Source organism: Vigna unguiculata, chromosome 9 (genome assembly GCF_037176805.1).
Source record: "Vigna unguiculata cultivar grain cowpea cultivar isolate G323 ecotype 2 chromosome 9, ASM3717680v1, whole genome shotgun sequence".
NCBI classification, from domain to species: domain Eukaryota; kingdom Viridiplantae; phylum Streptophyta; class Magnoliopsida; order Fabales; family Fabaceae; genus Vigna; species Vigna unguiculata.
Window position 1 is genome coordinate 23,673,944 of NC_140800.1, and position 60,948 is coordinate 23,734,891.

At 33.3% G+C, this 60,948-nt stretch overlaps 2 long non-coding RNA genes across 2 annotated transcripts; one reads left to right on the top strand and one right to left on the bottom strand.

Moving 5' to 3' along the window:
* Positions 1 to 52,309: 52,309 nt before the first annotated feature.
* Positions 52,310 to 54,443, bottom strand: LOC146883691 (uncharacterized). The gene is made up of 4 exons (XR_014984369.1): positions 54,284 to 54,443; positions 53,117 to 53,248; positions 52,835 to 52,948; positions 52,310 to 52,760 (listed from the first exon to the last, which is right to left on the bottom strand). It is a non-coding gene; the product is annotated as an uncharacterized LOC146883691 (long non-coding RNA).
* A 912-nt stretch (positions 54,444 to 55,355) lies between these two features.
* On the top strand, positions 55,356 to 57,312 carry LOC146883692 (uncharacterized). The gene is made up of 3 exons (XR_014984349.1): positions 55,356 to 55,710; positions 55,824 to 55,874; positions 56,621 to 57,312. It is a non-coding gene; the product is annotated as an uncharacterized LOC146883692 (long non-coding RNA).
* Positions 57,313 to 60,948: the final 3,636 nt, after the last annotated feature.

A 60,948-nucleotide genomic window follows, 5' to 3' on the forward strand; every position in this document is an offset into this window, starting at 1 on the left:
TCTCTTTCCTCTAATTCTTTTCTCTCATTCTCTTCTTTTACTTTTCTTAGACTCTCCTCTTCAGCCTTTTCTTCTTCCTCTCTTTTTTTCTTCTCATTTATCTCTTTTTCCTCTTGTCAAGCTTCTCAAGCTCTTCTTTTTCTCTTGTCTTTTCAAACTCTCGAAGCTTTTGATGTTTAACTTGCTCTCTCTTATATTTTTCTCTCTTTCTTTGTTCACTCAAGAGCAAGTCTAAATTGTGCTTAAAATCCTTTTCTAGTCTAGAAAACTTAGCAATGTTTTGGATGAATGCATCCCCAATGTCAATGAAGTCTTCTATCCTAGCTTGTTGTGCTTTAGTGATCCTAAATGAAGGGGGTATGAAATGTTTCCACATGCATGTTTTTAATTCATAAAATGTATTGATGCATGATATTCTCCCCTTTTTCGCTAGATATTGACTCTCTTGCCACCAATCAAATGCATGTCCTACAAACCTAGATGTAACATGCCTAAGAATGTCTATATGACTATATTTACTAAACAAAGGTTGCACCAATTTCTCAATATCCCACATCCAATCTTTAAATGATATTGGTCCTATATCTTCCCCAAAGAATAGAATGTCACTATGAATGGTATGATGCAACTCATGACTACTATTATGCCTACCTAAATGCACATTATTATGCCTATCTACATGCATACGGCTAGAAGAAGAAAAACTCATTTTGAAACACTTTTGACAAAACAATTTTTTTTCAAAGTTGATGAATTTCTAAAGAGAAAGTAGTTGAAAAGAGTTCTAAAGATACTCCCAGGAAAGAGAGGTGAGTCACATGGACAAGCTTAGGAACCAAGTCTTTCCTAGCCAGAGATCTCTAGAATTCTTTCACAAAAATTCTCAAGAAAAATTCAAATGAAAACAGATTGTGTGAAAAACACATTGACAAAGTGTGTGAAGAGAGTACAAACTTAAAGACCAAAAGAAGGTCAACTAAGTGTTAAACACATTGCACCTAGATATCACGGTGACCTAAAACATAAATGGCAAACACACAAAGCACACACAACTTGGATATGTAAAAGCATAAAACAGAAAACATAAAGGCGAAAAAAAAACATAAACTAGATGAAAGCCTAAGTGAAAATTCAAGTGGCCTTTGGAACCCCTTGAATCTCACACTACACATTTAAAAACTATTACAAATTTGCTAAGGATAGGATTGCTCTAAAGCATTTTCCCACCTAAGCCAAATGAAAGGAAAACAGCAAACTGAAAAAGAAATAATACACAAATGTCGTGATATGAAAACAGAAAGCATAATCAAAGAACATAAACTATGCTAAGCTATGTCTCTCTCTCGGCCAGCCTCCAAAATGGATCACCCTCAAGTGTGTGTACTCCTCCTTAAAGGTCCTAACTCACTCATTTTTCCTCTCGGTGGCCACTCAATTGGTTTTTCCTCACCACAGCTTCACCTTGCAGAAAGGGTATCACCTACAAGGCTACCAAAAACAGTGAGTGCAAGCCAAATGAACCAAGAGCAAATGATCAGTCAGCCACATTTGAGAGTAAAAGCAGAAAACAATAAAAGTTCAAATTTGAGAAAGGAGGCACACAAAAGAGAACCTAAGGAATGTATCTAGATTAAGATGAACAAAACCAAAAGCAAACAAAGACTCAAATTAAGTTGAATCAAGAGCATATGCAATTGTCATTGAAAAAAAAATAGTAAGCAGTTGCGAACTGTGCAAGACAGCGTATATTGTGCTGAACAAATAATGTGTTCAAATGCAATCAAGACTGATTCAGTCGCTTTCAGATGCTTTTGTACTCATCAAACATTCTTTTTCTTTTCAATGATTGCATTCTCTTTTTCTTATCAGCTATCAAAAACGTGAAAAATAGTTCACACAAAATGCAATTTTTGACCACCAAATCAATGAACAAATGCATATGGCATATTTCAAGAGATTCAACTCAAAAAGAAAAAAAAACAAAGGTGAAAAACACATAAGACAACATGAAACTCTCAGACAGTGCAGTGCAGATGCAAGGAACTAGAAATTTCCAACAACTAGACTATGCAGCAGACTGCAACGGAAAAGTGAGTCAAACAAAAGCAATCAACTGCACTAAAACTGGGCCATAGCAGCAACTTTCAAGCAAAACAGAATGCACAAATTTATCGTTGCATAACAATATATAGCCACAAGAACAGGCAAGACAGAATGCAACATCTGCAACAATTTTTAATGGCCATAATCTGTGGAAACACAAACTGCACATCTATGGAGCAAAGCAACACAAGAATAAACCCAGTTGCAACAATAATAGCCTGCTTCCAACAAACATACGCACAAGGCAAAATCAACATATGCAGATAGGTAGAAACATGAGCAACTAAACCCACACTAGATAAGCAAAGTCAGGTTAGAAAACGACTACACTCAAGAGACACAGGAAATCTCAAAAACACTAGACACTAAGCTAATCATAGATACAAAAATAGTGATATAGCAAACACATGAAAAACATATACAGTTTCAAACTTAGAGCAAGTAGCAGAGACTGTGAAAATATTTGCAAAACTGCACCAACAGCAACTAACTGGCCAGGCACTAATTCAATAAGCCAAAATGCACAAAAATTAAGGTGTTGAAACAACCTATGAAATCCTAGATCAAAGCATGAGTTTCCAGTTATATATGCTGATACAAATCAGAGAACACAGTGGTGGCTTACTCAATAGGTGCTTCGATCAGGAGCAATCCTTGGCCAGCAGATTCAAAGTGCAGCACAACAACACAAATCAAAAGCACAGATAGCCATTGATCATAAAAAATTATTGCGAAATCCACAAGCAATGACAACTCGGACAAATACAAACTCAGCATGAGTGAAACACGAAACAATGAAAACTGAAACACTGCAGAATATTACTATTGATCTAGTAGCAATATATGAACTCCACAATACACCAGAACAGAAACGAAGCATGTGATAGACCAAACAAGGACTGAAACCGAGATAAAACAGTGACAATACGCAAATTAGACAACATCTATGGAATCATTGACATAGAAAACGAACTAACAAAACCTAAGACAAAAACACAAGATTATAAAATTTAAAGCTAGGTAATCAAAACTGAAATTAAAACCTAACAGACATGCATTAAGCGGCAGATTCAGAGAGCTAAACATGAAATCATCACGGTATTGATTCAGAAAAAAAGAGAACAAGCACTATGAATCAATTTCAATAGTAAACACATAAGTAACACTGATTCAAACAGAGAAGCAAGGAAAACTTCGAAAATCAGAAAAGACGCAACAGAACAGGAACAATACGGAATCAAAAAGATACGAAAAAAAATCCAGAGATAAAGAAGAAGTTTATCTGATCGCGGTCCAGCAGAAGTGGCTCTGAATACCACTTTGATGAGGCTCCTCCGTCGCGATAGTCGCCGAAAAACCTCTCCCAATCGGTGTTCTACCGATTGAATCTCGCAGAGAGCGAGGGAAACGCAACGGAATGAATATGATGCTCGGTTAGCTATGGTTTCTCACTAGTTTGGGGGAACCCGAGTAGGTAACGACCTAACCTAGGGCTTATGGTGAGCTGATGAACGGCGAGAGTGTTCTCTACCGAATATCTCATTCATCAAAAGCTGGGTTTACGATAGCTGGCTGGCCTTTTATAGTGAGAAGACCACCATGAGAGTTTTAACAGAACAAGGAGAAGAGAACGTCATTCTAACAATCCTAATGGCGATATCCTAATCTAAGGCTATGAAGTAGCAGGTGCCGTGAAGAAGTGATGGCACGCAAGACAGAATGCGTGACTGGAATCCTAATGTGGCTGCCAAATAATGGAAGTGGATGTTGGGTCGGCAGTGTAGAAAAATCTTCAAATTGGGCTGGTGGATGGTGAAGGTGCAGATGGAAAAGCAAGCGGCAGCTGTCACGAAACCCTAGTGGTGCTCCCTTCCCTTTCTTACGCAGAAGCTGGGTTGGAAGAAATGGGCTCAGATTGAAACGTTGCGCCTTTGTTGGTCACGCGGAAGAAATGTGTAATTGATAGGGATCCAGGAACCCTAGCGGCACTCCAACAAAAGGAATGTTGGTTTAGCAGCATTGGTGAATTGGAGCGTGAAATTGGGCTGGTAGCCCAACACGTGTTGGCATGATAGCAGCACCCGTGAATGGTTTGGAGGCATGGGCCACAATCGTGCTTTTAGCAGAAATGCACACATAGCTTCAATTCGGAGAGAAAGAAAATGGGCTTCAACTTTGTTGACGCGTGGAGGTGTGCAAGCATAAACAACTGTGCTGTAGGTGTTGTTGTAATGATAGGTGTGGTAATGGGCTTCGGAAAGATATGACAAGCTTCTAGGCCCAAATCACTCCACGTGTTGAAAACAAATGTTGATTATGAAGAAATGTGCTTTGAATACGTTGTTGATCCACACCAGAAGTTAAAGCAGGCTTTGCGGCCCACATCTGTATGCACGCTGGTTGGAAGTGTTGTGAAGGCCCAATACCAATTGGTAGCTTACAAAAGTGGGTTGCATTTAGTAAACAAGCCTAATTAGAACACATTTATTTAATTAAAATAAAAGAAAATAAAAAGAAATTAAAAAGACTGGGCCTAGTCATTGGCCCAATACTATAAGCCTTGTTGGGGTCGCATCAAGAGGAGTGCTCTCGCTCAAGCTGCAGACTCTCGCTTAGGCGAGACTGCAACAGTGCCCCTGGAAGGTTTCACGAACTCTCGCTTAGGCGAGGCGGTCTCGCCTGGGCGAGACAATTCGTCGCTAAAAAATACAGCCCATCACCTAGGCGAGCGCTCGCGCAGAAACCTAGGCCAGTTCCCGCTATTCTCGCCTGGGCAAGATGAGCTCGCCTGGGCGAGTATATCAGTTCTCACGACTGTTCCACGCATGTTCAATCAAGGACTCACTCATGACGACACCCAAAGCATTTTGACATCATTATAAGCAACATACTATCACCAGAAACACGAAACAGAAGCGAAACATACACAAAGTGAATAAAAAACATGAAGCTTAGCTTCCCTTACCTGGAAGAGCTAAGCGGAAAACCCCTAATACACACACATCGAGCACGACTGTCCTAAGGGTGGCCAAAGAGCTGGAAACAATCGATAAGACAGAAATAAGCACAAGTTAATACCAAACCCTAATGGTAAAAGTTTGCCCAGAGATGACGTAAGAGTTCGAGGTTGACTTACGTGGGTGGAACCTGGCTTGAGCTAGCTTGAAGAAGGTTGTCGGCAAAACCCTAGCAGAGCGTAGTAGCTGCTTAAAGAGGCAAGGAGGCACTGTTTCTGAAAGTGAGGGAAGTGGAAACGTTAGGGCAGATTAGGGTCTGTTTTTACTCCTTGGGCCAGCCCTTAGGCCCATTAGGTTAAGGGCAGCCCTTAAAACATTAAGGCAGAAAACTGGGCCTTACAATTAATATTTTTTCTTATCTTCTTTCTATATCACAAGATTTCAATTAAAACGATTTAAATTTTTATGCAGTAAAATAAAAAAGTGACATTTTTATTTTTATTTTTAGTTAAAAATATTTATCTATTTTTAAATATTTCTCATTTTTGAAATATAATTATACTATAAGCTTTTTAGTTAATTCTATTTTTTAAATTTTATAAAATGATACTTTAGTAATATTTTATTAACTTTTTTTTTTTATAGCACAAGATTTCAATTAAAAATCATTTAAAACTTATCAAATTATGTTTTTAAGATAAAAGATTTTCTTTTTCTTTCAGGATATAACAAGTTATTCTTTTAAAGATGTAAAAAGATAAAAGATATAACTAGAACATATAATTCAATCCATGTAATGCAATAACGTCAAGTAATAAACATTGAAGAATTAAATTAAATGATACATCCAATTTGGTATTTTTTATTTTATTTTCTGAAAAAGTTTTATATATTATGATTACCACAACCAGTATTCTATAATATTTTCTTAATTATCAATAAAATTACAAATTATTTTCAAGTAATAAAAAATAAAAACTTAAATGAAACGATAGACCACTTTGTTCTTCTTTTTTAACAATTGAAAAGAATGTGTTATAATCTAACTTACCACAACTGAAGTACAATTAGGTTAAAAAATTATTGACGTAGCCTAACAATGAACAAATCAAATATAGCATTTTAAAAACTCATATATATACGCTTAACAACCTCTATAGTAATTTCTTTTAAATAATTGGTCAGTCATAAGTAATTAGGACTTTCTTCTAGTACAATATTTCAATTAGAAAACTTAAAATGTTATCAAATTTAATAAATAATAATAATCTTTTCTATTTTTAATTTAAAATGATTTTTTAAATATGTATTTATGGTTGAATAATTCTCAATGTTTCTATATATTTATATTTTTTATTTTTTAGACAATGATAATTTTACTAATATTTCATTATCTTATTTTTTTTATTACATTATATTTCAATTATGCAACCAAAAAAATTTATCAAAACAATTAAAAAAGATACTTTTTCTTCATTTTGAATTTAAAATACTTTGAAAATGCTTATGTATTTTTTAATTTTTTCTCATTTTTTAATATAATTCTATTATAAGATTTTTAAATTTTCTATATTTTTAATATTTCTTCCTTAAGATTTTTAGAACACTTGATGTTATTAATATTTTTTCTTATCTTCTTTCTATATCACAAGATTTCAATTAAAACAATTTAAATATTTATCCAATAAAATAAAAAAGTAACTTTTTTATTTTTATTTTTTAGTTTAAAATATTTTTAAAATATTTATCTATTTTTAAATATTTCTCATTTTTGAAATATAATTATACTATAAGCTTTTTGGTTAATTCTATTTTTTAAATTTTAAAAATGATACTTTGGTAATATTTTATTAACTTTTTTTTCTATAGCACAAAATTTCAATTAAAATCATTTAAAATTTATCAAATTATGTTTTTAAGATAAAAGATTCTCTTTTTGTTTCAAGATATAACAAGTTATTATTTTAAAGATGTAAAAAGATAAAAGATATAACTAGAACATAAAATTCAATCAATGTAATGCAACAACGTCAAGTAATAAACATTGGAAAATTAAATTAAATGATACATCCAATTCGGTATTTTTTATTTTATTTTATGAATAAGTTTTATATATTATGATTACCACAACCATTATTATAATAATATTTTATTCTGTAACATCCCATTTAGTAGTTTTTCACGCTATCAAATAAAACAATATATTATGATTAAGCACAAAAGATAGTATGGAGAACAGTCATATAGAATATACAGCTAGTACAGTCATCCAAAACATATCCATATCCTATGAATTCCTGATGAAGAACATAGGTACTCAAACATAAAATAAACATCTCAAAACTCCATGGCATCTAACCCACGAGAACTACCACAGAACCGCTAAACGACTAATCAGCTCCTGTTAGGGAGAGGGGCATCTTCATCTGGACTTGGCACTGCTCACACCAACAGCAGGTGATCATAGCAAGGAGAAATCATAAAGAAAAACATACATAAACAAGAAGGGTGAGCTAACTAAAATCAAGAGGAATCATACAATTCATATCAAAATCATCAATCACAAACATATCACAATTATATATATAATTTTAGACTCGATATCCGGATTGTGTATGCGACATTGGAGCTCTTGGTGGTCTGCACCTGTGAAGGTTCCCAAACTCTGCAGAGTTTGGACACAAGGGGTTATCACCTAACCCCTCACAGGGTAAGTCCCCTTCGCGTCTAAGACTCAATCGAGTCCAAAGACTAGGACTTCCTGCTACTCCTCACGACATAATCCATTCTACTCTACATGAGCGTGAATGATTATTAGAGTTTCAGGATACCATCCGATACAGATTCCTCATGTCCTTACACACTAACAAGCTCTCATGAATTTACCTTGAAATTCCGTTCCAAACAAGACTTCTCATAATTCATATTCATCAACTTTTCAATACTCACTACATATATAAAAAAAACATTCCAAACATACAGGAGATCAACTACACTAAATTAATATAATTCATATCACTTCACTACTTAGAACAGGGCTCCAAGCAATTCACTGCAGTGGCCCTCGCTCAAGCTAGAAAATCTAGCCTAGGCGAGAGGTTGTCTCGCTTAGGCGAGTCAATCTCGCCTGGGCGAGGCTCTAATAGTGGCAAAATTAAAAACCTGGGTGAACTTTCACTCAGGCTAGGTTGGTTCACTTAGACGAGGGTAGCTCTCGCTTAAGCGACCCCAGCTCGCCTAAGCGAGACTTCGCGTAGGAACGGGGGTGGCTTTCCTGGTATTTTCGCTTAGGCGAGAGCCACTCGCCCAGGCGAAAATACTAGATTGCGAGTCTGTTCCCACATGGAAGAGTCCAGGTTTATCACAACATCATCATACACGGAAATCATGCAATTCAATCATCAATTAAATGCTTAAACATGCAGTTCAGACTCATCAAAACAGATTTTAAACGATTTTGAGTAAGAATTGGCTAGCTCCCCTTACCTTTGGAATTTTCACAAGCAAAGACTCTTCAACAAAGAGAACACCTCAATCTCCCAACCTAAGGCACTAAATTACAATTGCCAATGGTGAGAACAGATCCTACCACAACCCAGAATGATGGAATTACCTAAAATTCTAAAATCAGAAGACAAGGGAGGAGTACAAGTTGACTTACGCGTAGGGAAGCAAGGCTCACCTTGGGGAAGTGGTTTTGATCTAGCTTCAGTCCCAAATTCTGCAACAATGAGTAGGATTTTAGACCTACTACAATGAATTTTGGGTGATTTCTGGTAGAGAGAAGGTAGAGAAAGAAAAAGGGAAGGAGAGAGTATTAAGAGAGAGTGTGGGCTGTTTTCAGTGAATTGGGTGGCAGAGAGGGGGTTCTCACATATTCTATAATATTTTCTTAATTATCAAAAAAATTACCAATTATTTTCAAGTAATAAAAAATAAAAATTTAAATGAAATGATACACCACTTTGTTCTTCTTTTTTAACAATTGAAAAGAATGTGTTATAATCTAACTTACCACAATTGAAGTACAATTAGGTTAAAAAATTATTGACCTAGCCTAACAATAAACAAATCAAATATAGCATTTTAAAAACTAATATATACGCTTAACCACCTCTACAGTAATTTATGTTAAATAATTGGTCAGTCATAAGTAATTAGGACTTTCTTGTAGTACAATATTTCAATTAGAAAACTTAAAATGTTATCAAATTTAATAAAGAATAGTAATATTTTCTATTCTTAATTTAAAATTTTTTTTAAATATGTATTTATGGTTCAATATTTCTCAATATTTCTATATATTTTTATTTTTATTTTTTAGACAATCATAATTTTACTAATATTTTATTATCTTTTTTTTTATTATATTATATTTCAATTATGAAACTTAAAAAATTTATCAAAACAATTAAAAAAGATACTTTTTCTTTATTTTGAATTTAAAATACTTTGAAAAGCTTCTGTAGTTTTTAATTTTTTCTCATTTATTAATATAATTGTATTATAAGATTTTTAAATTTTCTATTTTTTAAATATTTCTTCCTTAAGATTTTTAGAAAACTTGATGTTATTAATATTTTTTCTTATCTTCTTTCTATATCACAAGATTTCAATTAAAACAATTTAAATTTTTATCCAATAAAATAAAAAAGTAACTTTTTTATTTTTATTTTTTAGTTTAAAATATTTTTAAAATATTTATCTATTTTGAAATATTTTTCATTTTTGAAATATAATTCTACTATAAGCTTTTTACTTAATTCTATTTTGTAAATTTTAGAAAATGATACTTTAGTAATATTCTATTAACTTTTTTTTCTATAGTACAAGATTTCAAATAAAAATCATTTAAAACTTATGAAATTATGTTTTTAAGATAAAAGATTTTCTTTTTCTTTCAAGATATAACAAATTATTCTTTTAAAGATGTAAAAAGATAAAAGACATAACTAGAACATAAAATTCATTCAATGTAATGCAATAACGTCAAGTAATAAACATTGAAAAATTAAATTGAATGATACATCCAATTTGGTATTTTTTAGTTTATTTTATGAATAAGTTTTATAGATTATGATTACCGCAACCATTATGATAATAATATTTTGTTCTATAATAGTTTCAAGTAATAAAAAATAAAAATTTAAACGAAATGATACACCACTTTGTTATTCTTTTTTAACAATTGAAAAGAATGTGTTATAATCTAACTTACCACAATTCAAGTACAATTAGGTTAAAAAATTATTGACGTAACCTAACAATGAACAAATCAAATATAGCATTTTAAAAACTATTATATACGTTTAACCACCTCTAGAGTAATTTCTTTCAAATAATTGGTCAATCCTAAGTAATTAGGACTTTCTTGTAGTACAATATTTCAATTAGAAAACTTAAAATGTTATCAAATTTAATAAAAAATAATAATCTTTTCTATTCTTAATTTAAAATGCTTTTTTAAATATGTATTTATGCGTCAATATTTCTCGATGTTTCTATATATTTATATTTTTTATTTTTTAGACAATGATAATTTTACTAATATTTCATTATCTTATTTTTTTTATTATATTATATTTCAATTATGAAACTAAAAAAATTTATCAAAACAATTAAAACAGAAACTTTTTCTTTATTTTGAATTTAAAATACCTTGAAAATGCTTCTATATTTTTTAATTTTTTCTTATTTTTTTATATAATTCTATTATAAGATTTTTAAATTTTTTATTCTTTAAATTTTTATCCCTTAAGATTTTTAGAAAATTTGATGTTATTAATCTTTTTTCTTATCTTCTTTCTATATCACAAGATTTCAATTAAAACAATTTAAATTTTTATCCAATAAAAGAAAAAAAGTAAATTTTTTATTTTTATTTTTTAGTTTAAAATATTTTTAAAATATTTATCTATTTTTAAATATTTCTCCTTTTTGAAATATAATTATACTATAAGCTTTTTTAGATAATTCTATTTTTTAAATTTTAGAAAATGATACATTAGTAATATTTTATTAACTTTTTTTTCTATAACACAAGATTTCAATTAAAAATCATTTAAAACTTATCAAATTAGATTTTTAAGATAAAAGATTTTCTTTTTCTTTCGAGATATAACAAGTTATTCTTTTAAAGATGTAAAAAGATAAAAGACATAACTAAAATATAAAATTCAGTCAATGTAATGCAATAACGTCAAGTAATAAACATTGAAAAATTAAATTAAATGATACATCCAATTTGGTATTTTTTAGTTTATTTTATGAATAAGTTTTATAGATTATGATTACCTCAATCATTATTATAATAATATTTTGTTCTATAGTAGTTTCTTAATTATCAATAAAATTAATAATTATTTTCAAGTAATAAAAAATAAAAATTTAAACGAAATGATACACCACTTTGTTATTCTTTTTTAACAATTGAAAAGAATGTGTTATAATCTAACTTACCACAATTCAAGTACAATTAGGTTAAAAAATTATTGACGTAACCTAACAATGAACAAATCAAATATAGCATTTTAAAAACTATTATATACGTTTAACCACCTCTAGAGTAATTTCTTTCAAATAATTGGTCAATCCTAAGTAATTAGGACTTTCTTGTGGTACAATATTTCAATTAGAAAACTTAAAATGTTCTCAAATTTAATAAAAAATAATAATCTTTTCTATTCTTAATTTAAAATGCTTTTTTAAATATGTATTTATGGGTCAATATTTCTCGATGTTTCTATATATTTATATTTTTTGTTTTTTAGAGAATGATAATTTTACTAATATTTCATTATCTTATTTTTTTTTATTATATTATATTTCAATTATGAAACTAAAAAAATTTAACAAAACAATTAAAACGGATACTTTTTCTTTATTTTGAATTTAAAATACTTTGAAAATGCTTCTATATTTTTTAATTTTTTCTTATTTTTTAATATAATTCTATTATAAGATTTTTAAATTTTCTATTTTTTAAATATTTCTCCCTTAAGATTTTTAGAAAACTTGATGTTATTAATCTTTTTTCTTATCTTCTTTCTATATCACAAGATTTCAATTAAAACAATTTAAATTTTTATCCAATAAAATAAAAAAAGTAACTTTTTTATTTTTATTTTTTAGTTTAAAATATTTTAAAAATATTTATCTATTTTTAAATATTTCTCCTTTTTGAAATATAATTATACTATAAGCTTTTTTAGATAATTCTATTTTTTAAATTTTAGAAAATGATACATTAGTAATATTTTATTAACTTTTTTTTCTATAACACAAGATTTCAATTAAAAATCATTTAAAACTTATCAAATTAGATTTTTAAGATAAAAGATTTTCTTTTTCTTTCGAGATATAACAAGTTATTCTTTTAAAGATGTAAAAAGATAAAAGACATAACTAAAATATAAAATTCAGTCAATGTAATGCAATAACGTCAAGTAATAAACATTGAAAAATTAAATTAAATGATACATCCAATTTGGTATTTTTTAGTTTATTTTATGAATAAGTTTTATAAATTATGATTACCTCAATCATTATTATAATAATATTTTGTTCTATAATAGTTTCTTAATTATCAATAAAATTAATAATTATTTTCAAGTAATAAAAAATAAAAATTTAAACGAAATGATACACCACTTTGTTATTCTTTTTTAACAATTGAAAAGAATGTGTTATAATCTAACTTACCACAATTCAAGTACAATTAGGTTAAAAAATTATTGACGTAACCTAACAATGAACAAATCAAATATAGCATTTTAAAAACTATTATATACGTTTAACCACCTCTAGAGTAATTTCTTTCAAATAATTAGTCAATCCTAAGTAATTAGGACTTTCTTGTGGTACAATATTTCAATTAGAAAACTTAAAATGTTCTCAAATTTAATAAAAAATAATAATCTTTTCTATTCTTAATTTAAAATGCTTTTTTAAATATGTATTTATGGGTCAATATTTCTCGATGTTTCTATATATTTATATTTTTTGTTTTTTAGAGAATGATAATTTTACTAATATTTCATTATCTTATTTTTTTTATTATATTATATTTCAATTATGAAACTAAAAAAATTTAACAAAACAATTAAAACGGATACTTTTTCTTTATTTTGAATTTAAAATACTTTGAAAATGCTTCTATATTTTTTAATTTTTTCTTATTTTTTAATATAATTCTATTATAAGATTTTTAAATTTTCTATTTTTTAAATATTTCTCCCTTAAGATTTTTAGAAAACTTGATGTTATTAATCTTTTTTCTTATCTTCTTTCTATATCACAAGATTTCAATTAAAACAATTTAAATTTTTATCCAATAAAATAAAAAAAGTAAATTTTTTATTTTTATTTTTTAGTTTAAAATATTTTTAAAATATTTATCTATTTTTACATATTTCTCATTTTTGAAATATAATTATACTATAAGCTTTTTTAGTTAATTCTATTTTTTAAATTTTAGAAAATGATACTTTAGTAATATTTTATTAACCTTTTTTTTTTCTATAGCACAAGATTTCAATTAAAAATCATTTAAAACTTATCAAATTAAGTTTTTAAGATAAAAGATTTTCTTTTTCTTTCAAGATATAAAAGTTATTCTTTTAAAGATGTAAAAAGATAAAAGACATAACTAAAACATAAAATTCAATCAATGTAATGCAATAACATCAAGTAATAAACATTGAAAAATTAAATTAATTGATAAATCCAATTTGGTATTTTTTAGTTTATTTTATGAATAAGTATTATAGATTATGATTACCACAACCATTATTATAATAATATTTTGTTCTATAATAGTTTCTTAATTATCAACAAAATTAATAATTATTTTCAAGTAATAAAAAATATAACATTGAAAAATTAAATTAAATGATACATCCAATTTGGTATTTTTTAGTTTATTTTATGAATAAGTTTTATAGATTATGATTACCACAACCATTATTATAATAATATTTTGTTCTATAATAGTTTCTTAATTATCAACAAAATTAATAATTATTTTCAAGTAATAAAAACTATAAATTTAAACGAAATGATACACCTCTTTGTTATTCTTTTTTAACAATTGAAAAGAATGTGTTATAATCTAACTTACCACAATTGAAGTACAATTACATTAAAAAATTATTGACCTAACCTAACAATGAACAAAGCAAATATAGCATTTTAAAAACTATTATATACGCTTAACCACCTCTAGAGTAATTTCTTTCAAATAATTGGTCAATCCTAAGTAATTAGGACTTTCTTGTAGTACAATATTTCAATTAGAAAACTTAAAATGTTATCAAATTTAATAAAAAATAATAATCCTTTCTATTCTTAATTTAAAATGCTTTTTTAAATATGTATTTATGCGTCAATATTTCTCGATGTTTCTATATATTTATATTTTTTATTTTTTAGACAATGATAATTTTACTAATATTTCATTATCTTATTTTTTTTTATTATATTATATTTCAATTATGGAACTAAAAAAATTTATGAGAACAATTAAAACAGATACTTTTTCTTTATTTTGAATTTAAAATACTTTGAAAAAGCTTCTATATTTTTTAATTTTTTCTTATTTTTTAATATAATTCTATTATAAGATTTTTAAATTTTCTATTTTTTAAATATTTATCCCGTAAGATTTTTAGAAAACTTGATGTTATTAATATTTTTTCTTATCTTCTTTCTATATCACAAGATTTCAATTAAAACATTTTAAATTTTTATCCAATAAAATAAAAAAAGTAAATTTTTTATTTTTATTTTTTAGTTTAAAATATTTTTAAAATATTTATCTATTTTTAAATATTTCTCCTTTTTGAAATATAATTATACTATAAGCTTTTTTAGTTAATTCTATTTTTTAAATTTTAGAAAATGATACTTTAGTAATATTTTATTAACTTTTTTTTCTATAGCACAAGATTTCAATTAAAAATCATTTAAAACTTATCAAATTAGCTTTTTAAGATAAAAGATTTTCTTTTTCTTTCAAGATATAACAAGTTATTCTTTTAAAGATGTAAAAAGATAAAAGACATAACTAAAATATAAAATTCAGTCAATGTAATGCAATAACATCCAATAATAAACATTGAAAAATTACATTAAATGATACATCCAATTTGGTATTTTTTAGTTTATTTTATGAATAGGTTTTATAGATTATGATTACCACAACCATTATTATAATAATATTTTATTCTATAATAATTTCTTAATTAGCATTAAAATTACAATTATTTTCAAGTAATAAAAAAAAAATTTAAACCAAATGATACACCACTTTGTTATTCTTTTTTAACAATTGAAAAGAATGTGTTATAATCTAACCTACCACAATTGAAGTACAAATAGATTAAAAAATTATTGACGTAATGAACAAATCAAATATAGCATTTTAAAAACTAATATATAGGCTGAACCACTTCTATAGTAATTTCTTTTAAATAATTGGTTAGTCATAAGTAATTAAAACTTTCTTGTAGTACAATATTTCAATTAGAAAACTTACAATGTTATCAAATTTAATAAAAAATAATAATCTTTTCTATTTCTTATCTTCTTTCTATATCACAAGATTTCAATTAAAACAATTTAAATTTTTATCCAATAAAATAAAAAAAGTAACTTTTTTATTTTTATTTTTTAGTTTAAAATATTTATCTATTTTTAAATATTTCTCATTTTTGAAATATAATTATACTATAAGCTTTTAAGTTAATTCTATTTTTTAAATTTTAGAAAATAATACTTTAGTAATATTTTATTAACTCTTTTTTTTCTATAGCACAAGATTTCAATTAAAAATCATTTAAAACTTATCAAATTATGTTTTTAAGATAAAAAATTTTCTTTTTGTAAGACCCAATATTTTCTACCCTTATGTTTAAGAGCTGCCTCAGATCTAATTGGGCCGAAGGGCTGGCCCATGAGGAGCCAAAGACCCTAAACTAGGCTAACACTCTCACTCCCATCTCACTTTCAAAAAACATCAGTTCTCAACAGAAGCTCTGCTAGGGTTTGATCCTTAGCCTTCGTCAAGGTTTCTCAAGCTCAATCGACTCCACGTAAGTTGCTCCTTAGCTCATACTAGATCTCTCCTAGTCTTATTTTTGTGTTTACTCTAAGGCTCATCTCAATGCCCTTGTTCTGTTCCATTGTCCTATGTTTCCAGCTCACTATGTCATTCCCGGAGTTGTGGTGCTCACTGTTTATGTATACGAGTCATTTGGATAGCTCTTTCTAGGTAAGGGAAGTTAGGGCTTTGTGTTTTAAACGATTTTTGGCCCATTCTTGGTTCTGTTTGGTGTTGTATGGGCTATATGTTACTACGAACATGCAAAGTGCTTATGTTTGTTGTTTAGTGCAAAAATGTGACTGCTGCAAGTGAGAATAGGGGCGAGAACTGATGGTCTCGCCCAAGCGAGCTAGTCTATGCGAGTTGTCGCTCAAGCAGACCATCCTTGTTTTGAGCAAGGAAATGCCTCGCTCAGGCGAGGAGATCTTGCCTAAGCGAGCTAGTGCGAATGGCCACTGTTCTAGATTGTCGAGCTCTCGCCTAGGCGAAGGGAGCTCGCCTGAGCGAGAGTCCCTCTCGCCTGAGGGAGACCCTTCTGCCTTTGCGAGGGGTTGCGCGAGCGGTGGGTTTGCTCCTTGTTTTCTTTGTTTTTGGATATTAATGATTTGTTTGGACTAATTATGCCGTTTAAAGTATGAATTGAGTGACCTTGTGTGAATATGATGAATTATGGTTTCTGGCTTATGAGTTTAACATGAATTGAATATGATGAGTTGGATATGAATTTGATATAAGATATGTAATGGTTCATGGGTGAGCAAATAATGAATTTTGGGTATGATCTTGGCATGTGATTTCAATGAAATGGTTGGTATCAAAATGGCATGGTATTGGTATGAGGTGAAATTCTATATTCATGGATTGGGAAGAATGAGATGGTGTGGATTCAACATGGAATACAAATGAGGATGGATGGTAAAGTTCGGCATGAGATATTTATATGTGCATGTTAAATATTATTTGTTTGATTATGATTGGTCCATGGTCAGTGCATAATTTCTTGAAATCTCTAGGTGGGGTTTCAAGGTCGTGCTTCAGTGGTCGGGACGTAATTCCATGGCCCCTGTTAGTGGGTGTCTATGGTGGTGCCCCATCTATATAACTCGGTAAGGATTCAAGGTAAGGATCGCATCCTAACACTCTAAGGAGTTAGTTAGTCTCACTTAGAGCGGACTGACTCCTGTGGTGAGAGTAGCAGGAGGCCTGTAACTCATTAAGGGATAACCTTGTGTGTGAGGAAATTGACTCATTGTAACACTTGTAACACGTAGCTTGGGGTGAGCAGAGGTATCCACCACAAGTGCAAGCATCCGTTGAATCTGACCATGTTATATGTATTCGGATGAGTCGAGTCGAGTCTTAGTGTATTGTTTTGGAAGATCATAACATGCTTGGGTGATATATAATAAATTGACTGTGAAAGTATATCTGATTGCATGATAAAACCACTTTTGGCTCTAGCTTACCCTTTTGTTTTTGTTGTGTGTTCTGCTGTGTGGTACTCTCTTTTGCGATGATCATCAACTTGTTGATGTGAGCAGATGCGAGGAACACCCGTGGTCAACATGAAGGTGATGGTTCCGCTGCTTAGCCTTTGGATTGACTTCTGCCTTTGAACTCTTCATTTAGGGCTAAAGCCCATGTATTATTTTCTCTGGGAAATTGTTGAAGTCATTATCACTCTCTTACTTTACTTTGTACCTGACATCGTGGTGTGCCTCTGTTATTCGTCCTTTAAGTAATTGGGATGTTTGTAGGAGTGACGTTATACTTCTTTATCCTCGATTTTTATATTATACTGTGTGACATATCCTTTATTTAGCTTTATTAAATAAATGGGGTGTTACATTAATGGTATCAGAGCAGTTCGTCCTTAGGATGACTTGAGGTCGTGGGTTTGTTATGCCTCGCGGGCTTAAGTAGTCATGTCTAGTCAAGTTTGTCAGTGAAACCAAAAGTTTTGAGAACAGAAAACGCCTTGATAAAGTAATGAGGGTGCACATTCATGACTAGATTAAAGGTTGTTTTCCTTTCCTAATTCTAATGGTTTGGGAGAGAAGGGTGACAAACAAGAGGGTTGGTTGTCTATAAGTGATAGGGTGTTGCTTTGTATGATTTAGTTTGTCTTGATGCGCCTCTATGCCTTGTGTCTAGTGTCTACGGAGATAAGAGAATGCTGATGCAATGTCAACTTGGTATGCTCACCTTTATAAGCGTTGAATGGGGTTTCTAAGACGATGTCTTGCCTCCGAGATAGGGAGTCGATGTATGACGTATATAATTAAGCAAGGAAAGCTAAGTTTTGGGCTAATAAATCGGAGAAGATGCTAGAGTTCACAAAAATAACGTTTGGTCAGAGGGGGCTTTAAGGATAGACTCTCGGAAACCGATACTACAAGTTTCCTAAAAGGAGTCGAATCCAAAGATTAATAACACTGAAAGGTATCAGTGCATGCAAGTGCCACATCGTTTGAGGAAAATCAACCTAATTCTACATCCTGACAAATGTTGAAGTTCAGAGTCATGCAAATGCATACAGTGTTAGGAGAAATGTCATTGAATATAGTGTCACACCTAGTGCTTCTTGGAGTAGTGGAAGAGGACGAATTGGAAAATTCTAGGCTGCAGAAAGTGGAGAGATTGCTTAGCAACGAGTAAGCTAAGAAAGGAAGAGACTGTGAAGTACGAAAAGATGGCAAACCTCTAGTGAGAGGCTGAGATGGATAAGAGGTTCATACTAGAATTAACGGTCAGCAGGTGGAGAGGGGTCTTTTCAACTTTGTTAGTGGGAAGTTTCAAGGAAAAGTAGTTCCCATGAGCAAGACATTTGACCTTGGGTATAAAGTGGAAGGTTTCATGCACCAGAAGGAAGGGCACACCTTTAAAGGTTATTCTCGTATGGAAGGACAACCCAACTAATGTCGGAGCACAATGATGGAGGGAATGAAAAGAAAAGTTTTAATTAGTTTACGTGGTGTCTACGATGGTTGATGCTAAAGTGGTTAGCACGAATAAATCTCATCTAGAGATGCACCTTACGAAGTGATGCTTGGACTAAGAGTCGGTTTTCTTGGGATCGTGTATTTTTTTATGTCTCCAGTATGGTAAAGGAGTCATGGTTGCCTTTAGGAAGGGACTGAGGTTGAGATGATGGTTTTGCTACAATTATGACCAAGTGGAGACTCGTTCGAGTGTGTGGTGCCTTCACGGTGACCAAAGTATTTAAATTAAAAGCCAATTTGAATTGTTTCCTTTACAAGGTTGGGACATGATCTCAAGGGTGAATTGGTTATTTTCTTAATCTCATTTCTAGGAGATGTGATCTCCAACGAAGTTGTATCCTTTTATTTGAAGGGATATGTCAGTAGCGGTGTAACAAGTGTGGATCAAGCTGAAAGGTGGGGGCATGGTGTCATGTGAATCAGAGTTATACGACAAAGGCAAGCGAAAAATAGACGCAAGGAATCTCAATTGTAGAAGAGTTATAGATTTGTCTTGAAGTAAACATTAGAATTTTCGCTTTGGAGTGGTGAAGTTCCCTTTTGCATTTGGGTCTGAAGTCGAACTTGTGCTAATAGTTTCTAATTGGAGGCTTTATTCTAGGATTGTGAATAAGAGAAACAAGTGAAAGAGTTGTTGGAGACATAATGGTATAAACTCAGTATAATCACCAGGATGACTGTGATGAAGGATTGACCCCAACCAAGGATGGAGGCAAATGCTTAAGAAGACTAAGCATGTTTAGAAGGAAGTTCACTAATCCTTCATCCCTTTCATTTGTGTTTGCTATTTTTGATTCCATAAGTTGACTTAGTTGAATCAACTTTAGTTGACTTGTTGACCTTTGAATAGGTTTGACTTGTTGACTATAGTTGACTTGACTTAAGCCAACATGCTAATCTATCTTTATTTGCTTTGTAGGTTAATTAGGAGTAAGAAAGCAATGCTACGTGGCGCATGGTGATTTGGGAGCATAAATGATGTGGAGGAGAGAATAAAGCAAAGACACAAAGCATAAAGTAAAAGGCATGAAGCAAGTGTACCTATGTACCTTTGGTCTCCTTTGGTTTTAGCACACTTTGGCCACTTTTTGGAGACATATGAGACACATTCTTTGTCTCCTTTTGTGCTAGAACGAAATTAGCCTTGCACACACCATAGTTAGCTCTTTTGTCTCTCATTTTTGTAACCTTATTTGACCTAGTTTCTAGAAGCTAAGGTTAGGTTTTTGTAGAGACATCCTTAGGTATCTTTTATTTGCTTAGAGGCCCCTAAACTCTTCTATATAAGGGGTGCTCCTAGGCATGTAAAAGGGTTGAACATTTTGAAGTAAAAACACTCTTGTGTCTCAACCATTTGTGAGAGTTTCCTCCCTTGGGAGTGAATACTTTTAAGCCTTATCTTGCATAGCAAGTGGCGGCACACATCCACTCATCTTCAAGGTTGCCATGGTTTCTAGCCTACCCTTGTAGTGGCGTGCTTCTCACATTTTTACTATTTCATTCATTTCCATTTTATGTTTTCTTCTTCCTTTAATTGTTCTTGGTTTTCTATGGTTTATGTGCTTTCCATTTCCTTTTTGTTTTGAATCAATCTATCATCTTCTTCTCTTGAGCTTTGTGAAAGGAACCTTCACATCTAGATAGCTTGCTATCTTAATGTCCAGTGGGGATTTCACTTAGTTTTCTTAATCAACTCACACCATATTCAATATTCTTAAAAGAAACAAGATAATCCTTCATCATTTGGTATCTAGAGCTTTGGTTGTCCTTGAATATGGTGGTTTCATGTTCTAACGTTGTCTTGTGTAGCTATCTTTGAATGGTCCACATAAAAACAGTGTTGTCAGCAACGTGTGCGTTTTTGAAAAAATACTGCAGCTAGCTCAGTGGTCCAAAAGTAACGTTCTTTATATCAAAAGAAAGCTATGTGAGTCTAGTTTCCAACAAAAAAAGAATTAACGCATTTGGAGTTCTGTGGAGAGAGTTATGATCAAATGAGTGAGCAAAGGGCAGAGCTGCCGAGAATACGAAAAACAACGTTTTCAGGTTATGTTGTGGCAATTTTGGCTTCGGTTTTGTGATTCTTTTACTCCTAAATGTGGTTGGATAACATGTCTTTTGATGCTTAGTCTTTGAGCCTCAAATCCATGAGTTTAAATGCATGATAGCTACATGTTTGTGTCTTTGTGTATGTCATGTTGAGTCTTTAAATGTGTCTAACTTTTGCTTGAGTCTCTTGTCATATGCTTTTTTGAATTTTCTTGTTCTTGTTTCTAAGTTTTTGAACTATTGCATGAGATCTATGCCTTGTGTTGTTGTATGCTCCTTGAAATTGATTTTGACCTAATTTTAAGGAACTAAGTGTTCAAGACACCCTAAAACATCCTTCTTATCATTTTAAGTACCTAGTTTTGAAAAGAAAAAGTGTTTTCAAGACCAAAAACAGTTTGGCCGAGAGCTTTTATAATGCTTGGTGAATCCATTTGGCAATTTTTACTAGGTGTTATGCTACCAAATTTTATACTTGGATTTGGGGTGATATTGGAATATTAGTTCCATGTTTTGACTTGGTTATGATCTTTCATGGTGTATGCATGATTTGAGGTATAATCTTGGCTTGTTCAAATGCTTTCCATAGAGTCCTTAAAAGTGTTTTTCATTGTTTTAGTTTTGTTAAAAGTTTTGTCTCAAACTTTTCTTCTTTAGAGTTTAGCTTTTCTTGTTTTTGTGCTTTTCTTGCTTGTCACTAGGTGTTCTTTGTTTTGTCTTAGTAGTTTTCTTTTCTTGAAACTCTTAGGATGTTGTGGCCGAATCACTTGTATTGCATTTGAAAGGTTTTGAACAAGTTTTGAAAAGTGTTTGTTTCACTCCTTTGGTGGATTTTGAGTGCTAGCCTTGCCTTGTTACTTTGGGAGAGTGATCTAAACACTTGGGTTACATTTTGGGTTGGATTTGGTCTCGGTTTTCATGTTGTCTAACCTCTAATCCATTTATTTTGTCTCCAATTTGAGTGTTTTTGTTGTAGGAATCATGGCAAGTTCATCAAATGCACCTACACCAAACAAAAACAATACATTGATGAGATTGCTTCGGGATTTGGAGTTGTCTAGGAAGGAGGCCTTTGAACAATTGAGAAAAGACAAGGAGCAAAGTGACCTAAGAATCCAAGAGCACATTCAAAGGCTTAAAGCTAGGGAGAAAGAAAGAGAGCCTAGGAAAAGAGGGCATTCTAGGCGCAACCCATCACAAGAGAAGCAACCTCTAAAGATTCCTAAGTTCTATGGTGGAAGTGATCCAAAAATCTTCCTTGATTGGGAAGCTAAAGTTGATCAAATTTTCAATGAAAATCATGTAAAGGATCAAGCACAAGTTGATCTAGTAGTTTTAGGATTTTTGGAGTATGCCAATACTTGGTGGCATAAAGTTTGTAAGAATTATGACCAAGGGCCACCCGCGACTTCTTGGATGGACATTAAATCTCTTATGCGCGCTAGATTTGTTCCTCCCTCCTATAGGAAGGAACTTCTTTTGAAGCTCCAAAGGCTTCACCAAGGTTCTATGAGTGTGAGTGAGTACTTTAAAGAATTAGAGTCTCAAATGCGTAGGGTTGAAATAAAAGAAACTAACAAAGAGAAAATAAAAAGATTTGTGAGTGGTCTTAGGAGAGACATACAAGACCAAGTAGAGTTGTATGAGTACTCCACTCTTGAAAATGTTTTCACACTTGCCCTTGGGATTGAAATTCAATTGAAAAGAAAAAGAAGGGCAAGGAAGAGTTACTCACCCAACCACTACTTTAGTCACTCATGGAAGGGAAAGGATAAAAACAAACATGATAAGTTCCCTTCTAACTCTCATCAAGAACCACCAAGTAAAAGTAAGTCACCAAGTGATCACATTCACCATTCTACTTCTCAAAGATCAAGTTCCATTAAATGTTTTAAATATTTGGGTTATAATCACATTGCTTTAAATTGCCCAAACAAAAGGACCATGATCTTAAAGAAGAGTAATGATGTTGAAAGTGAACACTCATCTCCCCATTCTCTTTCAAAAGAATCTTCTTCCTCTAGTAAAACTAAAATTTTTGAGAAAGACCCTATGTTATTAAGGCGCATGATAGGTCAAGATCAAAGTGAGCTTGAGCCAACTCAAAGAGAAAACATTTTTCAATCTAGATGCAAAATTAACAAATGGGTTTTCTCTCTAATTATTGATGGAGGAAGTAGTACCAATGTAGCTAGCACAAGGTTGGTGGAAAAGCTTTGCTTAGAGACCATTCCTCATGCTAAGCGCTACAAGCTTGCTTGGATAAGTAAAGAGGGAGAAATAGATGCCAATAAACAAGTCCTAATTAACTTCTCTATAGGAAGCTACAAAGATGAGGTGCTATGTGATGTTGTTCCCATAGAAGTCACACATATCTTACTAGGTAGGCCATGGCAATTTGATAAACAAACTTTACATGATGGCCATACCAACCAAAACATTTTCTTGATAAATGGGAAAAAGACCACTTTACTACCTCTATCACCTCAAGAAGTTAATAAGGATAGAAATATAATAAGAAAAGATAAAGAAGAAAAAGAAAAGGGGCAAGCTTTCACCAAGGTGTTACTTGCCTACAAAAAAATTATTCCAAAACAAGATGTACATCACCCTTCCTTCTCTTCCCAAGCCAAAAAGGAAGGCCCAAAGCACAAGCAAGAGAGAAAGAATAGTCTAGAAAATAAAGATGGCCTAACCAAAGCTAGGGGTAATACCCTTAGAAAGGATGGAACAAGAGCTCATAAAAGGGAGGCGCAAATCCTCCCCCAAATCATGTCAAGCTCCATCTACAAAGGCATAAATAATTTGTGGTCAAATTCTCTCCAAGGAGGGGAGGATGATGAAGGATTGACCCCAACCAAGGATGGAGGCAAATGCTTAAGAAGACTAAGCATGTTTAGAAAGGAAGTTCACTAATCCTTCATCCCTTTCATTTGTGTTTGCTATTTTTGATTCCATAAGTTGACTTAGTTGAATCAACTTTAGTTGACTTGTTGACCTTTGACTAGGTTTGACTTGTTGACTATAGTTGACTTGACTTAAGCCAACATGCTAATCTATGTTTATTTGCTTTGTAGGTTAATTAGGAGTAAGAAAGCAATGCTAGGTGGCGCATGGTGATTGGGGAGCATAAATGATGTGGAGGAGAGAATAAAGCAAAGGTATAAAGCATAAAGTAAAAGGCATGAAGCAAGTGTACCTATGTACCTTTGGTCTCCTTTGGTTTTAGCACACTTTGGCGACTTTTTGGGTACATATGAGAGACATTCTTTGTCTCCTTTTGTGCTGGAACGAAATTAGCCTTGCACACACCATAGTTAGCTCTTTTGTCTCTCATTTTTGTAACCTTATTTGACCTAGTTTCTAGAAGCTAAGGTTAGGTTTTTGTAGAGACATCCTTAGGTATCTTTTATTTGCTTAGAGGCCCCTAAAATCTTCTATATAAGGGGTGCTCCTAGACATGTAAAAGGGTTGAACATTTTGAAGTAAAAACACTCTTGTGTCTCAACCATTTGTGAGAGTTTCCTCCCTTGGGAGTGAATACCTTTAAGCCTTATCTTGCATAGCAAGTGGCGGCACACATCCACTCATCTTCAAGGTTGCCATGGCTTCTAGCCTAGCCTTGTAGTGGCGTGCTTCTCACATTTTTACCATTTCTTTCCTTTCCATTTTATGTTTTCTTCTTCCTTTAATTGTTCTTGGTTTTCTATGGTTTATGTGCTTTCCATTTCCTTTTTGTTTTTAATCAATCTATCATCTTCTTCTCTTGAGCTTTGTGAAAGGAACCTTCACATCTAGATAGCTTGCTATCTTAATGTCCAGTGGGGATTTCACTTAGTTTTCTTAATTAACTCACACCATATTCAATATTCTTAAAAGAAACAAGATAATCCTTCATCAGACTGTGAGTTTGGTGAAAATTTAAAAAAAAGATGTTGTGTGTCAAGCCATTCAAGAAGAGTATTGACTAAGGTTGGAATGACTAATATGGAATATGGTTTTAAAAGGATAGGTACATTGTTGTGAAAATGGAACGCTGAGGCTATTAAAAGTGGAGTTTAAGGGGTTCTGCAAGTTTGATAGGGGTCTCGAGGAAGATTTCTCAACAACGATTGCTTCCTTGTTATGGCGGACATGAAAGGATCATTATTTTGAGTAAACAAACAAGTGAGCTTGGGTATGGATCAAAGTAGCGCAGCGGGATGGTGGCAGATGATGCTTAGAAATGGTAAGAGGTGCACAAGAAGAACTATGTTATTCAAGACCTTTGAGATCACTACGAAGACCAGTTCTTTAAAAACATCAAAGGTTTCGTCCTTGTGGGTATCGGGTAAAAGGGTGCAATGATCATTCAGAGTTGGAAGTGTAGGGTTGCACAGAGGAAGTTGGACCAAGGAAATGAGAGGTGGTTGAATTATGTTTTCAAGTTAGGGTACCAACCTTGAAGTAAGGAACTAAGGGTAGGTATTTATTTCTAGAAGAGAATTCAAGATCTGGGCTTGAGAGAGTAAGGGTTGGCGAAGAAGTAAGTGTCTAAGTCAGGAGGAGGAGATGTGAAGAGATTTCCTTGGTCTAGTTAATTCGACTAGGACAAGTAAGTTTCTCAAAGAGGTTGGGAAAAAGCCAAATCGGGCAATCTTAGTTTGAGGTGTATCGTAAAGTTGCTTGGTGCAAAACAGACTAGAGATTTGGAGTAATGGGAGTTATGGTTTTGTAGTTTGGTGGAATTATGGTTACGAGTCAGGGGATCAAAAATGAGGATAGGATGCCAAAATGATATGGCGATGGAATCAGTTGAGAGTTTTAAATTGGAAATGGAAAAACTCGGTAGGGAACTTTGTTGCCTTGGTTGAAGCCAATAAAGGAAGTAAGATGTTATGAGTATCGTTATGCGTAAAAGGGGTCAAGAGTGTTGATGGTGAGGTAGTAGGCCAGAACTCAATAATGATCAAGTCAGTGGAGTGAGACATAAAGGAGTAAAGAAGGTGATGGGAAGAGATAACGAACATGCTTTAGTTTGAGACTTAAAGTCATCGGATACTTTGATAAAACCTACAAAAGGTAGTGGAGAGCATATGGTAGACGAGTCGGTATATCAAATACAAGTTGGTTGGGGAGGTAAGAAGGAGTATCCCAGTTTTAAGGTTGCAGGTTGGAAGTTACTTCGAGAGTAGTGACTAAACCAATCTACACAGTCGAACACATACCGCTTAGCACAAAGGTAAAGTTTCCACTGACTATAGGTGTTGGAGTCATTTTATTCGTCATGTCTAAGTGGTGGTTGTCGGATGAAATGGGGAAAACGTAGTTTCCTTCCCATCTCGTCGGTGAATTTTCGAGGTCGAAAATTTCTATTGTTGGGGAGAATGTAAGACCCAATATTTTCAGCCCTTATGTTTAAGAGCTGCCTCAGATCTAATTGGGCCTAAGGGCTAGCCCATGAGGAGCCAAAGACCCTAAACCAGCCTAACACTTTCACTCCCATCTCACTTTAAGAAAACATCAGACCTCAAACCCCTTCGTTCTCAACAGAAGCTCTGCTAGAGTTTGATCCTTAGCCTTCGTCAAGGTTGCTCAAGCTCTTTCGATTCCACGTAAGTTGCTCCTTAGCTCATACTAGATCTCTCCTAGTCTTATTTTCGTGTTTACTCTGAGGCTCATCTCAACGCCCTTGTTCTGTTCCATTCTGCTATGTTTCCAGCTCACTAACTCGTTCCTGGAGTTGTGGTGCTCATTGTTTATGTATACGAGTCATTTGGATAGCTCTTTCCAGGTAAGGGAAGTTAGGGCTTTATGTTTTAAATGATTTTTGGCCTATTCTTGGTTCTGTTTGGTGTTGTATGGGCTATATGTTACTATGAACATGCGAAGTGCTTGTGTTTATTGTTTGGTGCGAAAATGTGACTGTTGCAGGTGAGAATAAAGGCGAGAACTGATGGTCTCGCCCAAGCGAGCTAGTCTTGCCTAAGGGAGACTGGCAGAGGCTCACCCAAGCCTTTTGCGCGAGTTGTCGCTCAGGCGGGCCATCCTTTTTTTGAGCGAGAGAATGCCTCGCTCAAGCGAGGAGATCTCGCCTAAGCGAGCTAGTGCGAATGGCCACTGTTCCAGATTGTCGAGCTCTCGCCTAGGCGAAGGGAGCTTGCCTGAGCGAGAGTCCCTCTCGCCTGAGGGAGACCCTTCTGCCTTTGCGAGGGGCTGCACGAGCGGTGGGTTTGCTCCTTGTTTTCTTTGTTTTTGGATATTAATCATATGTTTGGACTGATTATGTCGTTTAAAGTATGAATTGAGTGACCTTATGTGAATATGATGAATTATGGTTTCTGGCTTCTGAGTTTAACATGAATTGAATATGAGGAGTTGGGTATGAATTTGATATAAGATATGTAATGGTTCATGGGTGAGCAAATGATGAATTTTGGGTATGATCTTGGCATGTGATTTCAATGAAATGGTTGGTATCAAAATGGCATGGTATTGGTATGAGGTGAAATTCTATATTCATGGATTGGGAAGAATGAGATGGTGTGGATTAAACATGGAATACAAATGAGGATGGATGGTAAAGTTCGGCATGAGATATTTATATGTGCATGTTAAATATTATTTGTTTGATTATGATTGGTCAATGGTCAGTGCATAATTTCTTGAAATCTCTAGGTGGGGTTTCAAGGTCGTGCTTTAATGGTTGGGACGTAATTCCATGGCCCCTGTTAGTGGGTGTCTATGGTGGTGCCCCATCTATATAACTTGGTAAGGATTCAAGGTGAGGATCGCATCCTGACACTCTAAGGAGTCAGTTAGTCTCACTTAGAGCGGACTGACTCCTGTGGTGAGAGTAGCAGGAGGCTTGAAACTCATTAAGGGATAACCTTGTGTGTGAGGGAATTGATTCATTGTAACACTTGTAACACGTAGCTTGGGGGTGAGCAGAGGTATCCACCATAAGTGCAAGCATCCGCTGAATCCGACCAGGTTATATGTATCTGGATGAGTCGAGTCGAGTCTTAGTGTATTGTTTTGGAAGATTATAACATGCTTTGGTGATGTATATATAATTGACTATGAAAGTATATCTGATTGCATGATAAAACCACTTTTGGCTCTAGCTTACCCTTCTGTTTTTGTTATGTGTTCTGTTGTGTGGTACTCTCTTTTGCGATGATCATCAACTTGTTGATGTGAGTAGATGCGAGGAACACCCATGGTCAACAGGGAGGTGATGGTTCTGCTGCTTAGCCTTTGGATTGACTTCTTCCTTTGGGCTCTTCATTTAGGGCTAAGGCCCCATGTATTATTTTCTCCGAGAATTTGTTTAAGTCATTATCACTCTCTTACTTTACTTTGTACCTAGCATCGTGGTATGCCTCTTTTATTTGTCCTTTAAGCAATTGGGATGTCTGTAGGAGTGACATTATACTTTTTTATCCTCGCTTCTTATATTATACTGTGTGACATATCCTTTATTTAGCTTTATTAAATAAATGGGGTGTTACACTTTTTCTTTCAAGATATAACAAGTTATTCTTTTAAAGATGTAAAAAGATAAAAGATATTATTAGAACATAAAATTCAATCAATGTAATGCAATAACGTCAAGTAATAAACATTGAAAAAATAAATTAAATGATACATCCAATTTGGTATTTTTTATTTTATTTTATGAATAAGTTTTATATATTATGATTACCACAACCATTATTATAATAATATTTTATTCTACAATATTTTCTTAATTATCAATAAAATTACAAATTATTTTCAAGTATTAAAAAATAAAAATTTAAATGAAATGATACACCACTTTGTTCTTCTTTTTTAACAATTGAAAAGAATGTGTTATAATCTAACTTACCACAATTGAAGTACAATTAGGTTAAAAAATTATTGACGTAGCCTAACAATGAAGAAATCAAATATAGCATTTTAAAAACTAATATATACGCTTAACCACCTCTATAGTAATTTCTTTTAAATAATTGGCCAGTCATAAGTAATTAGGACTTTCTTGTAGTACAATATTTCAATTAGAAAAGTTAAAATGTTATCAAATTTAATAAAAAATAATAATCTCTTCTATTTTTAATTTAAAATGCTTTTTTAAATATGTATTTATGGTTGAATATTTCTCAATGTTTCTATATATTTATATTTTTTGTTTTTTAGACAGTGATAATTTTACTAATATTTCATTATCTTATTTTTTTTATTATTTTATATTTCAATTATGAAACTAAAAAAATTTATCAAAACAATTAAAAAAGATACTTTTTCTTTATTTTGAATTTAAAATACTTTGAAAATGCTTCTGTATTTTTTAATTTTTTCTCATTTTTTAATATAATTCTATTATAAGATTTTTAAATTTTCTATTTTTTTAATATTTCTCCCTTAAGATTTTTAGAAAACTTAATGTTATTAATGTAACGTCCCAATTAAATACGTAAATTCAATTTAATAAAGCGTCACACATATATAAATATCTAGAGAGTGCAGAAATTGGAGATGAAGGTACACAATACCCCAAGCATTTTCATAACTAAAAGAGAGGAAGCACTATACTGCCTAATTTAATTAAAATGGATCGACAACAACACGAGTTCTTGTACAGAAAGATAAATCTAGATAATAAAACTTCTTCAGCTGAGGGCTCCATAGTGAGCCCCATACCCGTCCATCACCATGAAGCTATAGCATCCCCATTGCCATTATCACTGCCACGAGTTCTCACATCTGCTCACATAAATGGAATTGATGATCATTGCAAAGGAGGAAAACCACACACAACCATACAAACAAGCAAAAGGGTAAGCTAGTGCACATAATGAATACATCATAATAATCATCATTTAATCATATAATCAAGCATCAATGACGGGAAACCACACATGATATACCAAACCCCTTCAAGACTACAAAACCTGACTATCCGGATACGCATAATGAGGCACCACCACAAGACACTGGAATTAAGTCCTAGCAGTGAGTGATGAAGGATTGACCCCAACCAAGGATGAAGGCACATGCTTAAGAAGACTAAGCATGTTTAGAAAGGAAGTTCACTAATCCTTCATCCCTCTTTTCATTTGTGTTTATTATTTTTGATTCCCAAAGTTGACTTAGTTGAATCAACTTTAGTTGACTTGTTGACCTTTGACTAGGTTTGACTTATTGACTATAGTTGACTTGACTTAAGCCAACATGCTAATCTATGTTTATTTGCTTTGTAGGTTAATTAGGAGTAAGAAAGCAATGCTAGGTGGCGCATGGTGATTGGGGAGCATATATGATGTGGAAGAGAGAGTAAAGCAAATGCATAAAGCATAAAGTAAAAGGCATGAAGCAAGTGTACCTATGTACCTTTGGTCTCCTTTGTTTTTAGCACTCTTTGGCCACTTTTTGGAGACATATGAGACACATCCTTTGTCTCCTTTTGTGCTAGAACGAAATTAGCCTTGCACACACCATAGCTAGCTCTTTTGTCTCTCATTTTTTGTAACCTTATTTGACCTAGTTTCTAGAAGCTAGGGTTAGGTTTTTGTAGAGACATCCTTAGGTATCTTTTATTTGCTTAAAGGCCCCTAAACTCTTCTATATAAGGGGTGCTCCTAGACATGTAAAAGGGTTGAACATTTTGAAGTAAAAACATTCTTGTGTCTCAACCATTTGTGAGAGTTTCCTCCCTTGGGAGTGAAACTTTTAAGCCTTATCTTGCATAGCAAGTGGCGGCACACATCCACTCATCTTCAAGGTTGTCATGGCTTCTAGCCTAGCCTTGTAGTGGCGTGCTTCTCACATTTTTACCATTTCTTTCCTTTCCATTTTATGTTTTCTTCTTCCTTTAATTGTTCTTGGTTTTCTATGGTTTATGTGCTTTCCATTTCCTTTTCATTTTGAATCAATCCATCATCTTCTTCTCTTGAGCTTTGAGAAAGGAACATTCACATCTAGATAGCTTGCTATCTTAATGTCCAGTGGGGATTTCACTTAGCTTTCTTAATCAACTCACACCATATTCAATCATCTTAAAAAGGAACAACATAATCCTTCATCATTTGGTATCTAGAGCCTAGGTTATCTTGAATATGGTGTTTTTCATGTTCTAACCTTGTCTTGTGTAGCTATCTTTGAATGGTCCACATAAAAACAATGCTGGCAGAAACTGTTCACGATTTTAAAAGATTAAACTGCACCTGCTCAGTGGTCCAAAAATTACGTTCTTGATGTCAAAAGAAAGCTCTGTGAGTCTAGTTTTTAACAAAAAAAGAACCAATGCATTTGGAGTTCTGTGGAAAGAGTTATGATGGAAATAGTGAGCAAAGGTCAGAGCTGCCGAGATCACCGCGAATCAACGTTTTTCAGGTTATGTTGGGCAGTTTTGGCTACTGTTTTTGTTACTCTTCTTACTCCTAAATGTGGTTGGATAACATGTCTTTGGGTGCTTAGTCTTTGAGCCTCAAATCCATGAGTTTAAATGCATGATAGCTACATGTTTGTGTCTTTGTGTATGTCAAGTTGAGTCTTTAAATGTGTCTAACTTTTGCTTGAGTCATATGTCATATGTTAGCTTGAAGTTTTCTTATTTTTGTTTTTCCAAGTATTTGAATCTTGCTTTCACTTTATGTCTTGCTTGATGTATGCTCCATGAAATTGATTTTGGCCTAAAACTTGAGGAACTAAGTGTTCAAGCCACCTAAAACTCTTTCTCACCATTTTATGAAACTAGTTGTGAAAAGAAGAAAATTTTTGCACCAAATATTGTCTAAAAACCGAGAGCAATCTTGCTCATTGGTGAACTAAAAGTGTGTTTTTCACTAAGTGTTATGCAACTAGTTTCATGCTTGAGAAGTGGGTGATATTGGCAAATTAGTTCCATGCTTTAACTTGGTTATGATCTTTCTTGGTGTATGCATGATTTAAGACTTGAAGATGCTTGTCAAGTGCTTTCCATAGAGTCTTTAAAATGTGCTTTTCTTGTTTTAGTCTTGTTAAAAGTTTTGTCTCAAACTTTTCTTCTTTAGAGTTTAGCTTTCCTTGTTTTTGTGCTTTTCTTGCTTGTCACTAGGTGTTCTTTGTTTTGTCTTAGTAGTTTCTTTTCTTGAAACTCTTGGGATGTTGTGGCCGAATCACTTGTCTTGCATTTGAAAGGTTTTGAACAAGTTTTTAAAAGTGTTTGCTTCACTCCTTTGGTGGATTTTGAGTGCTAGCCTTGCCTTGTTACTTTGGGAGAGTGATCTAAACACTTGGGTTACATTTTGGGTTGGATTTGGTCTCGGTTTTCATGTTGTCTAACCTCTAATTCATTTATTTTGTCTCGGATTTGAGTGTTTTTGTTGTAGGAACCATGGCAAGTTCATCAAATGCACCTACACTAAACAAAAACAATACATTAATGAGATTGCTTCGGGATTTGGAGTTCTCTAGGAAGGAGGCCTTTGAACAATTAAGAAAAGACAAGGAGCAAAGTGACCTAAGAATCCAAGAGCACATTCAAAGGCTTGAAGCTAAAGAGCAAGAAAGAGAGGCTAGGAAAAGAGGGCATTCTAGGCGCAACCCATCACAAGAGAAGCAAACTCCAAAAATTCCTAAGTTCTATGGTGGAAGTGATCCCAAAGTCTTCCTTGATTGGGAAGCTAAAGTTGATCAAATTTTCAATGAAAATCATGTAAAGGATCAAACACAAGTTGATCTAGTAGTTTTAGGATTTTTGGAGTATGCCAATACTTGGTGGCATAAAGTTTGTAAGAATTATGACCAAGGGCCACCCGCAGCTTCTTGGATGGACATTAAAACTCTTATGCGCGCTAGCTTTGTTCCTCCCTCCTATAGGAAGGAACTTCTTTTGAAGCTCCAAAGGCTTCACCAAGGTTCTATGAGTGTGAGTGAGTACTTTAAAGAATTAGAGTCTCAAATGCGTAGGGTTGAAATAAAAAAGACTAACAAAGAGAAAATAAAAAAGATTTGTGAGTGGTCTTAGGAGAGACATACAAGACCAAGTAGAGTTGTATGAGTACTCCACTCTTGAAAATGTTTTCACACTTGCCCTTGGGATTGAAATTCAATTGAAAAGAAAAAGAAGGGCAAGGAAGAGTTACTCACCCAACCACTACTTTAGTCACTCATGGAAGGAAAAGGATAAAAAGAAACATGATAAGTTCCCTTCTAACTCTCATCAAGAACCACCAAGTAAAAGTAAGTCACCAAGTGATCACATTCACCATTCCACTTCTCAAAGATCAAGTTCCATTAAATGTTTTAAATGTTTGGGTTATAATCACATTGCTTTAAATTGCCCAACCAAAAGGACCATGATCTTAAAGAAGAGTAATGATGTTGAAAGTAAAACTAAAATTTTTGAGAAAGACCCTATGTTATTAAGGCGCATGATAGGTCAAGATCAAAGTGAGCTTGAGCCAACTCAAAGAGAAATCATTTTTCAATCTAAGTGCAAAATTAACAAATGGGTTTGCTCTCTAATTATTGATGGAGGAAGTAGTACCAATGTAGCTAGCACAAGGTTGGTGGAAAAGCTTAGCTTAGAGACCATTCCTCATGCTAAGCCCTACAAGCTTGCTTGGATAAGTAAAGAGGGAGAAATAGATGTCAATAAACAAGTCCTAATTAACTTCTCTATAGGAAGCTACAAAGATGAGGTGCTATGTGATGTTGTTCCCATAGAAGTCACACATATCTTACTAGGTAGGCCATGGCAATTTGATAAACAAACTTTACATGATGGCTATACCAACCAATACATTTTCTTCAAAAATGGGAAAAAGACAACTTTACTACCTCTATCACCTCAAGAAGTTAATAAGGAGAGAAATATAATAAGAAAAGATAAAGAAGAAAAAGAAAAGGGGCAAGCTTTCACCAAGGTTTTACTTGCCTACAAAAAAATTCTTCCAAAGCAAGATGTGCATCACTCTTCCTTCTCTTCCCAAGCCAAAAAGGAAGCCCCAAAGCATAAGCAAGAGAGGAAGAGTAGTCTAGAAAATAAAGATGGCCTAACCAAAGCTAGGGGTAATACCCTTAGAAAGGATGGAACAAAAGCTCATAAAAGGGAGGCGCAAATCCTCCCCCAAATCAAGTCAAGTTCCATCCACAAAGGCTTCAAGAATTTGTGGTCAAATTCTCTCCAAGAAGGGGAGGATGATGATGGATTGACCCCAACCAAGGATGAAGGCACATGCTTAAGAAGACTAAGCATGTTTAGAAAGGAAGTTCACTAATCCTTCATCCCTCTTTTCATTTGTGTTTATTATTTTTGATTCCCAAAGTTGACTTTGTTGAATCAACTTTAGTTGACTTGTTGACTGATAACGCTGTCGTTGACGCGTTCAAATTAATACTACTTATCTATAACAACTTCAGTATTGTTAAGAAAGTAGTCAACAAAATAGTAAGGGTAAAGTAACCCAAAGTCGTCTCCCAACGAACACAGAATTGATTTTTAACAAATTAGTTCTTATAAAACTATACAAAGCGGTTAGTCAAACAAAATAAAAAATATAGGGGATTCAGATAAACAAAGATAGAAATAAAATTTAAAAGATAAAAAGAAATAAAAACAATAGAAAAGAAAATAGATTGATTCCATTGCTTTTTCAAAATAGATTCATCATCGGTTATCTAAAGATTATTGCTCAATTAATTATTGTTGTAGATTTGCAAATTAATCAATGTAAAGTCTCAATTAATTTGTTGGCGTTCTCACTTTTAACCAAAGTACAGTCTCAATTAAAAGTGAGAACTTTTAGATTATCCATAGTAAATTCAATCAAAGTACAGTCTCAATCAAATTTTACTATGCCTAATCATGTCTATTCTTTTATCTCCTCACCAAATAAAAAGCTTAATTAATCAAAGTAAAGTCTCGATTAATTTTCATTAGAGTAAATACCTTTAACCAAAGTAAAGTCTCAATTATTGGTAAAAACTCATTTAATCACATGAAAGTTTCTAAATAAAATCAAAGTAAAGTCTCAATTAAATTTAAAAACCCTTGAACTCATATGATCAACATGCATATAGATTTAAAATCATTACTTTTTACGAGATTCAAAGATAAAAGACATAGATGAATTAAAACCTCAACAATAATAAAAAGAACAAAGAAATTAATTCATTCTAACCTCAAAATCCATAATGAAATTACAATGGAATCAACCCAAGAAGTTTAGCAATCCATGGAATACAAAATAAAAAGAAGAATAGAGAGAAGAAAAGAGAGAGAAAGGAAACGAAATTAGGCACCCCTAAGAGTTCCAAAACTCCGAAGTCCCGAGCTTGTTTTCTACTTCTCCCTTGGTCTCTTTATATAGGAATTGGACTGGGCTTTTCTGTTGCTAAAATCTCTCAAATATCTTTTGAAATAAAGATAAATATAAATATTTAAAAATACTTGGAGAGATATAGACTATTTGACAAATATAATTGGTTGATAATATCAATATCTAATATAATTAAATTAATTAATTACTTAAAGATATATGATAAATTATCACCAATTAATATTTGTATTAATTTTCCAAATCAACCCTTTGCAATCTCCTTAAATTATCTTCTAAATAATCCAATATCTTCAAGATATATTTGTTTGTTGTGGAACTAAAAAGATTCAAGAAGATCTTGTCATATTTAAAAAGATTTGGTAGTTATTATCTTTTAATATTTTATGATATAATTAAATAAGATAATTATTTAAAAATATCAAATAAAATATCTAAAGATATATTTTCCCAAATTATCTTCTATCATAAAGATAAAGAAAACCGCAAGGTCCAATTTTTCTTTCCTCTCTTCTTGGTTTAGCCAAACTTCTTCACTTTTTCAAGCTTTTCTTGCCGTCTTCATGTAATGCTTGGCCTGAATTTTTGTGCTTTTGATAATTTCTTATTCTTTGATTTATCTTTAAGGTGTCATGAAGCTTTAATCAATTTATTTCCACACCTCTAAATGAGCTTAAAACTTAACTTCAGCTGCATCAACAAACGTTAAAATATCCAAAAATAATTTATGCAGCTAAAAATCACTTTTTAAGACATTTTTATCACACAAGCTCAAACAACCTAATTATCAAAATTATCAATTAAATCACTCTTTAGGCACATAAATTCAATTAAATACCCAGAATTAAACATTAAATGAGGGCAAAAATATGTACTCATCATACCCACACACTTATCCTTTTGCACTCCTGGGCAAAATCAAACAATTTCAAAACTTAATCTGAGGTATTTTATTTCACATCAACATTGGATCAAAGGAATGAATATCACTGGAGACAAATCAATACTCTAGAGATCAAATTATCATGTATATACAAACAGAAATGTTCTATTTTTCACACATAAGTTAATCTTTTGAATTCACAAGACAATCAATTATGAAAGAAAGCACTCAAGTTAAATGTGTATTTTCTCACCAAAATTCTCTCAAGTGTTTTGGCTTGTGTTTTCACTCAAAATACTCATGTAAGTAAACTCTCATAATACTTAACAAGACTCTAATATTCACAAACTTTCAGAAAATATGCATTCAAAGATCATGAGGACTTTTCACAGGTTATAATGGGGCTAAGGCAAAGGTAGGAAAAATTTTAAGATTTTTGGGTTTTTGAAATTAAAATATAGAAAGAATAATGGAGCATAATTTCAAAAACAACTCTTTTTCATTTATTGCTTTGTTGCTCTCTCTTTTTTTTTAGTAAACAATTATTTCAACACTTTTTCATCAACAATTTTTCCTTTTGCCATTTTTATTAATTTGTGGGTGAGGTACTCACCCACACACTTTATTCCTCAACCATTCCTGAACATAATCCATTAGCTCCTTCTTTCTTCCTAAGGTAGAATATGGTCTTTTTCTTTTCAAGGTTATGCAATAGGCTTAAAACAAGAAAAAGAGGTTTAAAGCTCAAAGGGGCTACCAATGGATTAATATCAAGGTGGGCTTATTTGGCCAAGTAGCTAAAAACAAGAAATGCCTCAGTCATATCAAATCATGCATATTCACCTAAGATGCAAAACAAAAGACTCAAGCTAAACATTTGAGTATAAACAAACATGAGCAAGTCACTCAAGAAAAAAATAGGAATGACATATGGCAGTTCATCCTTTACATTAAGGCTCAAGACTCACAAGGTCAAATTCTTTCACAAAAGATTTAATCAAGAAATTCTCAAATCAACTCAATTAGCAAATCATAGAAACAATCCACTCATATCAACATGACTTTTATTTTTCCCGAATTATGATCATCCCAATTATTGAATCAAATCCCAAAATCCAATGTCAATATGTTTTATTGAAAGCAGGGAAATATTTTTGTGGATTTCTTATGAGACATATTGTTTAAAAGTTTCCCTTAGTAAAAAGTTAATACTTTCACAATTTTCTCAAAAAGAAATCACAATTTTTTTCTTTTTAAATGAAAACAAAAACAAAAAATTGAAAAACATAAAAAAGAAAAAAAAAATCCTAGCTACAGTTTGTCTCCCCCTCACTTATTTCAAAAAAAAAACTGTCCTTGATGGACTTATTTTGGGGAGGAAACGGAATTTTTTTTTGATTTCTGGCTCAATCTGGCCATATGTCAAAATTTATTTTCTTTAATTTTATAAAGTACAAGTCAGCTTGTACCATTTTTTTAATTTTTACTTTTTGAAGTTTATGAAAACTAAAAACAAAAAAACATATTTTTGAAATTTTTTTATATTTTTTATTAAAATCAAAAACAAAAAACAAATATGCATGCAATTTAAATTTTTTATCAACAATGCTTTCAAAAGAATTTGAATCTAACCTGTTTTCTTTTTGCAGCAACCTTTCTTCTTTTTCTGCAGCCATGTCAACAAAGATAACCACTGAAAACTTATTTGCATTATTCACATCAACAAACTTGATGTGTGGATTGTGTGGCTTCAACTCAACTTGAGCATCATCAAGTGCATTCAGATTGTTAACAAGATCATCATTAATCCTCATAATCTCACCTTGTGAGCAAAAATTTTCACCTGGTGTTGTTGACTCTGTTGCTTCATCATTAACCAAGTCAGTTGCAATAGTAGATGCTTCAGCTGCATCTTCTAATACTGTTGGCTCTTCAACTGCACTTGGTTCCTCCATTGTATTGTTCTCACAACTTTGCTCTTGAAAATGATCATTTGTACTCATATCCTCATCGACGGGTACAACTTTATATTCACATTGAGCATCATCAACATATCCATCAGTAGATATGTTTGTGTGAGAACCTTCAATTTCTTCATCAACTTCAGCAACATCCTTAATATGTCCATCAGTAGACATATTACTATGACAATCATTATATCCATCAGTAGATATATCAATGTGATGTGATTCCGCTATTGATTTTTCAGACTGACTCTGCAAGCTTTGTGTGGCGGCATTCATCATCTCTTTCTGATCTGTCTGATTCATCTCTATCATTTCAGTCATCATTTTCATCATATCTTCCAAAGTGACCTTTCTCACTGCATCATTCATTAGCTGACTCAAATCTTCAGACATTTGTTCAGCTCTGATGGCCAACTTCAGAAGCACATCTTTGATTTCATGACGAAGTGTATTAAAATCTGGATTTTCAGGAAATCTCTGATGGGGTTGAGGGGTGGTATTAACAGTTACAAGTAATTCTATGAAGTTGTTCTTACTTGCATCCCTCAACATATCAGACAGTATTTGCTTATTTTCGTACCACTCTTGCTCAATATTTCTGCATCGTTGATCAACTCGCAACCTTTCATCCATGGACTCTAATTTCTCTATAACTTCACCCATTAGTATCATAACTTCCCTGTAGGATGGTCCATTGGTTGCTTCAACTTGTTGTGGTGGTACATATTGTTGCTGAAAACTATTTGGAACATATGGTTGCTGAGGTGGACACTCAGAATATGGTTGTTGCTCATATCCCAAAAAAGATGATCTAGGATATAGATCATTAAATTGTCGTAAAGTTAACCCACTTGTATCAGGTGCAGAAGTAGGTGTGACAATTTGTTGCTGAAAATCACGTGGTTGCTGTGGATAGCAATTGTAATCCATTTGAAAACTACAATGTTGATTACTTTCGTATGAAAAATTATTTTGCATTTTTGAAAGAGGTTTTCTGAAAAGAAATAAGTTGAAAGCTTGTTGAGTAGACTTCCAGGAAAGAGAGGTGCGTCTCAATGGACAACTTAAGTACCTTGTCTTTCCTTAGCCAAAGTTTTTCCCAACTAGTTTCACAAATTTCCCAACAAAATTCCTCGAACAAAAATTACGCTTAAAAAAATAACTAAATAAAATAAAATAAAATAACTAAAGAAAATTAAAAAAAATGTTAGAACAAAAATTGAGAAAAGAAAATGTTAGTGATAAACAAAATAAAAATAAAAATAAAAAATAAAATCAAAAGAATAAAAATGAAAATAAGAACTAAAATGACAAAAATGCTAACCGTGTTCCCCGGCAACGACGCCAAATTTGATAACGCTGTCGTTGACGCGTTCAAATTAATACTACTTATATATAACAACTTCAGTATTGTTAAGAAAGTAGTCAACAAAATAGTAAGGGTAAAGTAACCCAAAGTCGTCTCCCAACGAACACAGAATTGATTTTTAACAAATTAGTTCTTATAAAACTATACAAAGCGGTTAGTCAAACAAAATAAAAAATATAGGGGATTCAGATAAACAAAGATAGAAATAAAATTTAAAAGATAAAAAGAAATAAAAACAATAGAAAAGAAAATAGATTGATTCCATTGCTTTTTCAAAATAGATTCATCATCGGTTATCTAAAGATTATTGCTCAATTAATTATTGTTGTAGATTTGCAAATTAATCAATGTAAAGTCTCAATTAATTTGTTGGCGTTCTCACTTTTAACCAAAGTACAGTCTCAATTAAAAGTGAGAACTTTTAGATTATCCATAGTAAATTCAATCAAAGTACAGTCTCAATCAAATTTTACTATGCCTAATCATGTCTATTCTTTTATCTCCTCACCAAATAAAAAGCTTAATTAATCAAAGTAAAGTCTCGATTAATTTTCATTAGAGTAAATACCTTTAACCAAAGTAAAGTCTCAATTATTGGTAAAAACTCATTTAATCACATGAAAGTTTCTAAATAAAATCAAAGTAAAGTCTCAATTAAATTTAAAAACCCTTGAACTCATATGATCAACATGCATATAGATTTAAAATCATTACTTTTTACGAGATTCAAAGATAAAAGACATAGATGAATTAAAACCTCAACAATAATAAAAAGAACAAAGAAATTAATTCATTCTAACCTCAAAATCCATAATGAAATTACAATGGAATCAACCCAAGAAGTTTAGCAATCCATGGAATACAAAATAAAAAGAAGAATAGAGAGAAGAAAAGAGAGAGAAAGGAAACGAAATTAGGCACCCCTAAGAGTTCCAAAACTCCGAAGTCCCGAGCTTGTTTTCTACTTCTCCCTTGGTCTCTTTATATAGGAATTGGACTGGGCTTTTCTGTTGCTAAAATCTCTCAAATATCTTTTGAAATAAAGATAAATATAAATATTTAAAAATACTTGGAGAGATATAGACTATTTGACAAATATAATTGGTTGATAATATCAATATCTAATATAATTAAATTAATTAATTACTTAAAGATATATGATAAATTATCACCAATTAATATTTGTATTAATTTTCCAAATCAACCCTTTGCAATCTCCTTAAATTATCTTCTAAATAATCCAATATCTTCAAGATATATTTGTTTGTTGTGGAACTAAAAAGATTCAAGAAGATCTTGTCATATTTAAAAAGATTTGGTAGTTATTATCTTTTAATATTTTATGATATAATTAAATAAGATAATTATTTAAAAATATCAAATAAAATATCTAAAGATATATTTTCCCAAATTATCTTCTATCATAAAGATAAAGAAAACCGCAAGGTCCAATTTTTCTTTCCTCTCTTCTTGGTTTAGCCAAACTTCTTCACTTTTTCAAGCTTTTCTTGCCGTCTTCATGTAATGCTTGGCCTGAATTTTTGTGCTTTTGATAATTTCTTATTCTTTGATTTATCTTTAAGGTGTCATGAAGCTTTAATCAATTTATTTCCACACCTCTAAATGAGCTTAAAACTTAACTTCAGCTGCATCAACAAACGTTAAAATATCCAAAAATAATTTATGCAGCTAAAAATCACTTTTTAAGACATTTTTATCACACAAGCTCAAACAACCTAATTATCAAAATTATCAATTAAATCACTCTTTAGGCACATAAATTCAATTAAATACCCAGAATTAAACATTAAATGAGGGCAAAAATATGTACTCATCATACCCACACACTTATCCTTTTGCACTCCTGGGCAAAATCAAACAATTTCAAAACTTAATCTGAGGTATTTTATTTCACATCAACATTGGATCAAAGGAATGAATATCACTGGAGACAAATCAATACTCTAGAGATCAAATTATCATGTATATACAAACAGAAATGTTCTATTTTTCACACATAAGTTAATCTTTTGAATTCACAAGACAATCAATTATGAAAGAAAGCACTCAAGTTAAATGTGTATTTTCTCACCAAAATTCTCTCAAGTGTTTTGGCTTGTGTTTTCACTCAAAATACTCATGTAAGTAAACTCTCATAATACTTAACAAGACTCTAATATTCACAAACTTTCAGAAAATATGCATTCAAAGATCATGAGGACTTTTCACAGGTTATAATGGGGCTAAGGCAAAGGTAGGAAAAATTTTAAGATTTTTGGGTTTTTGAAATTAAAATATAGAAAGAATAATGGAGCATAATTTCAAAAACAACTCTTTTTCATTTATTGCTTTGTTGCTCTCTCTTTTTTTTTAGTAAACAATTATTTCAACACTTTTTCATCAACAATTTTTCCTTTTGCCATTTTTATTAATTTGTGGGTGAGGTACTCACCCACACACTTTATTCCTCAACCATTCCTGAACATAATCCATTAGCTCCTTCTTTCTTCCTAAGGTAGAATATGGTCTTTTTCTTTTCAAGGTTATGCAATAGGCTTAAAACAAGAAAAAGAGGTTTAAAGCTCAAAGGGGCTACCAATGGATTAATATCAAGGTGGGCTTATTTGGCCAAGTAGCTAAAAACAAGAAATGCCTCAGTCATATCAAATCATGCATATTCACCTAAGATGCAAAACAAAAGACTCAAGCTAAACATTTGAGTATAAACAAACATGAGCAAGTCACTCAAGAAAAAAATAGGAATGACATATGGCAGTTCATCCTTTACATTAAGGCTCAAGACTCACAAGGTCAAATTCTTTCACAAAAGATTTAATCAAGAAATTCTCAAATCAACTCAATTAGCAAATCATAGAAACAATCCACTCATATCAACATGACTTTTATTTTTCCCGAATTATGATCATCCCAATTATTGAATCAAATCCCAAAATCCAATGTCAATATGTTTTATTGAAAGCAGGGAAATATTTTTGTGGATTTCTTATGAGACATATTGTTTAAAAGTTTCCCTTAGTAAAAAGTTAATACTTTCACAATTTTCTCAAAAAGAAATCACAATTTTTTTCTTTTTAAATGAAAACAAAAACAAAAAATTGAAAAACATAAAAAAGAAAAAAAAAATCCTAGCTACAGTTTGTCTCCCCCTCACTTATTTCAAAAAAAAAACTGTCCTTGATGGACTTATTTTGGGGAGGAAACGGAATTTTTTTTTGATTTCTGGCTCAATTTGGCCATATGTCAAAATTTATTTTCTTTAATTTTATAAAGTACAAGTCAGCTTGTACCATTTTTTTAATTTTTACTTTTTGAAGTTTATGAAAACTAAAAACAAAAAAACATATTTTTGAAATTTTTTTATATTTTTTATTAAAATCAAAAACAAAAAACAAATATGCATGCAATTTAAATTTTTTATCAACAATGCTTTCAAAAGAATTTGAATCTAACCTGTTTTCTTTTTGCAGCAACCTTTCTTCTTTTTCTGCAGCCATGTCAACAAAGATAACCACTGAAAACTTATTTGCATTATTCACATCAACAAACTTGATGTGTGGATTGTGTGGCTTCAACTCAACTTGAGCATCATCAAGTGCATTCAGATTGTTAACAAGATCATCATTAATCCTCATAATCTCACCTTGTGAGCAAAAATTTTCACCTGGTGTTGTTGACTCTGTTGCTTCATCATTAACCAAGTCAGTTGCAATAGTAGATGCTTCAGCTGCATCTTCTAATACTGTTGGCTCTTCAACTGCACTTGGTTCCTCCATTGTATTGTTCTCACAACTTTGCTCTTGAAAATGATCATTTGTACTCATATCCTCATCGACGGGTACAACTTTATATTCACATTGAGCATCATCAACATATCCATCAGTAGATATGTTTGTGTGAGAACCTTCAATTTCTTCATCAACTTCAGCAACATCCTTAATATGTCCATCAGTAGACATATTACTATGACAATCATTATATCCATCAGTAGATATATCAATGTGATGTGATTCCGCTATTGATTTTTCAGACTGACTCTGCAAGCTTTGTGTGGCGGCATTCATCATCTCTTTCTGATCTGTCTGATTCATCTCCATCATTTCAGTCATCATTTTCATCATATCTTCCAAAGTGACCTTTCTCATTGCATCATTCATTAGCTGACTCAAATCTTCAGACATTTGTTCAGCTCTGATGGCCAACTTCAGAAGCACATCTTTGATTTCATGACGAAGTGTATTAAAATCTGGATTTTCAGGAAATCTCTGATGGGGTTGAGGGGTGGTATTAACAGTTACAAGTAATTCTATGAAGTTGTTCTTACTTGCATCCTTCAACATATCAGACAGTATTTGCTTATTTTCGTACCACTCTTGCTCAATATTTCTGCATCGTTGATCAACTCGCAACCTTTCATCCATGGGGATTTCACATCTAGATAGCTTGCTATCTTGATGTCCAGTGGGGATTTCACTTAGCTTTCTTAATCAACTCACACCATATTCAATCATCTTAAAAAGGAACAACATAATCCTTCATCAGTGAGGCATCACCATGAGGCCTTTGCAGAATTACACCTTTACAAGAGGCACCACCACATGGCCTTCTTGGAATTACGTCCTGGCCTTGAGGCACCACCACGTTACTCTCGTGGAATTACGTCCTAATCTCAAGGCACCACCATGAACTCTCACCTCGAGGTTCATGGAATTAGGTCCAATTGCTGAGGCACGATCGTGGACATCCCCTAGAAGAGCCCACGAAATTATGTCCATAAGATGAGGCACCACCACAAGCCCCGTTACAAGGGTCATGGAATTATGTCCTACACAAACCTTACTCATACATTATCAACCTCATGAAGTTCCTATGCATACCATTAACATGTCCTTTAGTACGAATGATTAACCATCAATTATATCTCATGCCAAGCTCATTACCAATTCATTTGTTCTCACCCATAACATACATAGTACATGCATATCCACCCCCTTTATACATAATAAATCAATAAACCAGCCAATCAAAAAACATTTAACATTCATGAAACAAAGCATAGCAAAAATCCAAGCTAGGTCTCGCTCAAGCTGGGAGTCCTCACTCAGGCGAGAGGTGATGAGGCTCCTCCATCGCGGCAGTCGCCGGAAAACCTCTCCCAATCGGTGTTCTACCGATTGAATCTCGTAGAGAGCGAGGGAAACACAGCGGAATGAATATGATGATCGGTTAGCTCTGGTTTCTCACTGGTTTGGGGGAACCCGAGTAGGTAACGACCTAACCTAGGGTTTATGGTGAGCTGATGAACGGCGGGAGTGTTCTCTACCGAATATCTCATTCATCAAAAGCCTGGTTTACAATAGCTGGCTGGCCTTTTATAGTGAGAAGACCACCATAAGAGTTTTAACAAAACAAGGAGAAGAGAACGACGTTCTAACAATCCTAACGGCGAGATCCTAATCTAAGGCTATGAAGTAGCAGGTGCCGTGAAGAAGTGATGGCACGCGTGATAGAATGCGTGACTGGAATCCTAATGTTGCTGCCAAATAATGGAAGTGGATGTTGGGTCGGTAGCGTAGAGCAATCTTCAAATTGGGCTGCTGGATGGTGAAGGTGCAGATGGAAAAGCAAGCGACATCTGTCACGAAACCCTAGTGGTGCTCCCCTCCCTTTCTTACGCAGAAGCTGGGTTGGAAGAAATGGGCTCGGGTTGAAACGCTACGCCTTTGTTGGTCACGCGGAAGAAATGTATAATTGATGGGGATCCAGGAACCCTAGCGACGCTCCAACAGAAGGAATGTTGGTTTAACAGCATTGGTGAACTGGAGCGTGAAATTGGGCTGGTAGCCCAACACGTGTTAGCATGATAGCAGCACCCGTGAATGGTTTGGAAGCATGGGTCACAATCGTTCTTTCAGCAGAAATGCACGCATAGCTTCAATTCGGAGAGAAAGAAAGTGGTCTTCAACTTTGTTGACGCGTGGAGATGTGCAAGCAGAAACAACTGTGCTACGGGTGTTGTTGTAATGATAGGTGTGGTAATGGGCTTCGGAAAGATATGACAAGCTCCTAGGCCCAAGTCACTCCACGTGCTGAAAACAAATGTTGATTATGAAGAAATGTGCTTTGAATACGTTGTTGATCCACACCAGGAGTTAAAGCAGGCTTCTCGGTCCACATCTGTATGCACGATGGTTGGAAGTGTTGTGAAGGCCCAATACCAATTGGTAGCTTACAAAAGTTGGCCGCATTTAGTAAACAAACCTAATTAGAACACATTTATTTAATTAAAATAAAAGAAAATGAAAAGAAATTAAAAAGAATGGGCCTAGGCATTGGCCCAATGCTATAAGCCTTATTGGGGTCGCATCATCCCTTCCCTCTTGAAGAGGATCTATCCTCAGATCTAGAGGATTATTGAAGGCCCACAGCAACAAAAGTTAGAGTTCCACCAGGATCAAAAACAAATATGCAGTACTGATCAAATAAAATTGAAGTAAAATCATAATGACCATGCAGTAAAATTGATTGAGAAAGTTGTGAAAATGGGCTTGTAAACATTGAAAAAGATGGTATTATGCCCACTTCAAAAAAACAATGTTCCACACCTTGACGGGAATAATTTTTGAAAAGAATGTTAATGTCAAAGTGTGTTTTGGCAAAACAAATTGAGGAGGATGAAATAAGGGAATGAGTTTGAGAATAAAAATTTTGAGAAGAAAACAAAGCAACAGATTTAATGAAAAAGTGAGTAGAGTTTAAAGATGGGAAAACTCCCTTTGAAAATGGGATCTTCATGTAAGTAATTAGTGAAGAATTGATCACCAAATCCCTAACACAGAGTTCTTTTTGCTATTTTGAAATGCACTTTAACTTTACCACTGATTGTATTTTAAGATTACTCTCTTGTTTTATTTTCTCTCTTTCTTCTAATTGTTTTCTCTCATTCTCTTCTTTTACTTTTCTTAGACTCTCCTCTTTAGCCTTTTCTTCTTCCTCTCTTTTTTTCTTCTCATTTATCTCTTTTTCCTCTTGTTCTTTTTTAGCACAAAGCTTCTCAAGCTCTTCTTTTTCTCTCGTCTTTTCAAACTCTCGAAGCTTTTGATGTTTAGCTTGCTCTCTCTTATATTTTTCTCTCTATCTTTGTTCACTCAATAGCAAGTCTAAATTGTGCTTAAAATCTTTTTCTAGTCTAGAAAACTTAGCAATGTTTTGGATGAATGCATCCTGATATCGCTGTCGTTAGGCGATCAAATTACCACCACTTAACTTTAGCAACTTCAGTATTGCCAAATTAGTAGTGAACAAAATAGTTAGGGTTAAGATAACCCTAAGTCGTCTCACAACGAATACGGAATTGATCTCAAATATTTGATTCTTAAAAATGCAATTAAAACTAGAAATTATAAAAATAGAGGGTTTTGATATGCAAAGAAAATGACACGGAAGATTGTAAACACAGTAATAGTAAATAGGTCAATTCCACTGCTTTTTCTAAATAAGATTCTTCATTGGTTATCTAGAGATTATTGTTAAATTAATTATTGTTATTGATTTACAAATCAATCAATGTAAAGACTCAATTCATTTGTTGGTATTCTCACTTTTAATCAAAGTAAAGTCTCAATTAAAAGTGAGAATTGTTAGATTGTCCATAGTAAATTCGATCAAAGTACAGTCTCAATTAATTTTACTATGCCTAATCATGTATATTCCTTTGTTTCTTTACCAAATAGAAAACTTAATTATCAAAGTAAAGTCTTGACTAATTCTAGTTAAAGTAATTACCTCTAATCAAAGTAAAGTCTCAATTATTGGCAAAAACTTATTTAATCAAATGAAAGTTTCTAAATAAAATCAAAGTAAAGTCTCAATTTAATTTAAAAACCTTTTAGCTCATATGATTAGCATGCATGTAGATTTAAAATCATTATTTTCTATTCGATTAAGAAGCAAAGGACATAGATAAACAAAAACCACAACAATAATCAAAATAACAAACACATAAATTCATTTAACCTTAGAATCTAGTTAAGAAATTAAAGTGGAATCAACCCTAAAAGCTTAGCCCTCCATGACTTTGATGGAATACATGATAATATATGATGAAGGAAAGAAAATAAAAGAAAAAAATGAGAGATGTGGTGGAGACGGTATCTGCCAAAACCAGAGAGTTCTAAGTGTCTAAGTTGTCCCTCGTTTCTGCTCCCTTAAGTCTCTTTATATAGGCTTCAACTGGACTTTGGGCTTTATCTGTCAGTTGCTAAAATCTTTTATTTTTATTTAATTAATTAGCAACTTAATTCTTGTCCAATTTCCAATTCTGCCCCTCTTATTTAACCATTTTTGCAGTTTTGACCAGAGTTGACTGCTGACTTCGACCAATTGACCAGTGTTGACCAGTTGACCAGTTTGACTGTCCTATCAGATGCTGACATGTGGCAGTGCATTTTCTCTCTCCAGAATTAGGGTTTCTGCAGGTGCAATGGAGATGCAGATGGCAATGACAATTGCTCCTCTGCTACCAGCGTTGGCTCATCCACGGTGGTGCTACTGTGACGCCGCTGGTGCTATGTTTCTGGTTCAGCTGCGTGCAGTGGTGGAGAATGGTGGTGCGTTGCAGTTTGTGCTGCAGATCTGTGATGTTGCAGGTGCATTGATGATGGTGTCGCGATGCGGACGCATATCTGGTTCAGATGCACGTTGGTTCGTGACTTCTGGCTCGCGTTTTGCTGCATTCCCAATCTGTTCGAAGGTTCAAACTGCTGTTGGTGCGTTCTGGTTATAGGTGGTGGTGTTGTGGTGCTGTTTCCGGCGTGCGGAGCTGCGATGGAGGCGAGAAGGATGGTCATTGTGGCTGCTGTAGAGATGGTGTGAACGTGGTGGTGTTCGCAGCGAGATGAATGGTGGCGGTGGCAGCGGGAAGATGGACGTAGTGGCTGCCGGCGAGAATGAAGAGGTGCGGTGGTGTTGATGAGCTCGTTGCTGCTGCGCGGTGGTGTTCGCTGTTGTTGCGGTGGTTTTGATGGTGGCATCCTCGTATTTAGGAACCTGGAGGAAGATGCGCGGTGGCGCGTTGCAGCTGCGATGGCTGACTGCTCCGGCGAATTGACAGTGAACGGCGGCGACTGCCGGCATGGTGGCGGCTGCCATGGTGATGGAAGGAGAGGAGGAAAATTAGGGTTAGGGTTTCATGTGTGAGATGGAGATGATGACGTGGCAAGATCTGACTGGTCAATTTGGTGAGTGGAGGATTATGACACGTGGCTTGTTCTGGTTGGCTAATTTTAAAAAGTGGGGATTGCCACATGGCATGATCTGGTTGAGTGGAGTTTAAGTGGTACGAGGGGTGCAACTTAGTGAAAACTAGGGGTGCAGAACATATTTTTGGTGGTCCACTTTAGAAGGAGTGTGCAAATAAAATCTAGGGGTGCATTTAGCTCCTGATTTATTCTTTTCCAGAATTTCCTGATTTTGGACTTATTTTGTAACTTTGAATATTTCAAATCCACACTATTAATGACCAAAAATAAATTTCAGCTGCATTAACAAACGTTAGAATATCCAATAATATTTTATGCAACTAAAATCAATTTTTACGCCATTTTTACCAAACTTACTCAATAAATCCAATAATCACAAATCCTAATTAAATCAATCTTTAAGCACAGAAAATTCAATTAAATCCCCAAATTTATATATTAAATGAGGCCAAAAATTTTAACTCATCACATCCCCAATGTCAATGAAGTCTTCTATCCTAGCTTGTTGTGCTTTAGTGATCCTAAATGAAGGGGGTATGAAATGTTTCCACATGCATGTTTTTAATTCATAAAATGTATTGATGCATGATATTCTCCCCTTTTTCGCTAGATATTGCCTCTCTTGCCACCAATCAAATGCACGTCCTACAAACCTAGATGTAACATGCCTAAGAATGTCTATATGACTATATTTACTAAACAAAGGTTGCACCAATTTCTCAGTATCCCACATCCAATCTTTAAATGATATTGGTCTTATATCTTCTCCAAAGAATGGAATGTCACTATGAATGGTATGATGCAACTCATGACTACTATTATGCCTACCTAAATGCACATTATTATGCCTATCTACATGCATATGGCTAGAAGAAGAAAAACTCATTTTGAAACACTTTTGACAAAACAATTTTTTTTCAAAGTTGATGAATTTCTAAAGAGAAAGTAGTGGAAGAGAGTTCTAGAGATACTCCCAGGAAAGAGAGGTGAGTCACATGGACAAGCTTAGGAACCAAGTCTTTCCTAGCCAGAGATCTCTAGAATTTTTTCACAAAAATTCTCAAGAAAAATTCAAATGAAAACAAATTGTGTGAAAAACACATTGACAAAGTGTGTGAAGAGAGTACAAACTTAAATACCAAAAGAAGGTCAACTAAGTGTTAAACACATTGCACCTAGATATCACGGTGACCTAAAACATAAATGGCAAACACACAAAGCACACACAACTTGGATATGTAAAAGCATAAAACAGAAAACATAAAGGCGAAAAAAAACATAAACTAGACGAAAGCCTAAGTGAAAATTCAAGTGGCCTTTGGAACCCCTTGAATCTCACACTACACATTTAAAAACTATTACAAATTTGCTAAGGATGGGATTGCTCTAAAGCATTTTCCCACCTAAGCCAAATGAAAGGAAAACAGCAAACTGAAAAAGAAATAATACAAAAATGTCGTGATATGAAAACAAAAAGCACAATCAAAGAACATAAACTATGCTAAGCTATGTCTCTCTCTCGGCCAGCCTCCAAAATGGATCACCATAAAGTGTGTGTACTCCTCCTTGAAGGTCCCAACTCACTTCTTTTTCCTCTCGGTGGCCACTCAATTGGTTTTTCCTCACCACAACTGCACCTTGCAGAAAGGGTATCACCTACAAGGCTACCAAAAACAATGAGTGCAAGCCAAATGAACCAAGAGCAAATGATCAGTCAGCCACGTTTGAGAGTAAAAGCAGAAAATAATAAAAGTTCAAATTTGAGACAAGGTCAACATCAAGTGATGGATATAATGACAAACTCAAAGGATAGCCAACAAAGATAAGCAAGAAACAAGCTATGAAAGAAAGGAGGCATACAAAAGAGAACCTAAGGAATGTATCTAGAGTAAGATGAACAAATCCAAAAGCAAACAAAGACTCAAATTAAGTTGAATCAAGAGCATATGCAATTGTCATTGAAAAAAAATAGTAAGCAGTTGTGAACTGTGCAAGACAACGTATATTGTGCTGAACAAATAATGTGTTCAAATGCAATCAAGACTGATTCAATCGCTTTCAGATGCTTTTGTACTCATGAGACATTCTTTTTCTTTTCAATGATTGCATTCTCTTTTTCTTATCAGCTATCAAAAACGTGAAAAACAGTTCACACAAAGTGCAATTTTCGACCACCAAATCAATGAACAAATGCATATGGCAGATTTCAAGAGATTCAACTCAAAAAGAAGAAAAAAAAAACAAAGGTGAAAAACACATAAGACAACATGAAACTCTCGGACAGTGCAGTGCAGATGCAAGGAACTAGAAATTTCCAACAACTAGACTATGCAGCAGACTGCAGCAGAAAAGTGAGTCAAACAAAAGCAATCAGTTGCACTAAAACTGGGTCATAGCAGCAACTTTCAAGCAAAACAGAATGCACAATTTTATCGCTGTATAACAGTATATAGCACTACAACAAATTTCCAACTTTGCGAGGGAAAAATCCCTAGCTAATCCCTCGCTGATCCCTAGCAAAATGATTTAGCGAAGGATTAGCGAGAAAATAGCGAGGGTAATGAACCGAAGCTAAATTATAGGTAGCTAATTAGCTAGAGAACTACCCCATAGCTAATCCCTAGCTAATCTCTAGCTAATCCCTAGAAAAATATTTGTAGCAAATCCCTAACTAATCCCTAGCAAAATGTTTGTAGCAAATTCCTAACTAACCCCTAGCAAAATGTTTGTAACAAATCCCTAACTAATCCCTGGCAAAATGTTTGTAGCAAATCCCTAGCTAATCCCTAGCAAACTAATTGTAGCAAATCCCTAGCTAATCCCTAGCAAACTAGTTGTAGCAAGTTCCTAGCTAATTCCTAGCAAACTAGTTGTAGCAAATCCCTAGCTAATCCCTAGCAAACTAGTTGTAGCAAATCCCTAGCTAATCCCTAGCAAACTTGTGGTAGCAAATCCCTAGCTAATCTCTGGCTAAATGTTTGTAACAAATCCCTAGTTAATCCCTAGCAAACTAATCCCTAGCTAAACCCTCGCTAATCCCTAGCAGAGGGCTTGTAGCAAATTTCTAGCTGATTCGTAGCAAATTAATACCTAGCTAAACCCTTGCTAATCCCTCGCCAATTATAATACTTTATCTAATTACATAATCGTAACAAATTGCATTAGGCCAAATTGTTTCATGCTCTTATTATTTTTGTACCTTATAAAATAGATTTAATTATCAATATTACTTAAAAATATAATAAATCTTGCCAACCAATTTATATAAAACATTTCAAATTTTATCACATTCAAAATTGTTTTAAGGAGAAATTGATCTTCAAATAATCCCCCTTGCATTGTAGCTGACTTGTCTGGTCAGGGGCATCTCAGTAATCCCTATGTTTGTTGATTGATGTTAATGATAGCATCTTTAAAACAAAAATAACCGATGTTCAAGCAGCCAAAACTAGATCATAACAATGATGGGAAACTCCAGATAAATTGATTTGCTACTTATTTCCTTCGGAGCTTAATTTGTATCAAAAGTTAACATAATAATTATTAATATGAACAATAGTCGTTGGGGTGTTGTTGTTCATATTGTTGATGCAGTCTCTTGTGCTTTTGTTCAGTGGGCTCCCACTCCCGACCCCACCTGAAGACTCACTAAGAGTGCCCCTTGACGGTGAGCTGCTTTGGCCGCCGCCGGTGCAGATACATTCCTCATCCGCTTTGCAGACTTGGATTGCTTTCCATCGGAAACAAAACTAGCCAAAACAATCTGCATGAATATACACCACATTTAGAGGCCAAACAAATTCACAAACACATAACATGCACTTAAAGAAAACGCACCTGAACAGGGGAAGCAACCACCAAAAGACCTGCGACTCCACCCCTAAGACGCGGCCAAGTATTTCCGGCATTGACGAAACAATGTTTTAGAATCAAATTTCTTACACTAAAAGTCTATGCAATAGATAGCGATCACGGGATACGAAAACAAATACAATTAATAAGAATGTCTAAACTGGAAGTTCGATAAAATAACAGAACACACTAAATTTGTTAAAAGAATCTCCGCATTTAGAGCAACAAAATAATTGATAGATATATAACTTTGGCTTGAAGATGAACCTCGTAAGTCAGAGTTCCACCAGACGATGCAGGTTGTCGAAGTGTCACATTAGATATGGACCCATTTGCACTTAAGATGCAAACATTTCTTCAACCACTCTGGGAAATTGACATGATTCTTGCTGATAAATCCTGAATATATCAAAATATACATTAAAAAAACATAATATTAGGTTCCAGCAGAACACAACCAGAAAAGTCATAACATGGTTACATTTATTCATCAGATCAAGGTTTTCAATCAAATTCGAGAATTTATCGTTAAATTTGTGGAATGTTGTGAATCAACTGGTACACTCGTAAGAGTTTACCCAATATAAAAGAGAATATATATTTTTTTTCTTAATGACATATACACATAACATGATACTGTTAACACAAGAATAATTCAATATTTCCACGCCAAAATAAAAATAAAAGGAGCAAATCACAATAATAAAATGCGATAGTACACCAGTGCTAAATAAAATAAAACTACACAAATGTCTAAATCATATATAAATTCACACCAACATAAGTTCTTCATATGAAAATAAAGTAGGGCCAAAAATTATATTTGATTTCAAACTCGTTAAGTGGCTTCTTGACTCAAGAGCTTATATAAGTTTACTATAAATTTAAAGAGTTTATCCGAGTTCGTTAAAAAAAAAAAAGCAAATGAAACTGAATAACAACGATTTATTGCCATAATAATTCTTGTATTTCAAAACACTACAACTCAAAGCGAGAAATCCTCCAATTACACACTCATAAAAACTGCAACATGACAATATCCAATAGACTATCACTAATTCCTATGGCCTAATCACCTTCAAAAAATCACAATTCCTTTTGGTTTTCTTTCCAAACTTAAACAATAGCAAGGACACTGTTCTTACAACGACAATAATTTTGAGTTGTTAAACGTAGATAGGGTTCATTAGTCATCTCAATACACAACCGTGGAATGCACAAAAAAATGTATAGGCGAAAGCCGGTGAATCAAAGAACTAGGTTGAAGCAATGAGAAGTAAATTAAAGATCAACGTAGATGATCAAACTCCACAAAACTAGTACAGATAACAGAACCGTCTAATGGAGTTAAAGCCTTTAATTTAATCAGATTCGTTTCACACGTCGCAAATCAATAATAAACTAACATTTGAAATGAAAATGAAAAAGAAATACCTAGAGTTGAGTGTGTTGCGGTGGAGAAAGAGAAAGAGAAATCTGACGGAGAGGAGTAGAGGTAAATCTGACGGCGGAGGACGGAAGAGATTAGCGACGGTGCCGGTGAACGGCCACCGGGAACCGTTACGTCGTTGGCGAGAGGTGTCGGAAAAAATAAATAGTGCTAAGAGAAAAAAAAAATAGAAAAAAAAGAAAGAAAAAGATTAGGATTTGGGATTTAGGAGAGACACTACAACAAAAAAGCTAATTCGCGAGGGAAATTAGCGAGGAAAAATATTTCTCGCTATTTAGCAAGGGATTAGTGAGAAAAATAATTCGTAGCTAATGTGCGAGGCAATTAGCGAGAGAATCTATTTCTCACTAATTTCTCGCTATTTAGCGAGGGATTAGCAACGAAAATAGTTTCATAGCTAATTTGCGAGGGAAATTAGCGAGAAAATTTATTTCTCACTATTTAGCGAGGGATCAGCAACCAAGAAAGTTCTATATCAAATTTGGGAGGAAAATTAGCGAGGATATTTATTCCTCACTATTTAGCGAGGGATCAGCAACAAAAATGATCTGTAGCTAATTTGCGAGAAAAATTAGTGAGAAAATTTATTCCTCACTATTTAGAGAGGGATCAACGACAAAAAAGAAAATCGTAGCTAATTTGCGAAAGAAATTAACATGAATAATTATTCCTCACTATTTAGCATGAGATCACTGAGAAAGAATCCATAAATTTTGTTTCAAATTTTCTTAAAATACATATCTACAAAAAAAATACTTGTAGTTTTAATTATAAAATATTCATGAAATTGTTTTAGAATTATTTTTTGTTGTGAACTATTTTTCATAAAAAATATCTATAAAGTTTTGGAAATTATTTTTTAAAAAAAATTACAAATTCTTTCTAAAAAAGATATCACTAGAAAATCAATATTAATACATACAAATTTTATAATATTAATAATATTAAATATATTTATTTTTATAAGTAAAATGTTATATTTAAAATCTTAATAAATAATAATATTATTATTATTGTTATTGGGTTTCTCATATACTTTTACGACATTCTCACTCACGAATCATGATCTTCACTCTCACCAACAAATAGTCACGATCCTCTACTGCAGAACCCTAACCACTTCAACCTCTTCTATGCAATCAAACTCGTTCTCCAGCAACCACGGTGCATTTCTATCGGACCGCCTCCTGTTGAGCATCTCCGTTACTATCCGATCTAATTCCCCGTTGTTATTCTCGTTGAAGAAAATCAGTGGCACCGTCCTTCACGCCAACAACCTGCACGCCGTAAAGGTTGAAATATGTCACTCGGCATTTCTCGCCATCGTTGTCGTCGTTATCATCCTCCACAGGCTGGAAAAGCAAAGAGATGCGCTGCACGATGATCCTCAACATCTCCGTCAGTGAGAACGGTGATCGTCTCACTTGCGCTGCCAAGGCACCAATTTTTTTTTATTTTGTAATAATATTATTATGTTTTCCATCTTCTTTTTTGTGATCTCTTTTCTTCGCTCTCTCTAACTAGGTAATTAGGTGCTCGAACAACTCAATGGCCGAACCTATGTTTTCTCCAAAGGTATTATCAGTTGTTGTTTTTGCAATTGTTTAATCTCTGGTTTTGGATTTTGATGTAATTGTTGAGATCAAACAATAATTAAAGTATTGCAGATTACATATACTTTTAATTTTCTTGATTTGGAATAGCTTTTTTTTTCTTTCAACTTTAGAATTCATCTTTGTAACTTTTTAAAAAAAATGCATGTTAGTCCCTGTGTTTAAACTCCTTCATGCCCTTGAATACATGCTTTGGAATAAAAACGTGTTGGTTATATATCATGTTACCAAAGAAGCTGCCAATTTGTGAGTAAAATGTTAATGTTTGCTTAATCATGTATTCTAAGGTCTAATTTCGAAGACAATTTGTGATTTGTCAAGTGTGTTGTCCTGTTTTCTCTAATCACATTTTTTAGGCAAACTATTGATATTATAAGTTCAGAATACGGAAATTTTATATTTTGATAGTTTATTATCATTAAAACTTGATCTTAGGAGATGAACGGTAGCCTAGGTTTAGAATACCCTTTCAGTGGTTTAATGAAGTTGATTTAGTGGGAAAATGACACATTATGTCATGTTAAAATAATAATATTAGTGGGAAAATGACACATTATGTCTGATACAAGTATTATCACCTAGTCTAACTTTTTTTATCATTAAATCTGATTCATAAATTTGTTTCTGGTCCTACAAGTGTTAGAAGTGATTTTGTGGCGATTTTGTTATTGGCAATATTAATGAAAGAACTGTATTGTACGTGTTCAGAGGGATTTTCTGGAATCAGAGCATAACACCACTATTCAACCCAATATTTGGTTCGCTATGGCTGCTACACTAAACTATTCCAGTACAGTAGCCCTTGTAATGGACACATAGCACTCTATCTATACCACTTGAGTGACTTCATCAAGACTTTACCCAATATAACTAAGTTTTCCGAGGAAGCGGCTAGCTGTTTTTATTCTGTCTTAAAAATTGTTGGCAAAAAGAAGGAAGTCAAGCGATTTTGAATGATGATCAAGATGAAGACAAAGTGTTCAATTATGCAAATGTTATCTTGTAAAATAAAATAAGTGTATTGTAGAATAGTTTAATTAAACTTAGAATCAGCAGCATGGCATTCGTCTTTCTAGAAGGTTTCTTATTTAAAAAAAAAAAAAAAAGATTCAGAGTTCTTTGGCTGTGACTGCAAAGTGTGGCTCTGTGAGATTCTTAAAGAAAGCTTGAAAAACCTAGTGTGAGTGAGCGATAACTTTTTCTAAGTGAGTTCTTAGAAGATTGAGTGCTGTGCTGTTGCTAGGAAAGCTGGTCATCCTCTGTGAGATTCAGGGGGAGTTTTGATCATCTCTTGTGGTTGTTCAAGAGAGGTGTTTTCTAATCTTTTCTCTCATATAATCTGTTGTAATTTTTGATTATTATAGTGATTGAGTTAATCTCCTTGTTTAAGAGATTAACAACTGGACGTAGGGTCTTTTGATCCGAACCAGTATAAATATCAGTGTGCTCCTTTTCCCTTAAACTCTTTATTTATCTGCACTTGCATTTAAAGTAACTATTACTTTAAGTTAATTAATTAAATTTTTGAGAAAAATTTTAAAACCTGTCAAGAATTTTAAAAATCCAATTCACCCCCTCTTGATTTTTGACCATTGTTTAGTCATTCCGCTGCGCGATACCAACAATTGGTATCAGAGCTTGCTTTGATAGTCATTCAAATTTTTCGAAAATGGTAGGGTCAAATCAAACTTTTGCTGAAGGTGCGTCTATCAATAGACCTCCACTTTTCACGGGTGAAAACTATCCTTTTTGGAAAGTCAGAATGCAAATATTTTTAGAATCAGTTGATAGGGGTATTTGGGATGCTGTTTTGAATGGACCATTTGTGCCTGTTAACGTTGTTAATGAAGTGCAGGAACCAAAGCCTTTTGCTCAATGGACTGCTGATGAAAACAGGCGAGCTTAATATGACGTTAAAGCCAGAAACATTATATCATCTGCTCTAACTCTTGATGAGTTCTACAGAATTTCTGTTTGCACCAGTGCACGCGAGATGTGGGAAATCCTTCGAGTGACTCATGAAGGAACTGACGATGTTAAACGAGCTAGAAAGAACTCATTGATACAAGAATATGAGATGTTTCGAATGCAGCAGGGAGAAACCATCTACGATGTGCAGAAGCGGTTCACACACATTGTCAACCATCTCAATGGGCTAGGTAAAACATTTGATACTGATGAACTTAACATAAAAATTCTTAAATCTTTGAATAGGACTTGGCAGCCAAAGGTGACGGCTATCACGGAGTCACAGAATCTTGCAACAATGACCATGGTGGCTCTGTTTGGAAAACTGAGAGAGCACGAGCTTGAGCTGGGAAGACTGAATGATGAAGAAGATCAAGGAAGAAAGAAAAATATTGCATTCAAAACCGAGGTTGTCAAAGGCAAAAAGCAAAAAGAGGAAGAAGATTCTGATGATGATGAGAATCTCAGTCTAATGATAAAGAAGTTCACAAAGTTCATGAAGTCCAAAGGAAGAAATCAATTCAAGAGTAATAAGAAGGAGAATCAAGGAAGCTCCTCAAACTTTAAATGCTATGGATGTGGAGAAACTGGTCATGTAAAAGCAGACTGCCCAAATTCAAAAAGGAGTGATGAAAAGAAAAGCAAGAAATATTATAAGAAAAAGGCATACATAGCGTGGGAAGATAATGCCTCAAGTTCATCCAACTCTGAAGGATCCGATGAGGAAGAGGCAAACTTTTGCTTAATGGCCAATGGTGATCACTCTGACAGTGAGGTAAGCTCTTCTGACAATGAAAATGATTATGATTCTCTTTATGATGCTTTTCAAGAATTGCTTGCTAAATCCAGTAAATTAGATATTGCTCACAAAAAATTAAAAAAAGATTTTAAAGAATTACAAGACAATCTTGAAAAATCTCTAGAAGAAGAAAATGTTTTGAAAAATAAAATCTTAAGTTTAGAAAATAGAGAAATTGAGGCAGTTGAATGTGAATCTTGCAAAAACTATATGTTTGAGTTAATGATTTTAGAAAAACAACTTAAAGATGCTTTAGAAAATAAATCTTTTGAAAAACATGCATTTGAGAAAAAGAATCTAAGTAGAAATAAATATGTTCCTACAAATAAAAAGACTCGCAGAGTGTGGGTAGAAAAAGGAACTGCTCACTATAGAAATACTTGTTTAGCTACTTGTTTTTATTGCATGAAAAAGGGGCATACATCAAATAAATGCAATATTAAACACTATGATGTTCCAAATGGGAAGTATACTTGGATGCCTATTGCTAGATAATTCTTATATCTCTCTAACCCCAAGGACCCAATAAAGTTAATGGGGACCTAAAGAAATTATTTTTATTTTGTAGTTAACTTCCAAAGCTAGAAAATCATTGTGGTACCTTGACAGTGGATGCTCAAGACACATGACGGGTGATAAAAGGAAGATCAAGAATCTCAAAAGAAAGGATCAAGGATTTGTTACATATGGAGATAACAACAAAGGGAAAATAATTGGAATTGGAGATGTTGGTGGAGGAGATACCTTGGAGATCAAGGATGTGCTACTTGTAGAAGGACTGAAGCACAATCTTCTCAGTATTAGTCAACTATGCGACAAAGGTCTCAAAGTTATCTTTGAAAGTGATTACTGCACTATCTACCAAAAGGATTCTAATGAAATTGCTTTGAAAGGTATGAGACACAACAATATCTATTTAATTGATCTTGATTGTGCATCATCTAGTGATATAACATGTCTAGTTGTAAAAGAAGAAAATCCTTGGTTGTGGCATAAAAGGGCTACTCATATTCACATGAAACAGTTGAATAAGTTGATGTCTAAGGAATTAGTGATCGGTTTACCAAAAATAAAATTTGAAAAAGATAAAATATGTGCTGCTTGTCAAAAAGGAAAACAAGTAAAATCATCTTTTCATTCAAAAAATATTTTATCTACTTCAAAGCCTTTAGAGCTGTTGCATATGGATTTATTTGGTCCCTCTAGGATTAAGAGTTATGGAGGAAATTATTATGCTCTTGTTATTGTGGATGACTACTCTAGGTTTACTTGGACCTTCTTTCTTACCTTAAAAAGTGAAGCCTTTAAAGCATTTAAAAAATTTGCAAAATTAGTTCAAAATGAAAAAGATTTGAAAATTAAGATTATAAGAAGTGATCATGGTGGGGAATTTCAAAATGAGTCATTTGAAAAATTTTGTGATAAAAATGGAATTTTGCATAATTTCTCTGCACCTAGGACACCTCAACAGAATGGAGTTGTAGAGAGGAAAAATAGATCCTTAGAGGAACTAGCTAGAACAATGCTAAATGAATATAATGTTCCTAAATACTTTTGGGCTGATGCTGTGAGTACTACATGTTATGTTTTAAATAGAATGCTTATTAGGCCTATTTTAAAAATTACTCCTTATGAATTATTTAAAGGTAGAAAGCCAAATATTGCTCATCTTAAAATTTTTGGATGCACGTGTTTTGTTTTAAATAATGGAAAAGAAAATTTAGGAAAATTTGATTCTAAAGCTGATGAAGCAATATTTCTAGGATATTCTCTTACTAGTAAAGCATATAGAGTCTTTAATCGAAGAACTTTGAATGTTGAAGAATCCATGCATGTTGTCTTTGATGAAGTTGTAGACCTTGAGGTGAACCCTCTTGAGTCAAATAAACAAATTACAGGTGATGAAGAATATATTCAGGAGGCCCTTGATGAGATGTATTTAAATGAGAATCCACCTTATCAATCTAAAGATCTTGAAAAATGCTGGAAGTCACCAAGAGGACTATCTCTAGACAACATCATTGGTGATATTTCAAAAGGGGTAGTCACTAGAAATATGAACAATTTTTGTATGAATGTTGCTTTTGTCTCGCAGATTGAACCAAAGAATGTTCAAGAAGCTCTTCAAGATGATCAATGGTGCATTGCAATGCAAGAAGAGCTCAATCAATTTGAAAGAAATAAAGTATGGGAGTTGATTCCAAGAGATGAATCACTTCAAGTGATTGGAACAAGATGGGTTTTCAGAAATAAGATGGATGAAGATGGA